The following is a 72089-nucleotide window of genomic DNA, read 5'->3' as shown; positions in this document are numbered from 1 at the left end:
CCAAGTACCTAGGCTCCCTCCTCGAGGGCACAGGGCCTGGGGGTTCAGGGCCAGGTAGAGGACCCCACCAGGCAGCTCCATCCTCTCATCCACTACTGGAGAGTTACAGCAAGCAGGTCACCTGATGGGAAAGCTTCCCTGGGGTTCCGCTCTGCAGTCAGGGTAGAGAATTCTTGCTGTAATGAGTGATGGACTCGTTTCTTTGGGAAGAAACTCAGAAAGTGACATGGATGATACACACCTCTACTTGGGCTCTGTGTTTGAGGTCAAAGAAGAACATGAGAGGCTTTCTCAGTAACTGTCTCATGGGTCTTCATTTGTTAGAACCGCCGTTGTGTGCCAGGCTCTGAAATAGTATGACCACATTTAATCTTTACTGTGACACTGTGAGGAAGAGATTATTGGCCTTATTTTAGATATGAGGCCATAGATACTTAAGAGAGGCATTCAAATCATTTGCCCCAAATCACATACCTAGTAAACAATAAAAGGTATGCATTGTCTTCACTTGTCTGATTTCACCAAACCATACCAAGAAAAAAATAACAAAATGGATGTTCGGTTTGCTATTTCTTCCCCTCCTTGTATATCACTGTGAATAACAAAATAGTGATTTTTCAGGGCATATATTTGTAGTTTGGCAGAATTTTTGTCTAAGAATGAGATTGTCTATTTATTCCAAAAAACACTTTTTGAGGTTCCACTATATGCCAGACTCTGTACTAGGTGCTCTGGATACAGCAGTGAACATGTATAAAAATAAGTGTTATTTTTGTCAAGTCCTGAGATAAAATGAGAAGTTTTGTGCATGTTTCATCTTGTCCTTTCTTCTATCAAGGCATTGAGACACAGAGCCCAAGATTAGTCGTTGTCATTTTTCCATTGACTCACAGAATTACTGAACTAACAGGGTACTTCTGAGGTTACTTCGCCAGCTCCTGAGGGTCTGAGGGAAATGTGAACTAAACCATTCTATTAACTTTCAAGGAGGGAGATTCCATTAAGCCTTTGTGTTAGTTGCCGCTTTACACTTTTACAGCTTATTGTGATGATGATTAATTATTTGTGCCCAAGCACAGTTGGCAGGTATGAATCTGAATTTTAAGCTGAGTACATTAGACATTTTAAAAAAATCTTAAATTCTATACCTTTAACCAAAATAAGCACCTTTATAGAGTTTTGAAATGATGAGCAGAGAGCCCAGGTGGGTGGTCAGACACCTGTTTGGTACAACTGTGGCCTGAATCCTATCCATTCTGGTGACGGTCTCTGACAGTTACTCCTGCTTTTCTGTCCGAAACTATGTGTTCCGTATACCTCACTTCACAATGTAGTTTAGAAGACTCTGGAAACATCTCTTTTAGTAGTTTTCTCGGCCACCTCGTAGGTGACTTGACCTTGTCTTTTCTTCCAGAAGGCTCTATATTTCATGTAGAATTGCATACCTATTTCAGTCATTATCATTATGGTTAAAAGAGCCTGACCTCCTGATACAATAGAATTCTCAGTTCATGGGCTACAGACTTGAGTCTGTTTTATCCAACTCTCTCATGTGGTAACTTACTGTGTGCAAAGCTTCAGTGATGGCCACTGTCACCTCAAGTCTCAGATTCCACGATTTTGTTTATCCCTTGAAAGTAGAGGGGAAAATCAGAGACCCTTTAAATGCTCCCATCATGAGAGCGCAAGTTGTGGGGGAAACATCTCCCAAAAGAGTAACTTGTCAAACTTTCATAGAAGTTTCCCATTTAAAATGTTAACATTGATCAGACTCTGAGATAAAGCTAGAAGCTTTATCTGTGCATGTTTCATCATGCTCTTTCTTCACTAGCAAGCTGTTGAAACAGATTCCTACATTCATTCATTCTCTGTTTGCAGAACTATCCAGTTTACTCAGCAGAGGGCTCCCGCTCTCTGGAGTATGTCATGCTGGTGATTGGAGCCTGCTTCAGGGCCTTTGTGGCTGCGGTGCTACCTCACCAGCAGCATCTGGGTCATGATGCTTGGCTTGAGTCACCTTACAGTGGCTCTTTCATCCTGGTCCAAGAAAGGACTCGTGGCTAGAATCATTATTCCTTTCAATGTTCGTCTTTTTGTCTAGCTCCTTAGTATACTAAACGTGACATTCTTCTCCATTTACCTGTCTAAGATTGTGCTTCAGATGGGGGACAAAAGCACCCTCTGGGTGGCAGACTTAAACAACATGCAATTTCACTTCATCACTGAAAGATCACATATGATAATTCCCCAATTTTCCAAGGCGAAACTTTTCCATTGGAATCACTATGACCGTGGTGCTGATGGTGGTGGTGGGTTGTATTTTGGGAAAAAATTTTAAGGCAATGTATTTTTTTGAAAAATATTTATTTATTTATTTATTTATTTGGTTGCATCGGGTCTTAGTTGTAGCATGTGGGATCTGCGTTGCGGCATGTGGGATCTTTAGTCGTGGCATGTGAACTCTTAGTTGTGGCATGTGGGATCTAGTTCCCTGACCAGAGGTTGAACCCGGGCCCCCTGCATTGGGAGCATGGAGTCTTAGCCACTGGACCACCAGGGAAGTCCCAAGGCAATATATTGATACTTACACTCCTTGCATTGCCCCTTAGTGGTTTAATACGCATTTCCATTTTAGTTATCTGGGCAATTGTTGAATGTCTGTGTTCCCCACTGAAGTTCAATTCCACGATGACAGGAACTGTTGTCACACTGCCTCATATATATATAGTAGCTGTCCAGTCAAAACTTGTTTTTACGTGTAGGGTAAAGAACACTGTGCTGGGACCTTGGAATGTGGGCTCCAGTCCCATTTTTGCCTCAATAAGGTAGGCGACCTTGGGCCAGCTACTACCCATAACTGGACCACAGTCTCCTCATCTGTGAAATAAGGTCATAGACAGGGGGATTCATGAGGTTGCTTTCAGCTTTATGAGTCTCAGTTTGTGAGTCTGACTAAATGGAGGAAGAATTGCAGCCAGTCAGTTGGGTGCCACGACTTTGTTTCCAAACGCAGGATGACTCCATTGAAGTGCCCTGCCTTGGGCTGGGAAGGGCTGGCCCAAGGCCTTCCCCAGGAGCCCAGGCCAGAACCCGAGTCACCTCCTTTGGGACATCTGGGGGCAGTGTTTTCCACACTTTTTCTGTAGCAGCTCAATTCTCTTCAAAATAATAAACGAATTAAAAAGGCTGCTGGTTATGTGTGGGCAGAAGCCACGTCAGCCCTTAACCTGTGCCTGGGTATGTATTTGCTGCCGGTAAGATGGAGGAATCCCAGGAGGTGGTTCAGAGGGCAGTTGCTCTGGTGGGAGGGGGGTGGTGGAGACACTGTAACATTTCAAATCCTCCGCCCTGGCCAGGTAATAGGGATTCAGATGACCGTAGTAACTACAGAGGTGTGTGACACGTCAGTCTCAGAAGCTAGGAGCCTGAAATTTACCCTATCAACACTCTCCTCTGATCCCCCTGTAAACTCCCCCTTCCCCCTCCCCCTACCACTATCTGATTTACTGCCAAGAAGATTGGAAACCTCTCTGTGACAATCTGGAAAATCCTGGATCAAATGGTCTCTTCTCTAATCCAAGGGGAATCAAACTTGAGAATTCAACAAGAACTTACAGCGATTCTCAAGAAAACTACAACCTACCAAAACTCATCTGAGATGAAATCAATAACCTGAGTAGTTCTATAATCATTAATAAAACTGAATTCATAGTTAAAAATCTTCTGAATAAGAAATCTCCAGACCCAGGTGGTTCTGCTGGTAAATTCTAACAAACATTTGAGGAAGACATAACACCAATTTTAGACAATATCTTTCAGGAGAGGGAAAAGTTCCCAGTTTATTTTATAAGGCCAGCATCACTCTGATGCCAAAGATGGTAAGAAAAAAAAACAACAAAGACAAAACCACAGACCAATATACCTCAAGAACGTAGATTTTAAAAATCATAAAAAATATTAGCAATATTAATTATCAAATTTATATGCATAGAGTTGTTCATAATATTCCCTTATTATCCTTTTAATGTCAGTGGGAACTGTAAGTTATGTTCCCTCTTTCACTCCTGATATTAGTAAGTTGTGTTTTTTCTCTCCTTTTTTTTTACCTTTGTCAGTCTTGCTACAGGCTTAACAATTGTATTGATATTTTCAAATAACCCGTGTTTGTTTACATTGATTTTCTTTCTTCTCTTTTCTTTCTTTCTTTCTTTTTTTGCTTTCAATTTCATTTATTTCAGCTCTTATCTTTGTTATTTCCTTCCTTGCTTTGGGTATATTTTGCTCTTCATTTTCTAGTTTCTGCATGTAGAAGCTTAGATTATTGATTAGAGACCTCTCTCTTTTTTTCTAATATAAATATTTGTTATAAATTTCCCTATAAGCACCATATTAGCTGCATCACACACATTTTGATATGTTGTATTTTCATTTTGTTCAATTCAACAATTTTTTTTGCTTGAGACTTTCCCCTTTGACCCATACATTATTTAGAAGTACAATGTGTTGTATAATTTCCAAGTGTTTGGAAATATTTATCTTCTCTCTTTGCTGTTGATTTCTAGTTTAATTTCATTACGATCAGAAGACACATTTTGCATTATTTCAATTCTTTGAAATTTGTTAAAAGTTTTATACTTCAGGGTATGGTCTATCCTCATGAATGTTTTACGTGTGCTTTAAAAGAATGTGTATTCTGCTTTTGTTGGTTAGAATGTCTTACAAATATGAGATTCAGTTGGTTGGTGGTATTTTCCGTCTACCATTTCCACATATTACTGAGAGAGGAGTGTTGAAGCTTCTGACGATAACTTTAGGTTTACCTGTTTCTCCTTTGAGTTCTGTCAGTTTTGGCTTCATGTATTTTGAAGGTCTGTGGTTAGGTACAAATGCATTTGGCATTTGGAATTGTCACGTCTTCTTGGCAAATTGACCCTTTTATGTAGTGTCCTTCTTTGTCCCTGGCAGTTTTCTTTGTTTTGAAGTCTGTTTTGTCTGTATAAAGCCACTTCAGCTTTCTTTTGAAGTGTCTTCATGGTATACCTCTTTCTATCCTTTTACTTTTAACCTATCTACCCGATAGTATTATATTTCAAGTGATGTTTTTGTTAGCATATGGTTCATATTGTTTATTCATTCTCGTAGTCTTTGTCTTTTCATTCATATGTTTAGCCCGTTTGAGTTTAACATAGTTATTGATGTTGGATTTATGCCTATCATTTCATTATTGTTTTCTGTTTGTTCCCTCTATTTTCAGGTGTCTGTTTTCTGTATTCTGCCTTCTTTTGAGTTACTTGAATATTTCTTAGTGTTTTATTTTACTTGATCTCTTGTGTATCTTTTTGTATCATTTTTTAGTCCCTGCTCTAGGAATTGAGATGTATATACTTCACTGTCAATTTAGAATCAACAGTTTACCACTTTAAGAGGACTGTGGAAATCTTACCACCATATAGGTCCCTTTATCCTCCCTTCTTTTGTTACTTTCATCTGATCTGTTACATTGGCATACTTTGAAAACCCCATAGGCAATGTTACAATTTTTGCTTTCAACAAAGACCTCAAGAGGAGAAGTGTAGTGTTTTATATTTACCCATATATCTAGCATTTCGCTTGCTCTTTCTTCACCCCTCATGCTCCTTGTGGTATCATTTCCCTTTGAGCTTTCTTTAGCTGTTATCTTAGAGGAAGTCAGCCGCCAATGAATGTTCTTAGTTTTCCTTCAGCTGAAGATATCTGTATTTCACCTTCATTCCTAAAGGGTAGCTTTTTGAATGTATAGATTTATGTCTCTTGAAATTTAGGAAGTTTTCAGCTATTATATTGTTAGATTTTCTTCCTGCACTACATTCTTCTCCTCTTTCTGGGACTCCCATGACACATATGGAAGACCTTCTGTTCTTGTCCCCCAAATCCCTGGGGCGCTGTGGTTTTGTTTTTAAATCTTTTTTTCTCTTTGTTTTTGTTTGTTTTCTCTTGGTTTCTCTTTGTTGTTCAGATTGGCTAATTTCTATGGTTTCATCTTTAAGTTCAGTGACTTATCTCCATGCTGCATTGAGCCCATCCAGTGAGTTTTTATTTCAGTTATTATATTTTTCCGTTCTAAAATTTCCAACAGTTCTCCTTTATACATTTTCTGTCTTTGCTCAGACTTTGTAGTCCTCTGTAGGTTTCAAGATTGCACGATTGGTTGCTGGAGCACTTTTGTCATAGCTGCTTTAAAGTCTTTGTCAGATAGTTCAAACATCTCTGTCATCTCGACATTGGCAACTGTTGATAGTCTTTTCCCATGCTGAGTAATTTTGGATTTTATCCAGCACATTTTGAATATTATGTTATGAAACTCTGCATCTTGTTGAAAGCCCATGAAGAACGTTGCTATTTTTGTTTTAGCAGACAGCTGACTTAGTTAGGTTCTAACCCACCTTCTGTGAGGTGTGGTCCCAATGTCAGTTCAATTTTCCAAGCCTTGGCAGTGCTACTTGGATGTGTCTGATATGTACGCACCCCAGTGACCCGTCTGGGACTTAGGCAGTTCAGTTCTCAAAGTCTTCATTAGGCTCTTTAGGATGAGATCCATGCATGTAAAGCTTGCAGGTGAGTCTGAGAGTTCAGAAGTAATTTGTGGGGTCTTTTCCCGAGCTCCTCCCTCTCAGTGATCTTTCCAATACTTTTTAAAACAATTTATTTGATTCAAGTATAGTTGATTTACAATGTTGTGTTAGTTTCTGCTGTACAGCAAAGTGATTCAGTTATATATATATATATATATATATATATATATATACATTCTTTTTCATACTTTTTTCCATTATGGTTGATCACAGGATATTGAATATAGTTCCCTGTGCTATACAGTAGGACCTGTTGTTTTCCAATTCCACCAGGCTTCTGTTTTTTTGGTCATTTAGCCAGAAAGCTTGGGATTTCATTATTCTGCTCTGCCGCGTACTTCCACAACCGTGCCCACGTCCCCAGTGCCAAGCAGTAGAGAAAAACAGAGAGAAAAAAAATCGTGGGGTTTGGCCCCATCCTCTTGGAACCATAGCTCTGCTGACCCAGAGGGACGTTCTCCCCCTCCAGAGTTCTGGTCCTGCAGGCTCCTGTTGCTGCAGGCTGCTCTTGCCACTTGGGGGCTGTGGCTTGAGAGAACGGAGAGGAGGCCCCCTGCTCTCTGAGTATCAGGAGTTTTCTTTCCTGCTCCCTGGGCCAGAGCTACAGGGCATCTCCTGGCTCTCTCTCTGGCAGTGCCCAATGCCTGCTGTCAATGTGTTGAGTTCAGGCTTGGGGCATACTGGAGGAAAAAGTCATGGTAAACTCACGGGCAGTTTGCTGGTATTTTGAGTTCTGGTCGTTCCTAATCTGCCTGCTACTATTTACTTTTCAGTCCTCAAGGAGCTGCTCCAGGCTGTCTTTCCAAGTTTTATAGTTTGTGTTCACTGGGAAAGACAGGATAGAGCGTGCTCACTCCATCTTACGCAGACCTGGAAGCTCTATGTCTGTTTTTGAGTATGTAGAATAGTATGAATCTAAACAATGGGTACACGAACTGTCTCCTTAGTGTTACTCTTTGCTTGAAAAACCATCTTTACATCTTTGCTTGAAGAACTATCTTTAGGACCCAGATGCTCATTTTAGGAGGAAGGTGGGATTAATACTGCCAATCATTAGCATTACTTCCATCATCTGATGAAACAAAACTTGCTTCCTTCTCAACTCCACAACTAAAATTAAATGGGGGAGTATTTTTTCTCATTGACCTATTTATTACAATGAAAGTTCTTTTTCAAACACGAGAGTTATACATACAAGTCAGAGCTTTCTGAAATCCTTTTAGTCCAACTAGAAAAAGACCAGGAAGGTAGTGCTTCTGTACATCTGAATCCAGCAAGCACCCTCCCTAGTAAATGAAATACTTCTTGAATGAGGAGAGCTTTGTCGTGCAGATTTTTCAGTGCCCTGTTTTAGATTCTGAGTGTTAACTGGGCTAATAATTCCTCGAGAAGTGATTATTGTGCTAGTAGTTAAAATAGTTGAGTTAAAAATCTGAGAACAAGCGTCTATGAAAATTGGAAGTGAAGTTGTAAATACCTCCCTCGATAGCTAAATGGTTAAAGGTATTACCAAGGTGGTGAATGATATTCAAAGACCTGTTGTTCAGGAGGGGTAGGGAGCAGGAAGCTCTGTTGGTGTTAGGGGAGAATGGAATGTTTTAGGCAGTGGGGGTTTGTCATTTCCAGGAGCAGGGCTGGCAGCGCGGTGGGAAGGTCTGGCTCCAGCTTGAGCCCACTCACAGGATGTTAGGGGGAAGTGTGACTAAGGTCACGGCCACGCCACGTGGTGGGCCAGCTGGAGCCAGAGCAGGGGCCGCTGTGGCCACACATCCTGAGTTTCCATGGTCTAATGCAGTGGGCTTGAAAGAAAGGGTGGATGCAGGATGCTGGCTGGGCGTGTGGAGCGCGTGGGTTGCTATGTCTTAAGTGACAGTGGGTGGAGATTACAGCATTTCATCTGCTTTTCCTTTGACACCTTTTAAAGATACAACCCACGGTTTGCAAGGGTTTATGCCTATGTCTGCTAGAGGGATCTGAAACCCTTCAGCATTCTTAGGAGCACAAGGAAAACTTTTATTTGAGTACCATTGACAATGAATACGGAAATTATAAGTAGCTGGAAATTCGAAATGCTCTTCACGTTAAGCAGTTTATTAGGGGGCTATTTTGAAATCCTTCTTATGTAATTTTAAGACGTTTTCACATCTGAAAAGGATACATACATTTCTCGTAACTTTTCTTTGGAAAATGTCTATTCAGGATGTTTAGCAGGTTGGGTTTCAGAATTTCAGCAGCTTGATGGCGTTGTCATCCAGTTTGACAGATTGAATGTGCACTTAGAGGAAATGGAATGTATTTTTAATCGCTGGAATGTATTGTACCTAAGGAACATGGGAGAGTATATGTCAGGTTTCAGCTGTGATTAATCATTTTGCTGATGATTTTTCAGCTACGTGGCAAGCTTAAACTCGGCCTCTAGTCGAACAATGTCTAGTATTTCCTGATTGTCAAAAAGAAAATGGGTCTTAGAAAATTGGTCTAGAATTCTTATCCTTAGCCCATTAGGATTTGTAGAGGTCTCACTTGAAAATTAATGTCTTAATTTAGGAAAAAAATTTGTATTAAAAAGTATAAAGTATGAATCTTTTCCCTCCCCCAACAAATTATTTAAAACTGCTTTGAGGAATGAGGCAAGGGGTTTTCTTTAGATTACCGGGTAGTTTGAACTCAAACCCTTTGAATTCAAGTGTCACCATAGAAACTTGGGTGGGAGGCTGGAAGTAGCTTGGGCTGTTATTGTTAGGTATCATGGTGAAGATACTGGGTTTTTAAGACCATGCCTCCTGGCAAGAATTCATTGAAGTGTAAAACGCATTTCCTTTAAAGTGCTAAGTATTTACTTAGTTCCGGTGTTCTTCCTAAAAATTAAGACTTGCGTTCCTCCTACAGAGAGAAAAGATAGAAGAAATCATAATCTTGAGCTATGTTATTTTGAATGTAATGCCATATTCAAAATATGTGAGCTTGCCTTTGAAAGGGACAGGTGTCTGCTTTAGAAGCTACACATTTTTTAACAGAAAGGGATAGTGGGAACTAACATTTTTTTTTGAGCGCCAGTTGTGTGCCCTCCTGAAAGCAGGCCATCCATTCTCCTTATGGTTTCCTTTAATTTTCACAACTATTCATTGAGGTAAATTTATAGTTTTGAAAGAACATCAATGCATAGGTTGGTAAGTTTGGCCTCTGTTGGATAGGGGATGCTAAGAAGGAGGAGAGACTAAACAGATGGGTGTGTTTGGGGACTTAAAACAGTGGTTCTCAACTGAGAATAACTTTGCACCTTAGGGACATTTGGCAATGTCTGGAGTGGTTTTTTTTCGTTGTTCCAACTGGGGAGTGGAGATGCTATTGGCCTCCAGTGGGTTGACACCAGGGATGTTGCTAAACATCCTACAATGCACAGGACAGCACCCCCCACCCCACCATCAACAACGATGAATGGTCTGGCCCCAAATGTCAACAATGCTGGTGTTGAGCAACATAACTTAAAATGAACATAGAAAAGAAATTAAACCCAGTGTTCTCCCTGCCTCACTGAGATGTGTGGAACAAATGTTAGCCTGATTCACCCACCTTAGCAAAGAGTTAACTCTAAATATTATTTCTAGACATCTCAAGGAGTGGAAACTATAGCTTACTAACGAAAAGGATTTACATGTGATTTCTGGGGCCATTATTTATTTATTAATTTATTTTTGTATTGAAGTGTAGTTGATTTACAATGTTGTGTTAGTTTCAGGTGTACAGCAAAGTGATTCAGTTTCATATATATATAATATATATATTACATATATTTTTTTCACATTCTTTTCCCATATAGGTTATTACCAAATATTGAGTACAGTTCCCTGTGCTGTACAGTAGGTCCTTGTTGTTTATCTACCTGGGGTCCATTATTTTTTAGGTTTTCACTTTCAGGATACCCTTCTTTTTCTCCATCCTGAATTTCTCGTAGCATAATTTTGGCTTCTTCCACTTGCACTTGATCTCTCCATCATGGAGGTAATAATCAGCTGGCAGCCATTCTGCATGAAGTGTTCTTTTGTCCAGGGTATTTAGAGGCTGCTGTTACATTGCCCCTGAGCTTCAGATACCATCATCCACCGTGGGTGTACTGTGGAGTGCTACAGTGTATCGGCATTGTTCAGATTGTTACTAAGCATCAAAAATAGTAGGGTCGCCAAGTCAAAATATAATGCACTGTAGCGATACAGCTTTGTTAGCATCAACTGGCAGTAATATGTGGTTCTTGTTAAAAAAACACTTAAGTTCTATTTTTAAATGTTTCGCTTGTACCTGGAGGCTCAGAGATTGAGTTTCAAGGCTTCAGCAATTCAGAAGTCCTGTGCTCCCACCTGCCATCCAAACAGGTTCCCTTTTTCAGCGTTCCAAGTGGCCATAGATTTGTAAAAGGTAACATACCCACAGTATCTGGCGCGAGAAGTCATTCTTAGACATTTTGGAGTACTTACCACTGTTTTAAATGTCAAAACACTGAAATCAATGAAAAAATGGAATAGAGCTGGGACAAGAGAGCTGGAAAGCTGAGAAAGGTAAGGTTTGTAAAATAAGCCAACAGTGGTTCATATCCGAAATATTTTGAGTGCCTAGCAAATGTGAGTTCTTTAGGCACTGGGGATGTAGTTGAGAGAGAGAGAGAGACAGAGAGAGAAAGAGAGAGAGAAGGGATGGGATTTAGCTTAGAACTGAAAGGGCAGATGGAAGGAACAGCAGACACGACAATCTAGGCTGCTGATTTTATAAAATAAAACGTTTTCTCATAGTCCTAGGAGAAGACAAGATGTTCTGCTTCTCAGTTTTAATTAGGAAGTGTGCTTTAGTTACCTGAAAAGGAAATGATCTCTGCCCTCTTAAAATTATATTTTACAAAGATGCCACCACCATCTCTACCAAAAAAAGAGAGCTGTATATGGGTATAAATAACACACAAATGGAGCTATCTTCTCAATTATAGACATGGAATTTCAATTTAAAAAATAAAGATTTTCCCCCATATTACCTTTTTAAAAAATGTCAAACGGTAGACATACAGATTTTTGTTGTTGTGGTTCCCTGAACGTTAACCTTTCGTCTGCTAATAATTTAAACTCCACAGGAAAATACAAAACAACCTAACCATTTAAAGTCATATTTTAAAAATACATCTCTTGGCCTGAAAAGATTTACATATTGTATTGCTTATCTATTTTCCAGCTGATCTTTTTAACTTCCTGAGGTCAGAGAGTCTACTGAAAAGGGTGGTATGTGACTTTCACTCAGGGAGGGTCCATCTTTTATATTTTGTCTTCCCTTAGTTTTTTTTTTTTAATTTTTTTTTAATTAATTAATTAATTTTTTAATTTTTGGCTGCCCTGGGTCTTTGTTGCTGCACGTGGGCTTTTCTCTAGTTGTGGCGAGCGGGGGCTACTCTTTGTTGCGATTCCCGGGCTTCTCGTTGGGTGGCTTCTCTTGTTGCAGAGCACAGGCTCTAGGCGCGTGGGCTTCAGTAGTTGTGGCACTTGGGCTCAGTAGTTGTGGCGCACAGGCTTAGTTGCTCCGTGGCCTGTGGGATCTTCCCGGACCAGGGCTCGAACCTGTGTCCCCTGCACTGGCAGGCGGATTCTTCACCACTGTGCCACCAGGGAAGTCCCTTCCCTTAGTTTTAATCTTTCAAAAGAAACTTTTACAATTAAAAAAAAAAATTTGGCCAAGTTATAATCGTATATCTGCTTTTAACAAGGCAGCTCTGAGTGAGGCACTTACTCTTTAACATCAATTTTATTAACTTTTAAAATGAGGGAGAAAAAACAGTGGTGGACGGGGATAGATGAAACAAGCTTGGCAAAAATAACCTTTGCAGACAATTAAAGACATGTAGGAGTCATTATACTATTCTCTCTACTTTTGGAGATGCTTTTAAGAGTTTCCACAACAAAAATATTTTTAAAAGAGGCAGCAGAAATAGATGACACCATTGGTGCTCTTAAAAGGTCCGGGGGAAGAGCTGAATATACCCAGAGGCCAAGTTCAAAGGCAGGCACGTGTGGTATGAGATCAGCTCAGGAGCTGTGTGGGGTCAGTGGAAGATGAAGGCAGTAGATGAGTGTTTGAGGAGGGGTGCAGATAGAAATTCCTTAGCTGTGATGAGTGAGTCCTGACCTGGCTCTTATAAACCGTCCAGTAAAGGGGCTTTTCCAATGAAGCCTGTCCTCCACTCATCTTCTTCAGCTCCATTTCCCCCCACCTTTCATCAATAAATTGGTCCAAACCTTCCATTGCCCTGAACAATGGTTTATGTTCATATGCTGAATATGTTGCCATCCCCAGAGTCTTGCATGCTCTCAGCAAGATGATCAAGAATTTCTTCTGTCTCAGGACTTCTAGGAGCTGTGAATTTCTGGAACACTTTGGTCTTTGTCCTGAAGTTCTGATTAAGTGCCTCACTTCAGTGGTTGGGTTTCTGGAGCCATCTCCTTATTACCTTGCAAGAGCTGTTTTATTCTGATGTACAGGATATACCTTAGGTAGAACTTTTACCCTGTCTGTCTTGGAACTCACTGGTCCTCAAGTCTTACACTTGACTTTCTGTAAAGTCCCAATGAGAGCTACTGAGGGCAGAGACTTGGGATATCTCAAAAACACCGGAAATAAATTTCAGTATAAGAGCTCCAGGGGCTTCCCTGGTGGTGCAGTAGTTTAGAACCCGCCTGCCAATGTAGGGGACACGGGTTCAAGCCCTGGTCCGGGAAGATCCCACATGCGCGGAGCAACTAAGCCTGTGCGCCACAACTACTGAGCCTGCCCTCTAGAGCCCGTGAGCCACAACTACTGAGCCCGCGTGCCGCAACTACTGAAGCCTGCATGCCTAGAGCCCGTGCTCTGCAACAAGAGAGGCCACCGCAATGAGAAGCCCACGCACCACAACGAAGAGTAGCCCCCACTCGCTGCAACTAGAGAAAGCCCGCGTGCAGCAAGGAAGACCAAACACAGCCAATAAATAAATGAATAAATTAAAAAAAAAAAAGGGCTCCAAAGATGTTCCTAGCAACCCCATGAGTACACACACATCCCTTCTAGTTCTCCGGCAAGGACCAGGGCTCTGAAGAGCGGAGACTCAGAGCCCAGGTCTTAGCTCTCTTCTGAGGCTGGAAATAGATGTAGCGCCACCTGCCACCCTCATATGGAACTGCACATACACTCCCCATTTACATAGTGATTTTTATTTTTATTTTTTTTCTTCGTAAAACCCCGAGTGAAATCTTGGAAGAGGGAGAGAAGGGGAAAGAGGAAGGAAAGAATTAGATTGAGGTTGAGGTAATCATAACAGCACAACAAAAGAGCTTGAAGAATTGAGGTGTAGAGGGCAAATCCAGTCACGCTGGCACTGTTAATAGTGACTTGTGAATAATTTTTCCGTAGATTTCCCTTTACTTAGAACCTGCTACCCCATATACTTCCCCTAAGCTGCGGTGTTTCTCTAATGGAGGAGAGACAAAAGAAGTTGGGTTACAATTTGCTGCCTAATCTAATATTTGGTTCTTGCATACTCAGCGGATATGTATTGAACACATGTGTACATGAACACATCTGGGCAAGATGCTGAGGCCACTGCAGTAGGCAAGACAGATTCAGACTCCTCTTCTAATGTAAGAATGCACCATGGCCTGTGGATACACACAGTGTACCTACCTCTTTGGCACACACAGTGTTATAAATGCTGCAATGTTTATTTCTCTTGAAAAACGGGGAGATTTGGCCCCCTGGACCTATATCCCGGCATGGTAAAAGTCAGGGAAGTTGGGGGGTGGGGGGGAAATGCCTGCCGTGGTAAGCAGAGGCACATGTTCTACAACCTGCTGTGGCCTCCGCCTCTCACTTGTTTTTGATACTTTACCCCCAGGGGGCATCTTGGTTGGGATCCCCTGTAGTCATGTCCCTCCTTTTCACAGGGATCATGCTGTGGGATGGGGAGGCTTGGGTGAGAGCCGGGACAAGAAGCCTGGCTTCTTGGTTGGGATGGGAAATGTGGCTCTCCCTGCCATTTGGGTGAGGCTCTTGAGTTATGCCCTTCATCCATCCCTGCCCAAGCCACCGCTGCACAGCTTACTAGCTGCATGGCTGCTGAGTGCTCTTCAGGATTCGAATTTAAGTCAGAAAGGGGAAATCATGGCGCCAGCTTTTTCTAACCCTCTAATCCGCGAAGCCTCCATTCCTGACAGTTGTGTTCTTTTTTTTTTTTTTTTTTTAACTTTTGGGTTTATTTATTTATTTATTTATGGCTGTGTTGGGTCTTCGTTTCTGTGCGAGGGCTTTCTCTAGTTGCGGCAAGTGGGGGCCACTCTTCATCGCGGTGTGCGGGCCTCTCATTATCGCGGCCTCTCTTGTTGCGGAGCACAGGCTCCAGACGCGCAGGCTCAGCAATTGTGGCTCACGGGCCTAGTTGCTCCGCGGCATGTGGGATCTTCCCAGACCAGGGCTCGAACCCGTGTTCCCCGCATTGGCAGGCAGATTCTCAACCACTGCGCCACCAGGGAAGCCCTGTGTTCTTTTTTTCTTCCCTAAATACACTTGTGGCACTGTTTCTGCCTCCACACCCGTGTCTTTGCAATTCTTCCTACCTAGTTAGCCCTTTCCTACCTGCTCATTGGCGCTGCTCACCTTTGAAAGCATACCCTGCCTCGCCTTCTCTAGGGCTCTGAAGGCTGGGCACTGGCAGGGTTCAAGGTTGAGGGCGGGCATCAGGGAACAGAGCCGCCTACAGGGGCTTTTCTAGCTTCTGCCAGATCACTTGCTTTGATCTGTTTTACATATTGAGCTTTCTTGTGAATTTCCTTTGAAGAAAGCATTCCAAAGCTTAAGATAATATCTTTTTCATTCATTTAGAGGCTACCTGTTACTTCATAGTATTCATTATCTTTCCTAACCTGCTTACCTGGTCTCTACAATTGCATCTTGAATTCTGGAGAACAGGGTCTCTGTCCTATATGGTTCTACAGTCCCAGAGCCCAGCTTGGGACTGCACATAGTCAAAAATAAATATTTGTTGCACAAGCAAATCAATATTTCATTTACAGATTGTCAGAGCACAGAGTTTATAGATGGTCCAAATTTAAATTTTAATACCCTGACATCCCTCTCCTTCTGAGGGCACACACATTCCTTTGCTCCTCTTAAAATGTATGTAGTTTGGAAAATGGAATCTGTGTATACCATCCTCTCTTTATTTCCCTCATCCATTGGGTTCTGTCTCTTTAAGTCTCAGGCTAAAGGTAAGGGACAGGTGGTGACAGGCCTGGCTGGAACAGACCCGGGAGCCTCAAGCCACCTGATGTGGGGGAGGTAGGGAGGGATGGGCGCTTTGACAGCGTTCAGGGTGGAGACCACAGTCCTCTCAGAAATACCCGGGGGGATTCCCGGACTCTCCCACAGAAAACTTATTTACAACATGGCATCAGTCACTGGGCAAATAAGTACCCTTTAGGGGAGATCCTACATCCCAGGGCAAGGTGGAAGGATGACTGAACTGGCAGTTGGGAGCCCTGATTTGCTAACCTCACCACTTGCTATTTATTTAATCTTTAGCAGTCACTGAACTTTTCTAGGTCTGTTTTATCTAATGTTAGGGATTAAATATGGTGGAGCCCTCACAGCACGATCCCCCCATAGGCTGTAGCTCTCCCCTGTGACTCAGACGAGGTTTTATGCCAGTGTTCCCCTTAAGTTTCAAAAGAGAATACTAAACTCAGAGCGTGCGAGGATGAAAGGCCCTGAGGCGAGCAGACATAGAATTTATTAAGTCTCTGCCTTATCCTAAAATGTGAAGATTGTATTTTAATCTTCACTAGAGGTCTATGTTTTCACATTAAAACAATTTAAAAATTATTTTTTACCGAGTGCATTATTTATCGTCCTCAAATTTTGGAGTACAGTTGATGTCCCTGGTTTTGCAAATTCCCAAGAGGGTCCTCATGCTAATTCCATCTAATTTTTTTTGTGGTCAGTTTTAAATTCCAAGATGGAGATTATGACTTTATAATAATTATTGCATAGAGCAATTCACTCTACCCTCCCAGTAACCCTATGAAGTAGGTACTATTGGTTCCCTTCATTTTACAGACAAGAAAACAGACATAAAGATGTTCTATTAGTTGCCCAAAGTTACACAGTTTGTAAATGGTGGAGCCTGGACTTGGCCCCCGGCAGTTTGGCTCCCCAGTCTGTGCTCTTAACCTCACTCTGCTGTCTGCCTTTAGAGTTAGTTGACTCAGGTAGACCAATTGAATTATTTTTTTGTCATTGATAATGGAATTTTGGTGCTGCTTTTCACAGCCACTACCTGACGCACAGCTTTTTTGCAATAAACTTTTATGTCATTTACAGATAACTAATTTGTCTAGAGCTCAAGAAGCTCAATGGTTGGGCTTGATGTCTTCCGTTACCAAGAACTTGGTCAGCCTCAGTTCTGTGGCCACAGATAGACTCTACCTGATGACTACCAACTTGTCAGCTTCTGAGAGATGCTACACAGGGAGTGCCTCTGATTGGGGTGATCAGTGTCTCTGCTAGAGAGACACGCCATCTGAAGTTTGTCTCATGATTCCAGGTGATGGATCTGTATAAACCATGTAGTTGGGTGTTTTCAAACAATGTGACTCAGATACAAAAGATACTGATATTATAGTTGCTGTAGTGGCTTTGCATTATTATTTGGTACTGATGTACTTTGCTTCGAGTTCATTGTGTTTCTTAGCTGTGTAAACAAAAAGCAAACGCCATTTATCATTCACAGTTCTATTTAATGTTTGTGGTTTAATGTTTGCCAGGTATTCCAATATATAGCCACAGATCACTCTGGGTGACATCGACAACAACAAAGTCTCTGTTTCCTTCCTAAAACTTCTGTTTCTTTAGTTACTTTTTAAAAAAATTTGGATTGGGGCTATGGGCTTACTAGTTCCAGTGTGGCAACAGCAACAACAAAAAGTCCCAAAGGAGAACAAACTAATCCATGTCTAAAGAGAAGTTCTTAGACGTACGACACTAGAAATTAGACCTTCCACACATTCCTGCCTCTGGACCTATTGGCATACCTCCATGGCTGCTCATGGGGTTGTTTTCCTGTACTGCCTCACCAAAGGCTAACCTCTCCATGACACTGGGTCCCATCATCTGTCTCCTAATTGAGGCTCCTGCAATTATCGTGTGTTCCCCAGCATCATCCATTTCTCCCACCCCCACCCCCTTTCCAGCCACTGTGCCATTTCTCTTTTTTTTTTTTAACATCTTTATTGGAGTATAATTGCTTTACAATGGTGTGTTAGTTTCTGCTTTACAACAAAGTGAATCAGTTATACATATACATATATCCCTATATCTCTTCCCTCTTGTGTCTCCCTCCCTCCCGCCATTTCTCTTTGAAAGTGTTGTCTCTATTTACGGCTGCGAACACTTCTCCTCCCATGCTCCATTGTCTTCACTCCAGTTAAGCTTTGTGTCCCCACCCACTACCACCCCAAATGGTTCCCATCAAGAGCGCCCAGGACCTCCACATTTCAAATTCATTGTTGAGTCCCCAGTCCTTATCTTATTCAGCCTGCCAGCAGGGTTTGACCCAGCTGCTCCTGCCATCTTCCTTGAAATCATTTCCTTCCCTTGGCTTCCTTGGTGCCACACTTGATACTCTGCCTTCCCAGAGGGTGCTCCTTGCCAGTCTTTGCTGATTCCTCCTGGCATCACCCCAACCTCTTCTTATTCAAGTGCCTCAGTCCTCCTACCACTTCTGTGTCTGTCCTCTCTCACAAAGTCAAATTAATCTCTTGGCTTTTAAATACCACTTAAACGCTGATGATTTCATCTTGGAACTCTCTGCTCAGTTTCAACTTTTTCTCTGCTTAGATGTCTAATTGGCACCCCAAACCTAGCGTGTCTAAAATCCAACTCTTCATCCCCCTCTGCATACCTCCCTACCCCTGCCATACCCAGCTTGCCCCTTTTTGGGAAATGGCAGTTTCATTCTTTCAATTGCCCAGACCAGAAACCCTGGAGTAGCCATTGACGCCTCTCTTTAGCTTATATCCCCCATCAGCAAATCCTATCTGCTCTTCCTTTAAAATATATCCAGAATCTGACCAGTCATCATTATCTCCACTGATAACCACCCAGGCCAGGCCACTGACATCTCATCTGAATTAATCAACTAGGCGCTCTGTTCCACTCATGCCCCAGGGGGTGCCCTTTTAGATTGTTCCACTCTCCTGATCAAAAGCCTAATATGGTTTTTATTTTTCTCGGAGTAAAGACCATGGTCCTTGAAAGATAATGGCCTTGAAAGCTCTATGTGATCTGCTCCCCCCATCCCTGCCCAACTGAATCTGTGTCATCTCCTTCTTTCTCCCTTGCCCATTCTGCTGTAGTGACACTGGCCTCTTTGCTGTCCCTGTAACTGACCAGGTATAATCCTACCTCAGCGCCCCTGCACAAGTTCTCTCCTCTGCCTTACCCCCTCATTTGTTGCCTAGATCTCCTTGGAACCCAGTTCCTCCCTTTCTTCAGAACTTTGTTCAAATGCCTACTTGATCTGAGAGGGCTTTATTCACTGATCACTCTAAACAAAATAACAGCCACCCCCAGACTCCTACCCCCGCCTGCACCCCAGGATTGTTTGCCTTCTCTATCCCTCCAGAGATCTCATCACCAGCTAGCATATTTTGCATTTATTTGATTGTCTGTCCTTCTCCTCTGGACTGGAAACCCCATGAGTTCAGGGACTTTGTCTCTTTTGTTAATTTCTGTATCCCTTGAACCTAGCCCAGTACCTGGAAGTTAATAGTACTCAATAAAATTTTTTTTAATGGATGAGTGAATTAATCACCCAAACAAGGTGGTCAGAAACAGGCTATGGGAAATAAGGATTTTCTCAGGCTGGAAGGGGACCTACAGCAGCTACAGTATTTCAGGTGTTCAAAGAGATCCCCTCTACCCATCCCCCATATTAAACCATTTCTAAAATTGGGATGCATATTAGAATGGACAGCCTTTCTCAGGTGCCATCTGCCAGGCGGTGGTCATGATGCAGTTGCTGTTGCCCGCGCATTTACAAAGTTGGCCATAGCTGTTTACATGGCCAACAATTTAGTTGAGTTGTATTGTTGGTTTTATATATGGCTGAGGGTACCTACCATTTGATATGCTTTCAATAAGATTACACTTATTGTCCTTCAGCAGATGAATGGATAAAGAAGTTGTGTTACACACACACACACACACACAGTGGAATATTACTCAGCTATAAAATGAATGAAATAATGCCATTTGTGGCAACATGGATGGACCTAGAGATTATCGTACTAAGTGAAGAAAGTCAGGAAGAGAAAGACAAATACCGTATGATATCACTACAGTGATATATGTGGAATCTAAAAAGTACAACAAACTAGTGATTATAACAAAAAAGAAACAGACTCACAGATACAGAGAACAAGCTAGTGGTTACCAATGGGAAGAAGGCAGGGGGGAGGGGCAAGATGGGGTAAGGGATTAAGAGATACAAACTACTTTGTATAAAATAAATAAGCTATAAGGATACATTGTGCAGCACAGGGAGTATGGCCAGTATTTGAAAATAACTATAAATGGAGAATAACCTTTAAAAATTGTGAATCACTATGCTGTACACCTGAAACTTATATAATATTATACATCAACTATACCTCAAAAAAGATGTTACACTTATTGAAATAAAATTTTATTGGCACTGAAACAAAATGTTATTGTGTACCCAGAAAGAAAGGCATGAGAACAGCATGGGCTAAATTTGATATTAGTGAAGCAAATGTTCATTGTTGGAGAAATTACTGAAATCCCACATTTTCTTTCAAAGCAACAACTAGGAAAATACAAGTGGTAGAAGCTGTGTTATTTGTTGCTGAGATACATGCAGGAGGACTGCCAGTCACACGCCAAGCAGTGTAACTGAAGGCAGGAGAAATCGCCAAATCTCACAGAACAAAGCAATGAAAAGCTAGTTTGACTGTCACTCAGGACTGTGTTTAAGGGATTATGTCACAGTTAATTGGCAAAGTTTGTTTCTTTCCTAATGGTGCATAAAAGAATGGAGTGTCTTATAACCAACGACATTTCAGGTTGGATGAAATAGACTGGGTCTCTTTTCTAGATCTTAAAATTATAAAACCAATGTATAAATCTTTATTTTGTCATCTGTAGTTATTAGTTTACATTTTAGATTTTATGATACCAAATTTACTCTTCCATATGCATTAAACAAAGAGGGAGAAGCTTGGCCAGGTACTTGTGTTATGGTTTCTTGGTTTTCCCACTGAATGTTTTTCTCCAGCATTAAGTAGAGAGCTAGCATCATTGGGAATAATTATCCAGAAATGAGTTTTGACTTTGGTTTGTTATGATTAGCTTGAAGATAAATTTTTTTGACAGCTGAAGGTTTCTGTTTTTTGACTTTTTCATTTGAAATAATTACAGGCTCCCAAGAAGTTAGAAAAATAATATGGAGAAGGCTCTGAGTATCCATCACCCAGCTTTCCCCCATGGTGACATCTCAGTTATCATAACTATAGCATAGCTACAGTTTTTTAAAAGTTTTTATGTTATATTGGAATATAGTTGATTAACAATGTGTTAGTTTCAGGTGTACAACAAAGTGATTCAGTTATACATATACGTGTCTATTCTTTTTCAAATTCTTTTCCCATTTAGGTTATTACAGAATACTGAGTAGCGTTCCCTGTGCTATACAGTAGGTCCTTGTTGGTTATCTATTTTAAATACAGCAGTGTGTACATGTCAATCCCAAATTCCCAATCTATCCCATCCCCCAAACCTTCCCCCCGCCCCGTAACCATAAGTTCGTTCTCTAAGTCTGTATGTTTCTGTTCTGTAAATAAGTTCATTTGTATCCTTTTTTTAAGATTCCCCATATAAGTGATTATCATACGATATTTGTCTTTCTCTGTCTAACTTCACTTAGTATGATAATCTCCAGGTCTATCCATGTTGCTGCAAACGGCATATTTTCATTCTTTTTAAAAACTGCACGGCTAGAGTTTTTAATGGATCATCTTGTACTTTTCCAATGACCTGTTGGGGCAGGAATAGAGAGGAAAAGTAGCTTTGTCATACTGTACAACCAGCCACCTCACTTTAGGAGGGTTTCTGGTCACCGGAAGTGAGACCGGAGGCAGAGATGTTCTAGAGGGCGTCATACATTGATTGTCACCTCATAGAGGAAGTAATCAGGTTAAACTAATTTGTGACCTAAAACTCTCCAACAGAGGAAGTCGTCATCGATTTATTTTTGTTTCAGCACAAAGTTTCTTCTAAAGAAGTTGTTTTAAAGCGATTTAAAATGTTCTACAAAACTCTTGAAATAGAGCAACTTGGAGTTCTAGAATCACAGAGTCGGAAGAGACTTAAGGTCACCCACCCATCGGATAGGGTGACTTCCCCTTTACCATCCCTGCCAGGTTCCTATTCCAGCTCTTCTTAAGGCCTTTCTCTGCTTAGGGCCTCCGTCCAGTTTCCACACGATAGGACTTTTCTTACCCACACCTCAGACAACAGACAGTTACCTCGGTGCTTTCTCTCCTTCCTTCTGCTTAAATCAGTCTCTGTCCTTTAATCCTGTAGTAGTTTCAGCAATTTCCCTCACTACCCTGCTTACTGCTCCTCCACAGGCTGCAGTTTTTTGAGAGCTTGGCCACATCCTGGAGAGAGGATAATGATGGATCAGATAAATTAGAGAGGGAGCTGAGAGATAACATTTTTGGAAAAATAATGACAAAGAGGATTTAGTACCAGATTGGAAACAAAAGCTCACTATTAAAATCATACTTTTCAAATGAAACAGTGCCCTCCTTTCCTTGTTTCTCTTTCCCATTTCTATTACTTGTTCCCTTTCACAAGCCAGACTTCTAGGGGGTGGTCTGCATTGTGACGGGTCCCTACACCCCCTTCTCCCCAGCCCGAGCCTCCTACTCACTTTCTGTTTTCTGCCTCACTGGCTCCCTTACCTCATCACGTCACAGCCAAGACCACCACCAGCACTTTCACCTCCATCACTGGCCTTTCCTGGATGCCTGGCTTCCAAGTTTACTTTGGTGCTGTTTTTGGTTTTTCTCCCCTATTGCTAGATGAGAACCAGGTCACCTCAGCATAGTTAGTGACTGATTTACCAAGTCTTAAATTCACGTACACTTAGTATCAATTATGCTTTTGAAAATTCTGGTTCTCTCCATGGAAAATATCAGAATGGTAACCACCGCACCCCTAGCCCTACCCCAAACATTTGGTATATTGGGAAGCAGAAAAAGCCCATGCAGAGTACCCCAAGGACTCTTCTTTTCAGAGGACTCAAACTCTGAGAAGTGATAAGACCCTATTTTTCAGGGTCTTCTCCTGCAATTACTACTTAGAACATGTAAAGAAAGAGAAAGAACTAAAATATTTATTGACAATTTCTGGACACTTCTTCCCTTGCAACAGACACGGGTCAGGGTGTGACAAAATTAGATTTGGGAATATTATTTCTACTACATAAGAAACTAGAGATTTTAAGTAGGGAGAGTACTGACTTGAAAGTCAAATACTGAGATAGGGAGTCAGGTGGCAGGGAACTTGAGGGCTGGGGGGTAGACAGCCAGTTCATCTAGTCTGAAAACAGATCTAGCTCACTTTATATGGACCCAATGTTGATATATTTTTGTAGATGATATAAATATTTCTTGACTAAAATCTCCAAAATGTTCCTTTATATAGGCAGATTTGGAGATATGTAAAACTGGGCATACCAATTGTCATCTCTAAAGAGCTCATTATTACAGATGAAAATTTCCAAATTGAGAAACACATAGACATGGAAAAGTTAAAAGCTTTTGCCTATTCAGAGTGGTCCTGAAAGAATTTATTTGGCAACCTTATGAAAGGTTGTGCTAGAACAAAAAACACTGTTCCATAAATAGAAATGAACTTTGGAAAACCTGACAGTGTGATAAAGATACTGTTCCCCTTGAGCTCCTGTGTGTAGAATATTCTGTAAGTGTCCTAAATCCATAGGGAGAGTTTGCCTATCTACAGAATATCCATACCTATGTTTAAAAGAAAAAAAACCACCATGGGTAGATAACCCAAAGAACAATGCATTGTAGCTGTTGGTGTAGTAAAAAATGTAAATGTGTCAATAAAGTTCAAAATAATGCCCTCTTGACTTCCTAATGCATAGACTTGCCTGGGAGTAGAATATATTTGGTCATTGGAGCCTTTCTCTTTAGATAGGCAAATTTTTCCCCATGGTAATATTTATATTCCACAAATTACTAAATAGATGGGGTTAAAAAATATGGCAGAAAAGGAAGTGCCTTTCTGTAAGTCTGGTTAGATATGTATCCTGACTATAAATAACTGAGCTATGTTCTTATTCTCTATGTAAATTCCAAAAACATAAAAAAACCTGATTTCATATGTTTTGATCCATCCTCTTCTCAATATCACTCCTAATAAATTCTTACACAAATGAGGATCCACTTATTTCAGCCTAAGGCAGTCCAAAAATTTTGTGTGACAACTTTATTCTCACCAAAGACTATCGTAAAAGGCATGCCCACTTTTCCCCCACGGGTTTGTTGTGGCTTGCTGCATTCCCATCGGCATGCTCTTAAGAGGTTAAACTCACGTCTGAGTGATTGTTTTCCTAAACTCAGAATTTTGCTTCCAGTACTCATGGCTCGATAGTATGTAACCTGGTCTCTACCCAGTATTAGCCACGTTGTTTTCACACTTATCTCTAAGGGCCAAAGATTATCTCACAGAAGCTCCGAAATAATTCCCGTGTCTGCAATGCATGTGTAAAAGGAAATTTTTCAAGGGAAGAGGGTGAGAATCAAGTTCAAACTCTTAAGAATTTTTGTAAAGGATTATATTGATTAACAAAAGCTCTCTGGCATCTTCTGGCAGACATGTGAGAGAAGGCAGTGATTGTAATTAATTTTTAGTGAGTGCCGCATATTTGATAATTGCTCTGATTCACACTATTATATTCCTCTTCCTTCACCCGCAGCAAAACAAGCTTAATTTGATTCATACCCTTAGGAAGAAAAAAAAAAGCCTAAGATTACTCACATGGCTGTGATTCAGCTTTTGGCTCTCACCTCCTCCTCCCTTTCTCCCACCCTGCCCACTCCCATATTCACTCCCACCCAGTGGCGTTGCCATCAAAAAACTGAGTCAGTTCGTTCTTTAAAATGGGTGGGGAAAGAAGACAACTAATAAAAACTTTTCTGAGCGAAGTGTACTGCTTAGATCTGAAATTATTGCAGAAAGATGGGCAGAGTGGCTGCTTATATAATAGGAAAAGCATGGAACAGAGGCAAACTCTCATAAAGAAACGTTGAGTGTCTTATATAAGTCTAGACATAGCTTGTATGCATGTCGGTAGAAGCAAACACGTAGCCACATAGGCAGGTTTCTATGAACATTTTCTAATATTGGGAATCTTACATACACTGTATATGAAACTAATCTTCTGATCTCAAAGTATATTACTTTGGTATAATCAAAAAGTGAATCTAGTAGTTATCCAAAGATTTTCTTTTATCGTAGTTGATTTACAATGTTGTGTTCATTTCTGCTGTACAGTAAAGTGACTCAGTTATACACATATACACATTCTCTTTCATATTCTTTTCCATTACGGTTTATCACAGGATATTGAATGTAGTTCCCTGTGCTCTACAGTAGGACCTTGTTTATGCCAAAGATTTTTGATCATTGTAAAACATAGGTGAGAAAGTCATTTTGTCAACCTTCAAATGAACAGTGTGACTTAGAAGCCTAAGATTGTTGTTTTCTTACCCCCGATGAGTCGCGAGACTGGTACTGGGGGTGGCAGCTCCCTCTCAGTAGCTGATGGTGGTGGCAGACATTATGGACGCAGTGATTTCTGTTCCTTCCTCATATTTTCTCAGTTATTCGCATTCTCCAGGTGAAACCAAGGCCTTGGGGGAGTGAAGTCACTTTCCCAAGTCCCCACAGATAATAGTCCCAGAGCCAGTATCGGAACCCAGGCTGTCTGTCTGCATCCTGACCTGTAGCTCTGGTCTGTGAGAATCGCACACAGTTGGATCATTTGGTATTTTAGAGATTGCCTGGAGACAGGAGCGTTGGCCGAGAGGAAGCTCTATGCCCGAGCTCCAAACCTGCCTTTAACTGAAACGGGTCTCTGTGCGTCTTCGAACTGACTTCCCGCGTGGAGGGGAACGGAATCAAGCCTTCCCCCAAACACTCATTTGTAATCCTAATCACCTTCTCTCCATTTTGCTGGCTTTCCCCCCATTCTGTTACCATCTGTCTCAGAAACATTGCCTGGATAAAGACAAGTTGGAGCAGTTGCTCGCCCTCCAACAAAACATAGAATTATTTCTCTTTTCCCCCAGAGCAGTGCCGAGCACCATATTTGAGGAGTTCCATATTTATAAAGCTTGCCTGCACCTCGGCGATGTCTAGTTGCTGTCCTTTTTATCATTCTTCAAATATGTTCTATGCTGGCTGGAAATGATTAGCTTTTGTTACTGGAGGGTTTGTGGGATGCTTGAATTTCTTCATATAGTTTTCAGATGGAAATCCATGTAGTTTTCTCCTTTAAGAAATGAGATTGCTTAATGAAAGACAACATGGGAGAGAATGCATGCTGAGGTTTCTTTTCGAATCCCCCCCCCCACACACACACCCTCACTCCTTGGTTTTCCCTTAGGGTAACTATGGTGAAGTTTTATGTCATGACCCTGTGGAGAGAATAAACAGTGGATCTCGGGTACTTTTTTCTGGATCTGAAACCACTTCCTTACGCCTCTGTTTGGGGGCCCCTTGTTGATGTCAAGGGTGGTGCTACACTCCAACAGGGCTGTAGTATTTCCCCCAGTCTTTGACCAAACCTTCTTTGCCTTCTTTCCTGGCCGATGAGTTTCCATGTCTTGACCCATCTGGGCTGACTGTAATGGAAATTCTTCTTGAATGTCCTCCCCAGCTGGCCCCAGCCGGATTCTGCACTGGCTTTCGGAAACTCCAAGAAGTTTGGACAGAAAGGCCCCAACAGATGTCAAATGTAAAACCAGACAAGTATTTAAACCACTGAAACTTTGGGAAGGAAAATATGGATTGGCTAGGTGTTTGTCATCGTTAGTGAAATTGTTAAAAAGTGGTTCTTTAAGAAAAGTTATGGAATTGTATTTTTCTCACGTAGAAATGTTATTTAGGAACTGACTAAGGTACGTATTACTCTAAAATGATGGTACAAAGGGCAGTTAAAGGGTAGAGATTGGATGATAATGGTAACAGAACAGCCAATCCTTACATGGTACATACTGTCCGTCAGGCAGTGTCCTCAGTTTTGGCAGAGCCAGGCTTCAAACCCCAAACAAGTCTGGCCCCAGGCTTTAAAAATATGTTATAGATTCTTTTAGATGCCAAAGTTTTAGGTGTTTGATTTTATTAATATGCTGTTTTCATAGTCTGTGTTTATTTCCATTGAAAGCCATATAATTATAGATTTTAAGGTCTTTATATATTGTAGGAAGGTAACTTTCTTTAAGCCAATAAAATTTTACTCAAAAAAAATCAGTGGCTAAATTACTACATCCCTGTGGAAGTATGAATAAGTTTTAAGATCTGAATGAGAAATATGTGTACATAGTTAACATAGAAAGGTTTCAAAAGTGTAATTCGGAAATGCACTTCTAAATTGTTCTGTGTGGATTTAACTTCTGAAAGTCAGGTCTATATGTAAATTTAGTGTGGGGTTTCTTCCAGTAAAACCCTAAAGGGAATCTTTTTGTGATGTGAATAGTCAGCTCCTGAATTAACCGGATTTCATTGTTTCAGGGTGTATACTTTTTTTCTGCCCTCCTCTACCAATTTGAAAATTAGATATTTGAACATTTTGATATATTATAGAAATAGACTGTATTTTTTATATTATAACAAAATTAGTTCTCTGTGAAGGCATAATCGACAATAAATGTCAAGCCTTGGTACAAGCAGTTGCTGACTTTGTCAGGGTTAAAGGAAGTATGCTGAAAGGAGATAACTGTAGTTAAACTGCTCAGACCGAGCCTTCCAGATTTTTTGTGTGGGGACTTGCACTTCTTATTACTGCATTCTTCCTGTCTGCGTAATACCTGGGAACAATTTATTCCATGTAATGCCACCCCCATCTTGGTAGTAAACTTTGTTTTACTGAAGAGGAAGACTTTTAGGCATGCCAATTTATTTATCGGAATTTTCTCAGATGACATTTGAAGATTTTCAAGTTTTTATTTTGCAGCTTGTAGGCCAGTTGGGATTAAAGGACAGTACAGATTGTGTGTGTGTGTGTGTGTGTGTGTGTGTGTGTGTGTGTGTGTGAGAGAGAGAGAGAGAGACAGAGAGAGAGAATGTGATTGTATTGCATGTGTGCTTGTGTGTGAGTGGCTCAAGTTATAATGTGAATTGCAGTAAATGCAAAAGTGAAAGCTGCAACATGGCTCTCATGCCCCTGACCACTTCCTAAAGAACCTGCCACGTGGGCTGCAGACTTAGAGAGTTGAACTTGGGTCCTCAGGACGGAAAGCGTCCAAGTCCCCATGGTAAAAGCCTCCAGTAGACCTAAAATTATAAAACCTGTGTACTGCTGTTCACATGAACTCAAACGTTCGGTTGCCTCAGTTGTAAAACTTTCAACAAATAATTAGGAAGCTTTAAATATTTGGGAATAGAACCAGAGCCTTGCCATACCTTCAAAACAATCTTGCAACTTTCTCTTTTACATGATCCAATTCTTTGAAACCATTTAGAACGTGCATTGTGATCCTGAAATGTACAAGTTATAAAAGAAAAATGTGAGCTTGTCAGATTAACTACAATCACCAGTCTAATAAAACTGAGTCACATCCAAATGGGCTGCACTTACGCTACCCTCCCATTCTAGGGAAAACGTGGCTGGGGGAGGCAGTCTGAGTCATCACCTGGTTTGTTTGACATACGCTTCCTTCCATAAATTGGGAATGGCAAGCAGCGCAATGTTCCAGGCTTGCCTCAGAGGACGAGCTGTTGCAGCCTTGCACGATCAAAATAGGGCCTTTTAGGTTTGAAGGTTGAAGCTGAGCCCATATTTTGGCTTCAGATGTCGGGGGAGGGGGAGAAACTGACAGACCCAAACAAAGGAAAAATGTAAGTACCATTCTGGGTGGGGGGCAAAGAAATGGTAGGGGTGTTCACAGTTGAATTTTTCCTAAGATATAATAAAAAAAATTTGAGAAATACATTGGGGGTGTTAAAATAAGTAAATTGGTAGCTAGTTCGCTAAGCGGGGGGCTCATTTACTTAACAAGAATGTTCTTGATGTGAACAGTCCAAAATGATTACATGAGAGGGAAAGAAAGGGGGAGAGACAGATGATTTGGTCGTTACCGTGCAAATTTGTCCTGACCATGTTTAATTTTGCCTGATTTATGCAACCTTTTTGCGAGACGTGTATTTCGTTTAAGGAACTTTTTCACGGCAGACTTTGAATCTCCTTCAGGGGTATTTTGAGGGGCTGAGAAGAGCAGGGGCTCGTGTGTCTCACCCATTTTTCCTCCAGCGGCTTTGCAGAGGCTCACCGGAGCTTTTTAGAATAAAGAAGTTGAGAATGTGAAATTGCTGGGGAGACTGAAGAGGAAGGGGAAGGAGGAGTAGATTTATAGCTGAAGCGGGTTTGTAAGCTCAGCCTCTGCTTTGCGATTATTTTTTAATATGTGCCAGGCATTCCGCTGATTTCCATCCTGGCTTGGTTGTGGCTTTTTGTCTGTCTGTGTGAGCCTAGGGTGTTCCCTGTTTTAAAGCCGGAGTTGTCACAGCCTGGGCGTTTTCTGTTTCGGCTTATGGCTTTTTTTTTTTTTTTCTCTTTTCCTGAATGAGTGTCCTTTGTGTAACCCCAGTAATTCAGAAATCCTGCAGTCATAGGGACTGCCCTGTCATGTGACTTAGGTACTAGGTGCTGCCTGCGATTGGTCAACAGCTAATTGGCGGGTCCCTATAAGAGGTCCCGCTTCGGGCGACCAGCCACTCTCCTGCCTGGGCTGCTGCTCAACAGGGGCGGGGGAGGGGGGGCGACGGGTGTCCAGTGATTCAGCCACATGTGATAGATGACCAAGGGACTACTTCCTTGGGGTCTGCACATCAGTGGAAGATACCCAAACTGGTTGTGGCTGCCTTGATCAAACTCTGGCCCCCTGAACTGGTAACTGTCACTTTAATGTAGCTTACTGATTAAACTCAGAAAAATGCAGCTAAAAATCTTTGCCAGGAACTTGTGTGGACTTACTCCCTGTTCCCTCCCTACCCCCCTTGTTCTTATTCGTTTTGTCACAGGAATGAAATGCAGATAACTCTTTAGAAAACTTTCGTAGGAAAAAAGCAAAGCGCCTCGTGTGATCTGGAACAAAGACATTTTCTAATCAGATTTATCAAGCTGTGAAGAGGGAGTTTTAGCGAACGGAAGCAGCAGCATTCTGTCACCAGGAAATACTGCTTTATCCAGAATTGGTAAGTGAAAAGTGGCATTGCTCCCTAATAGATATCATATGGTGTGTGTGGGAATTGTAAAATTGTTCACAGACCCCTAACAACTGTGTTGAACCAAAGAACACATAAACAGAGTGAGGAATTCTAAAAAAGGAGCAGCCCAAGAATACAGCATAAAGGCTGAGAAGAAGCCAGGTAATTAACAAAGATGAGCTGAGCGTTACCAGTTAGCCAAATATATGTAATACAACCAGCTTGGCTCCCCGAACCCCCGCCACCTTTTTCTTTTTATGAGGGGGAAGAAAATAAAAATGGGTTCTCTGGTAGAGTTGTGGCATTAACATTCCATGGATATAGATTTCCATTTAGTCTGAACAGTATGTGTGATAGATATTTAAAGGGATGTTTTCAGAATTAGTCAACTTGCCCTCCTTTCCGTCCTTCTGCACTAGGATGTCAAGAATTTAGTTAGAGCTCTACAAAATGATAGTTTAAGTAATGCATTGGAAAAATTTCCTACTGATTGTGAAAGGCAGATTAAGATGGTAACAGATTTTTTTTTTACACTTGTGTCATGAATTTTAAGACTGTTCTCTTTGATTACATTAGTACAGTAGAAGGTTTATTTCTACATGGTTCATTTTTGAGAGATGTTTTGAGATATCATGATTAGCAGTTCTTACTGGTGTGCCTGTGTCTCTCTTTCTCCGGAACCTTAAATTCAGTTTTCTAATCTTAAATCTGAGCTGCCCCTATGTTTAAATTTCCAGAAAAATACAATAATGCTTTGAGTAATTGTGTTATATATATATATATATATATATATATATATAAAATAGGTTCTTGTTCATGAACGGTAAGGAAACACAATGTTATATTAGGCATGAGTGTCTGATTTCTTGATTTGGCTTCTTAAGAATGATTGTGGTGGAAAAGTTGAATAAAATAAGAAAATAAAACTAGAATGGAGGGTGGCTACCTGATTTTATCAGTTTCTTATTGGTCAATAGAAGTAATCATGTGATGTCCACTTATAGAATCAGATGGAAAAATATTTTGTCCTTTAACTGCTAGCAAACATGTAGGTAATTTTGGTGATCTCCCTTTATGAATATGAATATATATAATTAAAACTATTAGTGACAGAATTGTAAGTTTAGGGTTATAGAGGATACAATATTATTTATTTACTTTTTAAAGTACATTATTTCAAATTGAGAGTTGAATCTGCATTTCTGACTTTGGGTTTTCATTCTGTTTCTTTCAAAATCTTGAAATCCTTAACTCGAAAGGGGAAAATGTATAATAAAAAACAGGATAGCAGTTCTACAGTTTCTCTTGTTGGCACTAGAGTGAGATGAGGGTGGAGGGAAGGAAGATGAATCTAGTGGGATCTGTTAATTGGTCTTTTTTTCCTGCTTATATACTTTGAGAATTTTTGGGAGCATTTTTCTCAGACTAATAGCTCTCAAGACTTCTGTAGAAGTATTTATTTTCAAAGAAATAGATAAAAAGCAAGGTAAGCATGGCCGTTAAGGGCAGGTCCTCCAATAAATCAGACTGGTGATCCAAACTTGTTAATATTACAAGTTATTTGACTTAATTAAAGTGTGGCTAAGGATATGGAAAAATGCTACTCTTTTTCTTGAAGTACATGGATTTATAGGTTTCAAAGTCTTGAAGACAGAAAAGTGGTGACAAAACATTAAGATATTTACAGGTAATTTATATCTGATTGCTAGTTTGTGTTCAGTGATTCACAATTGTTTTCAGCTCTGTATTTCATGGAAATACTTGGGAGAAACATGGTGATTTAATAATCTGTCTAAACACTGCCATGCTTAATGGAAAAAAGCCTCTATGTAATTTTTAGGTTTTACTCATCCATTTAGAAGCCATTGTTTTGAATGACAAAAATATGACAGAAGCAGGTTGAAACAGTAAATGCTAAAAAGTATATTCCAAAAGCATTTCTTTAGATCTTCATGTTTTCAATTCTTTGTGCTCCTCTCTGTTACAATTTATTAATTTTAAAAAATACATGTAAAATAAATAACAGAGCATTGCCCTGAATTCTCTGGGGTTATGGAGAGTCTTAAAAGTTTTGTATACTTTGTTAAAAGACATTAATGGTATGCACATGTCTTTGTCTTGGTGGGTACGTAAAGCTACAAACGGAAGGGACTCAGGTCAAGGGACAGACCTCAGAATAACTTCTCTTAAGTACTATTGATATTTGCAAATCTGGGAATATAAACACTTTCCCTTTGGGCTTGTATTTACATTTTTGGTGTGGTATACAGTTCTGCCCGACTAAATGTTTCGAGGTATGGATATGTATATGTGTATATATTTGATTGGAAGGGGGAACTTTAATCACTAGCGGAACAAGTGGCTGTTTGTCAGAACCTAGATAAGCCTCATAGTGTTGTTCCTATAACAACTGAGGGGCTGGGTGTTGAAATGTAGCTTTAAGTTCTCGGTTTGCAAATGTCATTCAGACCTCCCACTACAGTCTCACTGAGTAGGAGGATAATGAAAAGGGGAAAAAAGCATGAAGCAATAAAAGTATCTCCGTTCGTTCCATGTCTTCCTGACTTGCCTTTGTGTACCGATCGCCATGGGAGTGGTAAACATAGGTCATGAACAAAGCACTACTTGAGTATAAAATAAGTGGAAAGGGGTCAGAGAAGCTGGGGAAGATAAATAACAACATATGGGGGTAATGAAGAGGCAAGAGAAGTCGGTTTCCATGCGTTTGTGCAAATCCTTTATCCAGTGCTGACCAGCAGTGCAAACATCTTGAACTAGTTATTGTATAGCTCTTCAAGAGCTGCAAATATTTCCTTAAATGCAATGTGGAGAAAATTCCTTCGGTAGCAGGATAGTTTACCACTTTGGCATAACATTTATTCATCTCCCCTAGATGGACTACAGAGCATCCTGTATTCTTTGAAGGTCCATGTTTTTAAGTCAATTTTTTAAATCATTTAGTAGCTTGTCTTTTTTCCATAGGAAAGATAGGGTTGTACTATTAAAATAGTGGTAAAACTTAAGTATATTATCCTATATTCAAAAGTTACTTTTAAAAACCCTTAAAGATTGTTTGAGACCTGTTGTTTGTGGAAATGAATTGGTTGACTGAGAAGCTTATGGCACACTCTATTTGGAGGGGAGGAGGAATTGTTTAGATTATATTTGGCATAGATTAATTATGCAGTTGTGGATTTCCCATGCCTGAAGGGCTTCCTATTTTCTACTCCTAAATGGTTTTGACTGTTTATTTGGTCATCAGCATGTCCAGAAGTTAGAAAGGAAAAGAAGACTTCAGTGGGTTTTGCCCCTTATTTACTATATAGGTCCACCGTCGCTCGCTTCTGAAATCCAAAAAGGTCTGAAAACCAAAAGATTTTAATGTAAAAAATTTGGTAGCAAATCCTGACCTAAACTGACATGAAGCCAGTGTTTATAGTCTTTATTTATCCCAATTAGTAGGATGTTTTTATGTTTTACTGTAGAAATTATTAATGTGTTTGATCTTGGAGTGCTGGAGTTTTATATAGATAGAATAGTTACCCTATTATCTTTATAAAATCGTCATCATAATAATCAATCTGAGAGTGAGATAAGGATTTGTAGACCTCTCATTACTGGTATACGTTGAGCTCACGTTATATGCCAGGCACTGCTCTAAACGAATCATTGGCATCTAGGACAGTGTCTGGCACATGGCAGATGCTCAGTAGATGTGTTTTGGTATAAAATGCTTTACATATATTAACTTACTTAATCTTCACAAAAACCGAAGAGGGCCAATATGGTTTTTAATCCCCATTTTACATGGAGAAACGAGGTGAAGCAACTTACCCAAAGTGTCCCAGCCAGGAAGCGATAGAGCCAAGATTGGGAAGCAAGCAGTCTGGCTGAGGTTTGCTCTTAATGAGTCTGCTTCAGGTATGAGGGAGGCCTGAACATGTGGCACTGGAACTCTTGACTGAGTCACAGGGGCGTTTCAGCTGTTTATTCCTAGTCACCCCGCTCCTGGTGTCATCAGACATCACCACCATGGTCATTACCAGGGGCCTGCCGCGGAATGCTTAGAACAGGTTTTCCTCGGTGGGAGGGTGGGTGTCCCAGGGCTCTGAGAGGCTCTTTATCTCTTTATAGGCTTCCCAACAGGATCTCCATCAGCAGTCAGCCTGACATCTTTATCTTGAAAAATGAAGATGCACAAAATAACTCTTTCCTCCGCCCCAAGGAAATGATCTGGAATAGTGGGAAGAGTCTCTTTCTGGAGACATTTCCTGGGCCCTTAACCCAGCAGGAGGTCTGGGCTCTGAGAAGGACACGGGTCACTGCAGAGGGAGTGAACTCCTTGGCGTGGGAGCCACACTGGACACAGCAAGGGTCCCTGTGGACCTTGTGCTGCATGACCCTGAATCCACAAAAGGATACTTTTAACAATACTTCTCAAAGAAGTGTATAAGATGTCTCTCCAATACCTCTATATTTCTAAGGATAAAAATTCATTCCAAGCTGATAGCAACCTCCCCATTCTACTTCCCAACTTCCCTATCCCACTATCTTGCTTAATTTTTCTTCTTAGCACTTATCTCTGTCTGACATAGTATATGTTTTACTTATTTATTTGTTTGGCGTTTCAGTCAAATACTAGCAGTAATGTTATCTTTGAACAAATGTAAGGGTCCTAGATTTACTTCTCTTTGATCTCCTTAGTCAAACTCATTCCCTCCTATCAATCTCAGACTATCATAAATAATGAAATTTTTTCTGCCCATTGGAGTTTTCTTACTGTTAGTTATTTTTATATTCACAACCACGAGAATTTCTTTTTCTTAAACAAACTGTTTCGATTGTGCAATCAGAATTTGGAGAACCCATGTCTTCATTCAGGAGAGGAAACTTAGCCAAATTTGAATATAATCATTGAGTATTTTTAAAATCAAGACAATTTTAAATTACTAAGGGAAACATGCAAAGTAAAATACTTTTGTATCTTATGAATTACCTTCAATTTAGATAAGGAACTGGAGAACAATACATAACATTTATTCCAGTGAAAACATCTTAAACTCGCCTACTTGCTATTCTTTTCCTTTGAAAAAATTTAAAAAATTAATATAAAACAATCATTCTACATATTAAAGAATGTAAATGATTTAATCTTGGACATTTCCTGGCTCAAGTTCTTAAATTCTCAACTGTGTAACCTATTGTCTTTCTACCCTATATTTATTCTAGTTTATACATTCCAAAGTATTTAGGTTAATCTAAAATATAAAATTGAAAAATACATAGATATTATTAACTATAAATAATGTGGTCACGTATATACATCATTAGAACGCTCATAGAGTTGATTTTCTTTAAATTCTTTTTTTCTTTAAATTCTTAAAACAGATTAGATGCATATAAAAGTTGAATATAAAATACTTTTGTTAAGTCAATATAATTGAGACATTTTGTTTTTCTTAGCTATATTTTAATAGCAAAATAGTTTCTAGTTGCTTTCTTTTAAATGGTCAATCTAACAAAGTAATAACTTGCTTAAAAACGAAGTGTAACTGGTTACTTTAAGGTAGAAGATGGAGTCATTGATTATGAAAGGCAATCTAAGGTTTTATTTTAAATGATCTTCCCTTTCTGCCTTGGAAGAGTTTAATTCTCCTTAAGCACCTGTTTTACTGAAAGCCCATGGCTGGTGGTGGTATTAGAAGAAAGCTTAGTTTTCCCACCTTTCTTAAAGCAGATGGATAAAGACTTTTCAAATGAAAACCCATTGATTTCTCTCAATTAGTTGTGTGATATATATAAAGTGAGACTAGAGTTCTTAACAATGAGAGAAACTGAGTGACTTTGTACAGGCCCAGCAAAACGTTACAAGGTGCTTTCAAAGTTCTGATTACCTGAAAAAAACCTCCAGACATCCAGACATTTTCCAGTGAGTATCAAGTATGTGACAGTGGTTCCTATGACCCCAAGACGGTACCTGTTCACAGCACCCATTGATGTGTTTGCCCCCTAAGAGGCCCAGGCTTTGGAAATAAGTAGACTTGTGCTTTAAGCTCACTTGGCCCCTTGCTAGCTGAGTAAGTTATCCCATTTATGTCCGTAAGCCCCAGAGAATGGAGCATCAGTATTTAGCTTCCAGGGCTGTGGCATGAGATAACACATGTAAAGCACATACTGTGGTCCCTGGAATAATGGTACTTAACATGCTTGAGTTCCTTCCCAGATCCTTTCGGGAACAGACTTCAGTTTAGTCTCAAAGCCTGTGGATCCATTCTAAGCTATATGTTTTTCTTCACACCAGATTAAGCAAAACAGTGATGATAATGGTGGCTGCCATTTCTGGCACACTTCCCATGTTCTGGGTAGGCACAGTTGTGAGTACTCTACCCACATTGACCTGTTTAATCCTCTTGACAACCCATTGGTGCAATTATTATGCCCATTTCATAGATGAGGACACTAAGGCACAGAGAGGTAAAGGAATGTGCTTAGGGCCACTCAGCTGATAAGCTGTGGGACCAGAATCTACATCCAAATAAGATGTCACCAGTACAGATGGTAAGTACTTCTGGCAGAAAAGCAGAATAAAAGTTGATTGAACTTGAAAGTCTCAGAAATGGTCTTCTCATCTCTATTCTGCGAAGTGTCACATCTTCCAGGCCTGGCCCTCTCAATATTGAAATACAAAATTGACTTTTTCTGCTTCTTATTACACAGATCTCTGGGAACAGTTTTAGTCATTTGTGTTTTATGAGTTTTAATTAGGCCACTGAAGTCCAAGAGGGGAATTCCTTGTTTTCAGTTGATCTCATGCACTAACACATTTACTCATGTAACTTCCCCTATTTTATTCTCTAATGTTTTCACTTGAAAATGGGGGTGGAAGGGAGAAGTATGTGTTTCGGGTCCTAAGGATGCACTTTCATCAGCCTTTCTGGAGATTCTTCTATCGGTATAGCATTCATCCATAGAAAATAAAATGAGTAAGAATCTGTGATTACTAATATTTTCTCCTTTATCTCCATCTCATTCTGGGTGTAATCTAGAGGGGCAGAATTTGTAAGTAAAGAATTATAAGAAGCCATCTATGTGCATAAAGCCCTTTGTTTGGATGAGGAGTTAATTTTCAGAATATGGGAAAGGGGTTTCACCTTGAGAATTTCCTCCTCTTTCAAATATAGGTTAAGAATTTGGTTTAGAAGGCAAGGGCAGGTCACCGTAGCCCGTGGGTTCTGAGTGCTTAGAAATCTCTTTAAAAATTCTCTTGGCCTTGGACTGAGCCTGCCCATGGGAGGATATATTAAGCATATCTGTCTTCATTCGTTCATTTTTTCATTCATTCATTCATTTATCCGTATTCTCGTGTAACTCATTCAACGCCTACCTGCAGACACATGAAAGAAAGGACGGGGTGGAGGGTCCATTAGGGGAACGAAGGAGGAGTAACTACCAACTCACTCTTTGTTCCTTTCACCTTAGTGACTACATCTTTTATTTGATCCTTTGCCATCTTGGAGGCAAGGCACATTTCACAGACTGACATTCATTAAAGACTTTAAGCATCTTCCTTTGGCAGCCGGACTTCTTTTTTAAAGTAAGGGGGAAAAAAGGACTCATGACAGGAAAATAATGCAGAGAAATGGTTTTTCTTTCTTTTTTTAATGGTGGTGGAAGAAGGGCTCATAGTAGGGAATCTGTCAGTAAATCCGGTCTAAGAATTCCCCCAAGCTTTTGACTCATTTCTCTGAAGAAAATTAAGAGACAACAAAGGCCTCCACAACGATGTCTTGGAAAATCATTTTTAAATAGTATTTAAGCCAATGTGGACGTAAAAAGTCCTGTTCTGCCCTCGATTAAATTTATTATGAGTTTTTGAAAATATCTCCAAGTAAAGGCGGGAAAAATGAGGGATACCCTCTCTTTGGGGGAGATGAGGATAGGGAGGAGGGTTTATACTACTAACTCTTCAAGAAGTGTTACTTGGTACCATGCTGCAGTTAGGAATACTATTCCTCAAGGCAGACTGGGTCATCATCTTTACGTGTGATTTAGCAGTGATTTAAACTTGGGTGTTATTTTGCATAGTTTTTGAAAAACACGTAACTAACCATTCAAACTCTTTGTAATGGCACAAACTTTGTGTGTTTTCTGATACAGGTTTGGCCACAGCAACAAAGGCGATGAAAATGCTTTATATCTCTTAGCATGAAATGCGAAGTCTACATCAACAGTAGGTATATATGGCCCAATGGAAGGAAATGTGAATGTAAATTTAAAAACAAAATCATTCAACCTCTAAAAGGATGGCTCCCGATCTCAGGGCTCTTTCTCTCTGAGCTAGATCAAGTAAGGACTGTTTGTGACAAGTTAGGTCGATAAAGATAGTAAATTTCTACCTTTTCTGAAAGATTCTCCTGTATCTTCTATCCTTGGGGAGCAGGGAGAGTATAAAGAAACTGTTCTTTCTTCCCCAACCCCTGCCTAATTTCTCTTCACACTGTCCACCTGGCCCTTGAAGTATGGGGTATTTGATAAGATGTTAACAAAAAGTGTCCCACGTGCCAACCAGACCTCATAAGCTTGTAGCAGAACAATTGGCCAAGCTGTCAGGTGGGAGATGTTCACTTTACAAAAATGTATTGCATACCTACTGCATGCCAGATGGTGTTCCTAGTCTGGGAATACAGCAGTGCACAAGGTCCCTGATTGCATGGAGGGGGCAGGCTGACAGTGATTGAACCAATAAGTAGATGCCAGGCGTTAGAAGGTGCTAGAGAGAAAAAATAAAACCTGGTCCAACAGAGAGGTCGTACCCAGGGGCCCGGGAAAGAGCTGCTTTATCTAGGGCTGACAGGAAAGTCCTCTCTGATGTTGTGATATTTGTGCAGAGGTTTACCCGTGGGAAAGTAGTCGATGAGGTCTGGAGGTGTAGTGAATTGCAGATTGCGTAGGGCCCTGTTGGCCATAGTAAGAAGCTGCTAGAAGGTGGGAGACGATAACAGAAGAAAAGGAGGATGGTGTTCCGAAGGGACAGGTGATTTCTGCAGGGAACCTGGGGAGTCCAGCCCATTGTGCCTCATGACCAGAGTGTGTACAAGTTGTGCAGGGCACTCTTTTGGGAAAATGCTACTTTTTTCATTTAAATTATGATGATATGAAAACCTTGGTAAAGAAAGATAAAGTTGAGCTATCAACTCCTTATCAGCTAAAGATCCAAAAGTGGGTAATTTTTTCCTGTCGTATCTATTCCTCAGAGGCGTGAGGTTACTCAGTTTTCTAGCAGTGGGATGCTTCGATTCTATTTATACTTGCCCCAAACGCACTTTTGATGGGGCGTGTCTTTGCTGATTTTACACTCGGTGAGAAATAGTTTAGGCTTTTGAACTGCGTGGTTTTTAAGTAATTCTGTGTTCAAAATGGTTTTTGTAGCCCCTAGTTTTCTGTTCAATCAATTGATAGGTTCCCTCTTAGAATTCTGTATGAAAATTTATTGTTTGATACGGGTTAAAAAGTCATGTCACACAGTGTTCATTTTCACAATTGGAGGCAGAAGGGGATCATGGGAAAATAAAAGCAGTTGACCAGTTGGGAAGAAAACACTTCTGCAGTTTCTTAAAGATAGAGTTGATTGGTGTAAATGAATTGCAGCCCCTTGTCATTCTCTTACTCTCATAATCTGATATTAAAAGTCCTACCTTTTGTATAAAGTAGGTATAATTTCTGTTATCTGGGAGTTTACATGTTAAGAGACATGGCCTCAGTGAGGTGAGACATAAAATGTATATATAGGTCATTTTATCAACCTTGGACCATGTCACCAGGCCTGATAACAACCAGGGCTTAGCAGGGACTTGGTAGCTCTTTGGAGGTATGGTCCAGGTTTATCTTACTTTACATCACCTGAGACTTCCCATCTAACTTTTATCACCTAGCCTGACCTAGCCTGACTAGTTAGTTATGCATTTGGGTTAACATTCATATTCTTTTAGCCAGGAACCCACCTGCAGAAAAGAGTTATTGCTTTTGTGATTTATAGTTTAGTTCAACTGGACCGGATTTCCTTACCTCCTCTGGCTGAAACTGACTGAGAGAATGACAGTTTCACTTGTGGGGAGGAGAAATCAGTACCTTGGGAACATAGAGTGTTTCGTGGAGGAGGGCCTAGTTTGCTCCTTTCCATCTTCCCCCTAAGGTAGGAACTCTGCACTGAGAGAGGGAGTGAGAGTTCGCACATCATGAGGAAGCTGACCCACTTGGATGAGCCGCGTTGGGAGCTGAGAAAGATGTAGAAACGGATAACGAAGGATGTAGGGGAGCCTCAGGGTACTGGCAAATCTCTCTGGTCCTAAGCCCTGGTGTCCCCGGGCCCTGGCCTGACTTCTTTCTGGTATCCCTGATAGGATGTCCGTTTTTGCTCATGTCCTGGGAGATGAGGGGCATGCTGCTGACTTCCTGAGCAAGGAATTCAGGAATGGGCATTCAAGACACCATCTCCCCCCAGATCCTCCTGCATACATCTCTCTCAACTGAATCTACTTTCTAGGTGGACTATGGAGAGCTAGACATTAAGGTTCCTTTTCTATCAGCCTATGACTTCTAGCTTTGAGGGAAGCACATATATTGCCCATGAAGTCATGTGTTCTGTTCGGTCCTTCCTCTCAGGCTGGTCACGTCTCATGGTCTCCCGGGGCTTGAGCCGTTTTGCCCCATGCACCCTGGGATTTCCCCCTTTCTTCCCCCATATAAATAGGCAATTTGTTGCCTGTGTTCTAAGACCTTGCTATTTCTGCTTTTGACTGGAGTCTATTCTGGTACGATTGTGTGGTAGCTGGGCACTGCAAAATGAGTCAGTTCCTGCAGTTTGGTTACAAGTTCTCAAAAAGTATTTCAGAATGTGGATGTGGTCAGCAGAGTCATTTTCCAGGCATCTAAAAGGAAACCCACATCAACTGTAACAATTGAGCTGCGAACCGATGGCCCTGCACAGCAGAACTGGGCCTGCTTTTCCTCAAAGGAAAGCCCGTAGCAGCCCTCAAATCCAGCCTGCTCTACAGATCTTAAAGGAGAATTCTTCTTCATGCTTGCAAATCACATTTTAGCTGTGACTGTTTGCGCAAACAACATGACAGAGGTTTTGGCCTTTGTCACTTTTTGAATGTAGGCACACGTCTGACATAAAAAAATTATTTTTGGAAAATGGGATCTTATGGGATTAGAATATAATTAGTACAAAGTGTGAAATGTGGTTTAGAGACAGAAACTTTGGTGATTTTCAGCTAATGCACTGAGGAGGAACTAAGATGGTTTAGGTACTAGTAGAATACATGGAAATATAATTACTTTTTTCCTAAGTTCTGAACTTGTGTAGACTTAGCAGCAATACTGATAAAAAATAAAGTTCTTTTCAAGCTTTAGAAGAATTTCAAGTTTGTCATAACATTTAGAGAATATTTTAGTTCAGCATAGGTTTTAGAAAATAATCATTGTGAAGTTTTTATCCTCTTGGGTACCCATGAATTATGTAAAATTTTGACTGAGTTCTTAGTTACCAGTCTTGTACCATCTGTTAAAAAAAACTGGGGTTTTTAATAATTAGAAAACAAACAACATAGAAAAAATGGGCAAATGGTTTGAACAAACACTTCACTAAAGAAGATATACAAATGACAAATATGCACATTAAGAGATGTTCAACATCGTTAGTCGTTAGGAAAATGCAAATGAAAAAGACAATGAGATACCACTACACACCTATTTGAATGGCTGCAGTTAAAAAGACTGACTATACCAAGTGTTGGCAAGTTTTTGGAGGATCTAGAACTCTCATAATACATGTAGGTCCAAGTGTAAAATGGTACAAACATCTTGGAAGACAGTTTGGCAGTTTCTTAAAATGTTAAACATACACCTACCATTTGATCCAGATATTCCACTCCTAGGGAAAAGAAAGCCTGTGTCCCTATGAAGACTTGTACATGAATGTTTACAGCAGTTTTGTAAGTAATAGCTAAAAACTGGAAATAACCCTAATGTCTACCAGCAGGTAAATGGATCAATCAATTGTGGTGTATCCATATGATGGGTTGTACTCAATAGTGAAAAGGAGTGAATTATTGATATAGTGAACAACACAGATGACCCTACACTAAGTGAAAAAAGCCAGACCCCCCCAAAAAAGTACATACTGTATGATTCCATTTATATAAAATTCTAGAAAATGCTAAGCAATCTATAGTGACAGAAAGCAGATCAGTGGTTGCTTGGAGTGGGGGAGCTGTGAGGGGGCAGGTGGGAGTGATTACTAAAGGGTATGAGGAGACTTTGGAGCTGGTGGATAATTTCATTGTCTTGATGCTGGTGATGGTTTCATTGGTGCATATGTATGCCAAAACTTATCAAATTGTACACTTTAAATATGTGCAGTTTATTGTGTTAGTTCTTAATTTTAAAAAAAACCTAAAAAAAATGAGAAATCATTTTTATAGATGGAGGGGTTTAAAAATGCCCTTATTTGGCAAAATAAAAACTTAGCATCTCTTAGGAGAAAAAAACTGATGAAGTTTTAATGGTTTGGGGATAGAAATGTAACCTTTTAGTACAGATGAGAAACCAAAGTTAAACTGTAATAATTGCCATCGCTTTAGTTCCTCCTGTTTACAAGGTGTTGAAGCAAGTGGCTCAGAAAGTATCTGGTCCAGCCCTGGTTTATTAGCATTTGCACTTAAACACAACTACTGTAGCACTCACTGTATGATGGGGGCTAAAGCATCTGAAGCAGGGTTCAGATTGCAAAGACATGAAAATACTACCATCGTATTCTACCACTGTGAGAGAAATAAAATCTCTTCTATTTGCAGAATGCATGAAAATTGGTAAAGTACTTTAATAAACCTCATTTTGTGGGGTCATCTCAATGATCCCATTATAGGTAGGGTAAGTATTATCCTCATTTGCTTGGGGAGCAAACTGAGACCCAGTGAAGCCAAGCTGTTTGCCTGGATCACAGAGCCCCCATCTTCTTAGGCAGAGGTCACCATTCTCCCCATGGCACCTTGCTGCTTCCCCAAACTCATGTCATTGAGTATTTGGCCTGGACTTTTTGCTCATCAATTTGTCAAGCAGTTACTAGAGTCCCTTCTATTTGTATATGAGGTGTTCATGGCAATGATCCCCTCTAATCCTGTTTCACCATCTGTAAATAGATAATAACACAACCACAGGCTTCACAAGGTTGTTGTAAGGGTCAAAGACTTGGATGTGAAAGAACTGTGATAGTTGGGCAGTACTGTATACACAGCGGGTGTTGACATTTACTACGTGATTGCCTTCATCCGGCCTGATTACGGATGGCACAGTACTGAGCGGGTGGCTTTGTAAAACCAACAAGGAAACATGAGAGCTTAATTCCATTATTCGCACCGTGGCTTCCATCAAGATTGCCGTGTTTCATTATAAATGAAATCTGGTGCACTGTATTATTTTAAATTCTTCTTTAAAAGATCTCAACAGTCATTCGTTTTGTCCCAGCCACGGAAACTGGTGGCTTTGAAAGGAAACAGCATAGAGCTGAAGGCGCAGGTGCCATTAGAGTTTACTTAGCCAAGAAGGTTGGCCCATGCCCGGCACCCCCTTTCCCTTTGGTTGTGTTGACTGACATGTGTCCTTGCTCTCTGTCGCTTTCAGTGGCCCTCTGTCTTCAGTATCCCTCTTCCTTTTCACATTCCTGGTTTGGGGGCAGCTTCCTCAGAAGAATTCTTGACAGGTCTGTGGCCACCCAAACTTCTCCCTAGTGTATGTGATAAACTGTGCGGGGACCAGTATAGGCTTTAGTACTGTCTAGTACAAAACACATTTTCAGGAGACAGGGAGAAAATTCTGTGGTCCAGTAAGTTCAGGAAAAGCTGGGTTGAACAACATTAAATAAGTTTCTCTCCTGCAGGACTTTTCAGAACCTTTCATGTTTGTATCGAAACTTCAAGAGGGGCATATGGTACGTCTACAACATTTCCTAAATTTAACAGATTCCAAGAACTGTAGGGTTTTTTTTTGAGTCATCTCTTGGTTTAATACTCCAAAGAACACACTTTGGGTAATGCTGTTTTGTAACCTGTTATTTGATATATTGGTAAAATGACAATTTTCTTAAGCGTTTTCTGTCTGTCCCTACTGGCACATCTAAAACAAAACATGACGTGTTTTCTTGACCGAGTCTCGAGAATTCTAGTTTCTCAACTTTTTATTCATGATTTTAAAATTTATTGAGGTTCATTTAACCTTAGGAAATCAGAAGATATAATAATAAGAGCGTACAAAGATTGTAAGATTTTGTCTGAGTATGAAACTCAATCTAGGGAATACCTATTTGTTTTATTTTGTTTTTTTTTTATCTACCAAATCCTCTAGATTCTGCCCTTTTAAGTACCTCCATTTATTCCATCCCTGATTCTGTGGCCTGTCCTGGCCTCCGTAGGGGCAGAGATGAAAGAAAAGTGGTGATGTACATAACAGCTCTCTTGTGTCAGCATAGGGTTTGCATTAACTTTTAGTGTTTCCAGTAGTAAGATGAGTTTGACTCTCAGCATGAAAAGGATTATCATCGTATGGATGGCTTTTTTTTTTTTTTTTTTTTTTTTTTTTTTTTTACAGTTTGTTCCCCAGACTATAGAAAGTTCAATAAGCAGGCTAGGACTTAAAAGAGAGTGTCAGAATGAATAGTAATTGTCCGTGAGAAATTTCAACAGGTTTGATGCCATTGCCTCCCAGCGAGAAATGGGAGGCAGGAGGACGAACATGGGGTCAGGAAGGGGAGCAGGCAATTCTGGACTTAGTAAATTGGGATCATTCCTGGCTTGTGACATCTACATGGGATGTATAGCCACAGGCAGGATACCCCAGGAAAGCTTGGTCTTGTGGTTTGGATTGCTCATGGGGCTCTTGAGGGTGACTGCTCTTCTAGAATTGCCATGTTACATCTAGTGTGTTCTCATTAGACGTCGAGGGTTCCCCTTCATTTCTGAGCTCCTTATAGCCCTCCTTTTCTCTAAATGAGAGGCTTTTGCTATTCCTTTTTGACTAAAAATGACTTCTGTAGCCCCCCCAACACACACACACATTCTCTTGTCCTCTTTGAGCCAGTCCTTTCAAGGTTATACTATCCTTCAGTGCCATGTACCTCTCCTGACCTCTTTCTCCACTCACAGAAAGAGGAACCAGATTTCCCCAGTGTTACTTACCATCACTATAAACCGTAGTTTTGTTTCTGTTAATTCCCCTTTCAACCTAGCGATAAAGGTTGCCACTGCTGCTCCCCCGACCCCGCACAGGAAGAAAGACTTCCTTCCTTCATCTCTTGACTTTGCCCAGGCCTATGAATAATCTTCCCTTTCTCTTGGACTCCGGATGCTCACCTTTTCTAACTTTTTTTTTAAAACTCCCGAGAGTCACTCCTCCTGTATCCTTCTGGTTTTCTCCATCTGGTAAACTTCCTTTTCTAGCTAGTTCACAGAGGATGCCCATGAAGCTGTTGCCCCATTGATGAGTGCCTCAGTGTTGTAAATGAGTGTTGGGCTTCTCTTCTACTCCCTTTTGGCTGTATTGACCGACATCTCTCCTCTTTGCTCTCTTCAATGGCCCTCCTTCTTCGGTATCCCTTTTCCTTTTTCCATTCCAGACTACTTCTGTGACCATCTCAAAAATCCATCTCCAACTGTGAGCCAAGAGCTTAATCTTTGGATATTTTCCTCCATTATTTTTTTGAATCTGACTTTTAATTAGATGGATAGTGTTTCCCTGAACACTTTCATTTGTTCTACAGAACTGTCCATCCCTTGTCAAAAACCCTTCACTGGGATCATCAACTAATAAGGTGAGAAGAAGGTGGAGAAAAATGCTGTTGGCAAGACTTTTCATGGCCCTTGGTTTGTACTGAGTTATTACCGCTGAAACTCTTTTTGTTTCCTTATGACCAGTTGGCGAACTGGTCACACATCCACTGGGTGGCGCCCACTCTGGGAGCGAATATTTGGTGCATTCTCTAGAAGTTTCAAAATAGCCAATTACCCCCTTTTCCTTTATTTAACACATATCAGAAAAGTCTTTCTCTATAAATCTCAATTAACGTTCCCATTTTCCCTTTGTTACACAAGTACCATTCAAGTTTTCATCTTATTCCTCCTTGCTAAACGTCTTGTGGGTGCTGTAGCTGCTAGGTCATCAGATAGTATCAGTTAGTATGATATATGCTACATTTAGCCCTCCACCTTCTTTTTTTTTTCTTTTTTTTTGGTCAACACATTCAATTAAAAAAAATTTTTTTTAATTGAAGTATAGTTGATTTACAATGCTGTGTTAATTTCTGCTGTGCAGCAAAGTCACTCAGTTATACACATACATACATTCTTTTTAATATTGTTTTCCATTATGGTTTATCCCAGGTTATTGTATATAGTTCCCTGTGCTATACAGTAGGACCTCGTTGTTTATCCATCCTACATATAATAGTTTGCATCTGCTAACCCCAAACTCCCAATCCGTCCCTCCCCCAGCCCCCCGGGCAACCACAAGTCTGTTCTCTATGTGTGTGAGTCTGTTTGTTTCATAGATAGGTTCATTTGTGTCATATTTTAGATTCCACATATAAGTAATATCATATGGTATTTGTCTTTCTCTTTCTGACTCACTTCACTTAATATGATAATCTCTAGTTGCACTCCACCATTTTCTAATCATTTTTATTAGCCCCTCCAAATCTTCACACTTGTCTGTTAGCTGTCTCCCCTTCTCTTCCTTTGTGGTATGAGCCATTTACACAAACCACATAATTTTAAAAATCAACATGCTAACTAGCACAGGGAGATCAGCTCATTGCTTTGTGTCCACCTAGAGGGGTGGGATAGGGAGGGTGGGAGGGAGACGCAAGAGGGAGGAGATATGGGGATGTATGTATATGTATAGCTGATTCACTTTGTTACACAGCAGAAACTAACATGCCATTGTAAAGCAATTATACTCCAATAAAGATGTTTAAAAAAAATCAACACGCTACTGTAGACCTCATAATAATTGAAGCCCAATGTTAGCTGCTGGTAGACGTGTATGATTTTTGGAAGAGGCTTCATTTGCTCACAACATACTTCATTTCATAGCCATCGCAAGCAAAGGAAATTGTAACCCATGGATGTTCCCTTTGTTCTTCCTTCTATCCTCTTCTCCCATCCCCTGCCATTACCTGTTCAATTGTCTCAATTCTTCCATTTCATCAGAGTTTACTTGTCCTGTGGAATGAAGGCAGTTAGGATAGCCTTCCTGAGCCCCATCTTCTGTGCTACAACGCTATTCTCCTTGTGCTACAAGGGACTGTATAGAAATGTTCACCTTGAGAGAGTGCTTTCACTAGTCTGCACTTCTCTTAGGAAAATATCCTCTTTTACAAATAGCTTGATCCTATAAGCACCCACAGATATTATAGAAAAGTACCATAAAAGTAAGATGGGAAGTGAGTAATGTTTAAAGGATAAAGAAATGTAAGAATTTTCCTGAAATGGAGATAGTCTCCTGTTGTTTTAGGTTATTTTGTTTTTTGAAGAATATCAGTACAGGTGCCAGGCACGTCACTCAGATTTCTTTATTTGACAAATATTTATTAAAAGATGACTATGATCCAGTGTACCTGCTAGTACCTGGGGAATCTCAAAAGAACGGGACTCAATCCTTACCCTCACAGAACTCATATTCTTATAGGGAGACGTAGTTCTAAACAAATAATTAAAGAACAATTTGGCTTGTGTTTTTGCCTGAGACACAGACTGAGTGATCAGGGAGCTGGCCCTGAGTAGCATGCAGCTAACTTTTCGGAGGACTCCGGGAAGGCCCCTTAGAATCCTTCTAGACTCTTCTTGAATCTCTTTGAGCCAGGCCCAGCAGAGGGCGAAGAGGGGCTGGGCAAGCAGTATGTAAAGGCCAAGGATTTGCTCCTCCTTAGTGCATCTGAGCTGAGTGAAACTTGATAGGAAGAGTCAAGGAAGACCAAACGAAGAATTTTGTACCATGAGAACATTTGGTGACAGAAGGAGTTCTGTATAGTAGTGAAAGCGGAGGCTTGGTAGAGATTTGATTATACATGAAACCTGCACTGTTAGGCGTATGTGATGTCAATGCCTTTAGAAAATAGCACAAGGCTTAGAAATGAGACCAAATTTAGAAAGGCCCCAGTAATAGTATAGAATAGTAATGGGTTAATTGTTATTAAAAGTCTGTATCAGGGATTCTTGGGAGAACTGTTTTTTCTATTATTTACAGGTTCAGAAAATAGTCACCTTACTTTGATACCCTTTTTTTTATCATTAGTAGAAGAATGCAGATTATTTTATTTCGTTTTTTTTCCAATGATGAATTCCTCACCACTATTGCACACTGCCAACATTGTATGAAGAGAATTTAGGAGTTTCTTTGAGAGAGGGGGAGAGTGACAGAGAGAGAGAGAGATATTTGCACGTGGATTTAGTGCAATTAATTTCTGGAACTTGTCCTTAAAAAGGCAGTTACTTAGGTGAAAACTATCCTTTTTCTCTGAGTGCTTTTAGCAAGTAAAATGATTCATGTTTTCATCCAATCGTTGTTTAAAAAAATTTGGTTTGCATTGAGAAGGATTAAAGGCATGTGCCTAATTGCTAAATATTATTTTTTAAAAACTGGTCTGAGTGTGTCTTTATGGGCTGTGAGTGGTTTCGCCTTTAGAAGCTTGTTTTAGGATCTCGTGCCAACCCCATCCCTTCCCAGGCCTGTTCAGACTAGAGTTATCTGGCAGGGAATTTTTTTTTTTTAATGTCTTGAGCAGCAACATCTCAGAAAACGTTCACCTCAATCTTCAAGTTGACTTGCCGAGCAATTTACTAAATAAGTGAAGTGATATGAGAATCAAGTGACCATCAGCTGGTGTAAATGTTTTTGGTCAGTGTAGTCACAGGATCTCAGGTATGCAAGACTTGGACGGGCTGCAGCCACGTGCTGGTTATGGTGAGACCCTGGCTCAAATGCTCTAACATAACACAAAAGGAATCCAAGTTCACAAGAACGTACTTTAATTAGACACCTGTATTTAAAAGGTTGGTTTTTCCTCGGGCATAATTTCACCCCACGGCACACTGTGTAGACATATATGTGTGCATTTCTTTCCTGGGCTACAGTTAGAGTTAGACTTTTTGTTCTTAACCACGTGGAAGGCAGTTTGTCTGTTTGTTTTTTGTACACAATTTCATTGAGGTATCATTGATATACAAAGAACTGCACATATTTAATGTGTACAATTTGATGAGTTTACGTGTGCAAACACCCATTATCATCACCACAATCCAGGCAATAGACATATCCAACAGCTAACATAGCTTCCGTTTGTCTATTTTAATGCATGTGTGGTCAGAACACTTAACATGAGATCTACTCCATGGGAGGCAATTTTTGTTAGAAGTAAAATCTTTGTTCGAGTAATGTACTGGCGTGTGTTCTGTCAAATCCATAAATATGCTGTCGTATATTCCTATTTAGTTCCAGAAGGCTGCTAGTACATGTGCTAAAATATGTGAAAAATCATGGATGGGGATTGGAAGGGGACATCTAGAGCCAAACTTTACAATTTTGACTTGGTAAAGTTAACATTCTGGCAGTGCTATGAAATTGTTCATCCCTCTTCATTTACTGCCACGTACAGTGCTTGGGGTCAAAATTTCTTTCCAAAAGCTACAATTTCTAAAGTTAGGGATGCTTTGGGGAGGCAATATAGAATCATCCAGATAATCCCTTAAAAAGACAGGGAAGTCTACTCTTCCTTTCGTTGAATGACCCACGAAGCAGCATTTCATTAATTTCTAGTGAAACTTTGATGAGAATGTCAGCTTGGCTTTAAACATCAGTGGGTTTCTTTACTTCTTGGTTGGATTTATGGGTTGCCCCTGTTCTCATTCCGCAGGGTAAGCTCTTCAAATTCTAGGTTAACGTTTCAAGAAATGGTCCTTATCCCAGTTCCAAGCAGGCTTTCCAACAGCAGATAGCAGGCTTAACTTTTAATCGGTCTTTTCCTCCCTTTTAACTCTCTTTCCCATTATGTGTACCTCAAATAAATGGTCTTTAGCCAGCATGGACGGGGTTTTTTTTTTTATTATGATTGTCTTTGTTTTGTTTGTTTGTACTGTGAATAGGACTTGAGCATTGAGTACCTTGGTTATAATTCTTTCACCCGTCCCTGGGGTTTAATTGTCTTCTTGTTAGATAATAGAATTATGTAATTTGCCATTTTTAGTTTGACTTATTTATAAACTTCTAAAATGTATTATTGGTTAAGAGTCTATGCTATAGTATATTTCTTATATATTCTCTATATTTTAATAAACTTTAAAATGTGTATTATTGGTTAGTGGTTGACACTAATCTATAGAGTAACCTTTAATAAAATTTTATTTACAGTTTTTCCTTTTTGTATTACCTAGATAAATTTAAACGTAAGGGGAGAAAACTATCTTAACTTTATAGTTCTTTTGACTTAGGAAGATTTAGAGGATAGATAGGGTGAGCTTTGAGAATTAAAAATGCCATTCTTCTAATCTAAATATAGACCAAAATTTATAAAAGATGATCCTTTGGATTTTGGTGTTAAGACTAACCAAGCTAAACCCTTGCCTCACTTTAATTGTTAGTCTTATTATTCATAAAAATAGTTATGAACATTTAGTTTCAGTGGTTTATGAAATGTAAGTTTGTATGTTCTGTAAATGCTTTATTTTATATTGAGGGTAAGATTCAGCCAAACCTGTCTAAGCAGTCTTTTCTCCTACTTTGGTATGTACGCCCTGGCTTTTTAGGTAATGCCAAAATATACTTCATAGATTGAGTTGTTTTTAATTTATTTAAAAAGAAAAAAAAACCCAAGCAATCAAACAAAAACCTACTTCACTTTATAAATTCCATCCTTCTCCTTTCCTAAGAGCTAACCACCTGGTGAAACACTATTATTATAATTTGGCAAGTGGGTTCCCTCTTAAAATTAGACACTTGTGATTAAATAGTTAAATCATTCCCTTGAAATTTATATATTTAGAGCTCTCAGAAAGCTGGTTATCTCTTCTTACACTTAACACATTTTAAAACTATTTATTTATTTTTTTAAAATTTTAAATTGGAGTATAGTTGATTTACAGTGTTGCCTAACACATCTTTTTAAAAGCTACCTTTTGGGCAATAAATATTCCCACCCAGCTTCATGTTCAGTCCACTTGTACTAATGTAAAGTTCTAAGTGTAGACTTTCTTCCAATTGACAATAACGTTCCTAAATCTTTTCTAAGTGATAGCCAAAGCATTTTAAATTCATAAGAAGGTCAGATTCTAAAATGTGTGTACTTGGCGCAAACTTGCATAGTCATTTACATTCTAAAAAAAAATCCTAAAAGTGGAAAACAATAATTGGCTACAGCGGTCATGTGCTAATGTAAGAACGCCTTCTCCAAGACACCAGGCTTCTTCCCCCTTCGGGCGGGGCCTTTGTTCTGAATCTCGCCTCTCTCTGCCATGTTCTCTCACCACAGGTGTGTGCACAGTTCTCCTCTTCCTCCTTCAAAGAATCTGCTCAAATGTCACACCCGCAATGAGGCTTTTCATGAAAAGCCTTGTGAAAAATAGCATTCCTTTTCACTGTGGAAAAGGAATGGAAATAACCATCCGTACCTGTTGAGTTGCTTTTTGTCTTTCCCTACCTGCACCTTAAATCTTCACCTTTCAGTTCCATGAGTGCTGGGTCTTGTTTCAGTGTCACATCCCCAGTGCCTGGCAGAAAATAAGGAGAAGGCTCTCAGCAGGCATTTCTGGGGTGAATGAATGAATCAATGAGGAAGACACCTATCCTCTAACTTTTTTTATACCTACATGGTATTATGGGAGGAAAGCTTGGAACTGACATACCGGTGAGATGCTGCTTTGGATACTTTGTAATGTATCTTTTTTGCAGTTTTCCTAGGTGTTTTAGAAACTTGGTAGAAATAACTGTATCATCCTCAGTTTATAGAGGAAACAATATACTGCAATATACAGTATTCTTTATTGTACATATGTGCATCATTGCTAGATTACCCAAGTTAGAGTGTAGTAAGGCAGACAAAAATGCTCCAAGACCACAATGAAATGGTGGATTGGGTTTTTTGTTTGCTTGTTTGTTTGTTTTTCATATATATACATATATATATACACACACACACACATTATTTTTTACATTAAATATATACATTATATATATATATATATTTTTTTTTTTTTTTACATTTTACTGCAAAAACATGCCAAATAATCAACTGTAGATTTTCTCACAGACAATCATGCATGCTCTAGAAGGGCAGGGAATTTCATCTTTTTTGTTTGCTGCTGGCTCTCTAGCACCTGAGAGAGTATCTGGTACTTTCCTCAATATCACTCAATCAACATATGTTGAGTAAGTAAATAAATCTAGAGGTTGTTTTAAACTGCAGACATGGGGTTAGTGTCAGACTGTCAATAAAGAAAATATGCAATTGAAACCTAATACCATTCCCACATAAGTTTCCAGGATTGATGTCTTCTCTTTCCTTCCACAGAGCCCCTCCCTAGAAGGCTGCGGATCATCTAGCTGCTGGAATGTGTAGGTACCCTCAATGGCTCAGTAGCCAGTGTAGATCCTGTCTTTTGTAATCAGTAGCTACATCTGGCTACTGGGTCTCTGATGGCATCTTCTACCTTCTGTTACAGTGCCCTGAGTGAGGTTATTGGGAAGTACTCAATAATAAGGCTTTACCTTGATTTACACACACATATACACACAGGATTAAGTTCTTGGGTGGGTGGTAAGTCTTCCATTATTAGCTGGAGTGTGGGAACCATCAGGGTTTTATGAGTAATGAGGTGCATTTGATTTCAGCACCACAAAGGGGAGGAATCTGGATATTTTATCTGTGGATTGTTTATCTGTTTTTTCTCTCTCTCCCTCTCCTGTGGAAGGTATCATTTGGTCACAAAACTGTCTGTCTATCTATCTATCTATCTATCTATCTATCTATCTATCTATCTATCTATCTACCTACCTACCTACCTACCTATCTATCTTATCCATCCATCCATCCATCTTTTTCATCTCTTGACTTTTAAATGGCATTCTCAGAATAATGTGGTAATTTAAGGAAATTTCATTTGTAGTAAATACATCCCAGCAGTGCACTTGTGATTTGTGGTTGTCTTTTCCCTGTGTTAGAGAAGATAAATGCCAGAAATCTTGAATGCAGGGGGCATTTATGTTGAAATCATATGTGGGAAGGCTTGCAGGCACAACATCCAGGTCTGGGGCATGAACCTGGCATACAATGTAGATTTCTGTGTTTGTTGGGCAACAGCTACATTGTCTGCTGGGTTTCAGGCTACCTGGAAACACGTTCTTCATGGCTATTTTCATCAATGCTTCACCTATACTGTTTTGGAATAACTTTTCCAGGTGGCATAAGCCAGTGGGCTTTATCATTGGACAGAGTGCAGAGAAAGGACCCCATGAAAGCTGATCACCTTAGCAAAACATGATTTTGTTATGATTTCACCAAGATGGTCACACACCAGCCCGGGAAACTCAATGAACCAGAGACCAGGTGTAATGCCATCCTTCCTTCTCTCTGCCTCAACTCTCAAGGATTGGTCACCTACATGTTATTAGTAATTATTATTTGGATTCTATTCATATTTACTATCAGAAGTCATAGCACCTATGGGCCTCATCACACTGCCCTGCTACCTCACCATTCCTACTCATTTTGGCTTCCTGCCCACCAGCAGGAACCCAGTTTCTTTTTGTTCTCCTTTTACCACAGCCCTGTAATTTTTGTGAATGACTCTCAGTCTCACCAGAATCCATATCTCTCACTCTGTCCCAATATCCCACCCCATTGCTTGCTCCCTGAAGTGAACTCTAGAATTTAAGTAAACTGGGTTTTTTTTACCACTGTCCACCATCTCTTATGAAACCGGAAGAAGAGCAGCTTTCTTATGGAATGACCAAGAACTTGTAAAGATAAACCACCAGTTTGCAGGAGAAAAGGAAGAAAAGAATGATGGAAATAGCTTCTGGAAAACTATTTTTTACATTATGTTTTGTTTTTCTGTTCCTGGTAAATAAATTTAAATCTCTAAGCGTTAAAAAAAATAGACCCGTCTAAACCATTAAATTCTCAATAATAAAGGAACATAACTTTTAAAGGAGATGTTATAAACCCTTGGTTATATGAATTGGAGATATTTAGTTAGTAAACATGTATTTTAAATGAATATGACTTAACAGATTTAAAGTAGAAAATGAATACACGGAATGAAAGGATAAATGTCTGCATGTAATAGTCGATTTTAGTGATATAATGTATTTTTGTCACCCCATGCTGAATTCAGTAAAAATAAAGCCAATGACTTGGAGCTTTTAAAAGATTGTGCTTTTTTTGTGTGTGTATGTGTGTCTTTTGGCTTTCTATCCACCAATCAGTTCCATTGTCTATTCTGTACCCAAGTCACTGGCCTTTGTGCCCTGTTAAGAGAAAGTCATTCTACTCGAGCTATTTGACAGCTTTTGAAGAGTGAGAAGAGTCTCTGGGAAGCATGGTTATGTTTAATAAATTATAATTATCAAAGGGACAGTTTTCTTTCTCCCATCTCCACTCCTGTACTTGTGATGTTCTGAGTCCCTTTGGCTGTCATTAAACAAGACAGTGTTGACACTGGAGGCTGGTGTGAAGAAGAACCCCCTAGTTACATGGTCAGGTTTTCATTTCCCTCTCAAGTCTGACGGACCAGTACTGAACTGATCCCCAAAGCAAGAATAAAGGTACAAATGACTAGGGGCTTGTTTTCTCACTTTTTCTCTCACTCTATGGGACCCAGGAAAGGATGGACGTTGGTATGTTGGCTTTTCCTAGAAAAGGCACAGCACCCTGGCTATATGATCACTTTTTTAACTTTCCATTTTGAAACAATTCAGACCTTAAAAAAGTTAACCAAAATAATATAAAGACAGTGCTGGTAGGAGTTTAAAATGGTGCAGCTGTTTTGGAAACTTTGGCAGTTCCTCAGAAAGTTAAAACAGAGTTACCATGTATATGACCAAGCACTTCCACTCTTAGGTACGTACATAAAAGAACTGAAGATACTTAAACAAATACATGTGCACACATGTTCATATTCATAATAGCCAAAAGTTGGGAATAACCCAAATTCCCGTCAACTGATGAGTGGATAAACAAAAGATGCTCTATACATACAATGGAATATTATTCAGCCATAAAAAGAAATGAAGTACTGATAGGTGCTACAACATTGAATGAAACTTGAAAACGTTACACTAAGTGGAAGAAGCCAGACAAAACAGGCCAAATATTGTATGATTCCATTTGCATGAAATTTCTAGAATAGGCAAGTTTAGAGAGACAGGCAGTAGAGGAATGGTTGCCAAGGGCTAGGGGGAGAAGGGAGAGGGGAGTGACTCCTAATGGGTAGAGGGTTTCTCTTTGGAGTGAGGAAAATGTTCTGGAATTAATGTCCAAGTAATGGTTGCACAACTTTGTGAATATATTAAAGACTACTGAATTGTACACTTTGAAAGGATGAATTTTATTGTATGTGAATTATATCAAAAATACAGAGTGCTCACATATTCCTTGCCAATTTCCCAGCTGTTAATATCTCATGTAACTAGTTATAAAAATCAGTAAATTAACATCGATATGATAATATAATCTAGACGCCTTAAGCAGCTTTCATCACTTGTCTCACTGTTGTCCTATTTCTCATTCAAGATCCAATCTAAGATGCCACATATAGTTGTCCTATCTCTAGTTTCCTTTAACCCAGAACGGTTCCTCAGCCTCCCTTTGTCTTTCATGACTTTGCCACTTTTGGAGAGTACAAGCCAGTTATTTTGTAGACTGTCCCTCAATTTGGATTTCCCTGATGGTTCCTTCTGCTTAAATTCAGGTTACATGTGTTTGGCAAGAATACCACACAAGTGACATTGTGTCCTTGGTGCATCATATCAGAAGGCACTTTATGTTGGTTTGTTCCATTACTGGTAATGTTAACTTTGATCATTTGGTTAAGTTGGTGTCTGATCCAGGCTATTTACATTTTTCTTGCTTGCTTTAAAAAAATTTCCTTTATCACCATCCTGTACTCCCATTTTCCTTCACTCCCCACCCAAAGTTAACTATGTTTAATATACATCATTTAATTTGTATACATTCTTGAAAATATATCTTGTTTTTGGCATTCAGGTATTTTTTTTAATTTTATTTTTTTACTTTTGGCTACATTGGGTCTTCATTGCTGCACGTGGGCTTTCTCTAGTTGCGGCAAGCGGAGACTACTCTTCGTTGCGGTGCGTGGGCTTCTCATCGTGGTGGTTTCTCTTGTTGTGGAGCATGGGCTCTAGGCATGCGGGCTTCAGCAGTTGCAACACGCGGGTTCAGTAGTTGTGGTGCACGGGCTCTAGGGCGCATGGGCTTCAGTAGTTGTGGCACACGGGCTCTAGAGCACAGGCTCAGTAGTTGCGGTGCACGGGCTTAGTTGCTCTGTGGCATGTGGGATCTTCCCGGACCAGGGACCGAACCCTTGTCCCCTGCATTGGCAGGCAGATTCTTAACCACTGCATCACCAGGGAAGTCCCAGGTATTTTTAATTTACATGAGTGGTACTATGTTATAGCTCATTCTGTTTCTTTTTTTAAATTAAGCACTATGTTTTTAAGGTCAGTCCACATTGCTGTCTAATTTGTTGCTTCTAATTCTGCATAGTACTCCATGGAGTTGCAACTAACACATTTCATCTATACCATTTCTAGTAATGGACCCCAAATGGGAACCAATTTCTTGCCACCACAAATTACATCATAATAAACATCCTAATACATGTCTCCTTCTGGATCTGTGTAGGAAATTATTTGGAATATATAATGAGTGGAGTTGTTGGATCATAATAGATACACACACACACACACACACACACATGCACACACAACATACCCCTCCGAATGGCCTGATCAGTCTCTGCTCCCAACATCAGTGAATGAGATGTCCTATGCATATCCCTGCCAATAATTGATTCACTGGAGATGTTTTTACCAGTCTAAAAGGTGTAAAGTGATATTGTTTTAATTTGCACTTCTCTAGTTACTAATGATTATGAACATCTTTTCATATGCATTTGAGCTTTGGGAGTTTTCTGTAAGTTTCCTGTTCATATCTTTTACCATTTTTAAAATTTTAAAATTCTGAAGTATAGCACACATATGGGAAAATGCACATAAAATAAGTGAACTCACTGAACAGATTTGTGTAACCATCACCCAGGTCAAGAAATGGAATATTGCCAGTGCTTCAGAAACACTATTCTGATGAGTCCATCCCAGTCACTATCCCTCCCCCTCCCCAAAGGAAACTCCTTTCCTAAAATCTAAAATTATAGCTTAGTTTTGTTTGTTAATGAAGTTTCTATAAATGGAACTATATGGCACATAATCTTTTGTGTTTGACTTATTTTTCTCAAAAAATGTGAGATTTATCCATGCTTTATGTAAGTGTAGTTTGTTCATTTTCATTGCTGCATTTCAATCCATGTTAGTAAACATTTGGATATTTCCAGTTGTGCATCCAGTAACCTTGCTATGAATGTTCTTTTACTTACAACCTGATGGGACATGTACACTCATTCTGTTGGAGAATACCTAGGAGTAGAAGTGTTAGGTCATGGAATTTGGATAAGTCAGCTTTAATAGATAATGCCAGTGCTACGTGGTGATTGTTAGACTTCACGCTTCCACCAACCATGTATGGGAATTACTATTGCTCCACATCCTTACCAACACAGTATTGTACGTCTTCTTAATTTTAACCGCTCTGCTAGGTATTTAGTGATATTTATGGTGCATTTAATATGATGATTAATGAGATTGAGCACCTTTTTATATGTTTATTGGCCATTTAGATATCCACTTTGGTGAGGTACCTGCTCAAATCTCCTGCTCATTTTTATGTTGGGTTGGGTTACTCGTTGACTTGTAGGAATTCTTCGTATATCCTGGATGTGAGCTGTTTGTTATTTTATTACAAATATATTTTACTCTGATTTCCCTTTTATTTTCTCAGTGATTTCAGTGATCAAAAATTCTTAATGTATTTCAATCTATCAATCTTTTCTTTCAGAGTAAGTGCTGGTTTTTGTGTACCCGCTTAAAATCTTTCCCTATTCCAAAATTTTTGTTATTTTGCCTTTCACATTTAAATCTACAGTTCTCCTGGAATTGAATTTTGTAAATTGGGTGTGTTAGACATCAAATTTCACTTTTTAATATAGGGCTGTACAATTTACCCAACGTCGTTTGTTGAAAAGACTTTCCCCAATGCTCTGCAGTGCCACTTTTGTTGTAAGTCAAATGCCCATATATGTAGGTGTCTAGATATGTATTCTATTTTATTGGCTTATTTGAGTATTCTTGTGCCAATACCACATTGTCTTTATTACTAAGGCATATAAATTTTTTTTAAACATCTTTATTGGAGTATAATTGCTTTACAATGGTGTGTTAGTTTCTGCTGTATAACAAAGTGAATCAGCTATACGTATACATATATCCCCATATCCCCTCCCTCTTGATATCCACTAGAGTTGTTCTTTGATATTGCTTGGGATATTTATTTTAGGCATTTCGCATTTGTGTTATAAAATTTCAGAATCCATTGTCAATTTTGACAAACAGTTTAGGGATTTTAATGGGAATTATAGTTAGTAAATTTTGGGAGAATTGACATTTATACTTTACTGAGTCTTCTGATACATGAATATTGGGATCTCTCCATTGGTTTAGGTCTTCTTTATTTTCTTACAATGTTTCATAGTTTTCCATGTAGAGCTCTTGCATATCATATGTTAGATTCAGAGGTAACTGATCTTTTATGATGCTATTATAAGTGGTATCTTCTTAAAATTTTACTTTGTAATGGATTGTTGCTGGTATATAAACATGTGTTTTTTGTTTTGTTTTTACTTTGTATCCAGCAACTTTGCTAAACTTACTTGATAATTCCAAGATTAACTATAGATTCTTTTGAAGTTTTCTATGTATACAAATATATCTGTGAATAAGTTTTCTTTCTTTCTAATCTTTTTACTTATTTATTTTTATTTACTAATTGTACTGGGAAGGACATGTAGTACAGTGTCGAATAGAAGGGTAGATAGAGGGCATCCTTGTCTTGGTATCAAAGGGAAAGCTTTCAACATTTCACCAGCAAATGTGATGTTTACTATAGTTTCTTTGTAGAGTAGACATCTTTTAAGACAGTTTACCTCTCTTCCAAGGTGGTTAAGAGTTTTTATCATGAGTAGATAGTGAATTTTATCAAATGCTTTTTCTAGATTTATTGAGATGGTCATCTAATTTTTGTCTTTTTTGTTTAGTTAATGTGGTGAATTAGGCTGATTTTTTTTAAAAAATCACCTTTAATGAGGTATAATTTACATATGTTAAAATGCAACCATCTTAAGTGTATAGTTTGAAGCGTTTTGATAAATGTGTATACCCATTAACAACCATTACAATCAAGATATAAAGCATTCTATTACCCCCAAAATCTCCCTTGTACTTCTCTTAAATAATTCCCATCATTGCCACACACACAAGGCACACACTGATCAGCTTTCTATCCCTGTAGATTGTGTTTCCTTTTCTAGAGATTTATGTAAATGGAATTATACAATAAGCAGCCTTTTGAGTTAAGCTTCTTTCACTGGGCATAATGTTTTTGAGATTCATCCTGTTGCATGTATTGGTAGTTTGTTCCTTCTTATTGCTGAGTAGTATTCTATTGTATAAATATCACACATTTGTTTATCCATTTACCTGTGGATGGACATTTGGATTCTTGTCAGTTTTTTACTGTTATAAATAAAGCTTTATGACTATTCAATGAATATTCAATCTTTGTATGGACATATATTTTCTTTTCTCTTGGGAAAATACCTACGAGTCATGGGTAGTTGTATTTTTAATTTTATAGTTTTATAAGAAACTGCTAAACTGTTTTCCAAAGTGATTTTATCATTTATCTTGTCACCTACAATTTATGAGAGTTCCATTAGCTTTACATCCTTGCTAACCCTTGGTATTGGCAGTCCTTTTTAATTTTAGCTACACTTACGGTTTCATTTCATTATGGTTACACTTACGGTAGTATTTCATTATGGTTTTAAATTGCACTTTCCTAATGACTAAATATGTTGACTTTCTTTTCATGTGTTTATCTGCCATTCATATATCTTCTTTGGTTAAATATTTCTTTATCTTTTGCTCATTTTTAATTGGATTGTTTCTCTTCTCATTATTGGGTTTTAAGAGTTCTTTATATAGTCTGGGTATAGATCTTTTATTAGATACCTGTTTTGCTAATATTTTATCCCAACCTGAGTCTGTTGCATGCCTTTTCATTTTCTTAAGAGTATTATTGAAAGAACAAAAGTTTTTAATTTTGACATTTAATTTATGCATTTTCCTTTTAAGATTGTCATGCTTTTAATGGCTTATTGAAGAAATCTTTGACTACCACACAGTCAGGGAAAAAAATGTTTGTTGCATTTCCTTATGGAATATTCATAATTTTAGCTTTTGTATTTAGGTTTATGATCCATTTCTAGTTAATTTTTATGTATGGTTTGTAGTAAAGGTAAAATTTTTTTTTCCTTGTAGATTTCCAATTTTTCTGAGCACCGTTTGCTGAAAAGATAATTATCCCTAGTTAATTATCTTGTCCTCATTTTTAAAAATCAATTAACCATATATGTGTGGGTCTATTTCTATGCTTTCTATTCTGTTCTGTTGATAGGTATATCTATCTTCATGTCAATTCCACAGTGTCTTGATAACTGAAGCTTTACTGTAAGACTTGAAGTCAGTAGTGTATGTCCATTAACTTTATTCTTCTTTTTCAAATCTTATTTGGTTATTTTAGATCCTTTGCATTTCCATACAAATTTTAGAATCATCTTTTATTTTTTACAAAACAACCTAGTGTGATTTAGATTGAGATTACATAAAACCTGTAGATATATTTGGAGAGAATTTTTATCCTAACAATGTTGAGTCTTTTGATCCATGAACATGGGATATTTCCTTTTATTTAGGGCTTTAAAATTTTTTCTCAGCAATGATTTACATTTTGCAAGAGTAGTGATCTTGTCCATATTTTGTTAAATTTATTCCAAGTATTTTATGTTTTTTCAATGCTACTGCAACTGGTCTTTTTAATATCAGTTTCCAATTCTACATTCTACATATATAGAAATACAGTTGATTTTTATATGTTGATTGTGTTTTCTGTGACATTGCTAAACTTACATATTTGTCCTAGTCTGTCTGGGCTGCTATAACAGAATACCATAGACTGTTGGTTTATAAACAAAAGAAATTTATTTATTTTATATATATATATTTTAATGTTATTGAAGTATAGTTGATTTACAATATTGTGTTAATTTCTGCTGCACAGCAAAGTGACTCAGTTATACATATATAAGAAATATATTTCTTACAGCTCTAGAGGCTGAGAAATCCAAGATCAAGGCACTGGCAGGTTTGGTGTCTGGTGAGGGTCTGCTTTCTTGTTTGCTGTATCCTCACATGGTGGAAGGAGATAAGAGCTCTCTAAGGTCTCATTTATAAGGGCACTAATCTCCTTCACAAGGGCTCCACCCACATGACCTAATCACCTCCCAGAGGTCCCACCTTCTAAAACTATCACATTGGGGGTTAAGATTTCAATATGAATTTGGAGGGGGGGGCACAAATATTCAGTCCACTGCAGTATTCTTGTAGCTTTTTGTAGATATCTCAGGATTTTTTTTAAACAAACATGGTCATGTTATCAGCGCATGAAGATAGTTTTACTTTTCAATATATATGTCTTTATTTCTTGCCCTGTTACCCTGGGTAAGACTTCAAGTACAATGTTGAATAGATGTTGTGAGAACAAACATACTTTCTTTTTCTCTTTTTTTTTTCATGTATTAAGATGATCTTATGGCATATCTTTTTTAGTCTATAAGGTAAATTACATTGAATGATTTTTCAAATGTTAAACCAACTTTACATTCCTGGTATATACTCTACTTGGTCAAGATGCATAATCCTTGCTAGTATTTTGTTGACAATGTCTGCAGATATGTTCATGAGGGATATTAATCTTCTTAATTTTCTTCTCTTATAATATTTTTTTCTGATATATCAGGGTTATGCTGACCTCATAAAATGAGTTGGGAAGTATTCCTTCCTCCTTTAATTTCTTAAAGAATTTGTATAAGATTGGTAGTATTTCTTTTTAAAAATATTTGATAAAATTCACTACTGAAGTAATCTGAGCCTGGAGTTTTCTTTATGGGATGATTTTAAATTAAGAATTTAATTTCTTTAATAGATACCATTCTTGAGATTTTCTGTTTCTTCTTGAGTCAGTTTTCATATTTGTATATTCCAAGGAATTTGTGTCTTTTCACTTTTTTTCTTGATTTGGTTTCAACACTTTTCTTTCAGCAATTGATAGAACAAGAATACAGAAAATCAATGAGGATATAGAAAACTTGGATAACACTATCAACCAACTTAACCTAATTGACATTTATAGAATATTCCACTCAACATCAACATAATACACATTCTTTCCAAATACACATGGAACATGCACCAAGATAGACCATATTCTGGACCATAAAACATGTTTCTGTATATTTTAAAGGACTGAAAGCATATAGGGTATGTTTTCTGGTATAACAAAATTAAATTGGAAATAAACAACAGATACTTGGGAAAATGCCAAGTATTTGGAAATTAGCACTCATCTAAGTAATCCAGGGAGAAAAAGAAAATTAGAAAATATTTTGAACTGAATGAAAATGAAAATATAGCATATCAAAGTTTGTGAGATACAGCTAAAAACAATGCTTAGATGGAAATGTATAGCTTTAAATATTTATATTAGAAAAGATGATGGTCCAACATCAATTATATAAAATTCTACCTAAGAAGCTAGAAAAAGAAGAGCAAAGTAAACCCATAGTAAGTAGAAGGATAACAATGAAAAAAAGAGCAGAAGGCAATGCAATAAGAAAATGGACAGGGACTCCCCTGGTGGTCCAGTGGTCAAGAATCTGCCTTCCAATGCAGGGGATACAGGTTTGATCTCTGGTCAGGGAACTAAGATCCCACATGCCGTGGGACAACTAAGCCCATGTGCCACAACTACTGAGCTTGCGTGCCTCACCTAGGGAGTCTGCATGCCGCAAACTACAGGGCCCACATGCTCTGGAACCCGTGCGTCACAACAGAGCCCAGGTGCCCTGGGGCCCTAGAGAAGAGAAAAACCTGCACGCTACAACTAGAGAAGAGAAAACCACAACTAGAAAAGAGAAAACCCGCATGCTACAACTAGAGAGAAGCCCGTGCTCCACGACAAAAGATCCCACACACCTCAACGAAGATCCCGCATGCCACAACTAAGACCCGACGCAGCCAAAAATAAATAAATAAATAAATAAATAAAGTAAATAATAAATAAATCTTAAAAAAAAAGAAAGAAAGAAAATGGACAAACAATAGAAACAATCAATTAAGCCAAAACCTGGCTTTTGAAAAGACCAATAAAATTGAAAAATCTCCAGCTAGATTGATCAAACCAAAAAGAGAAGCCACAAATTATGTGAAAAATGAAAGGGGACATTGCTGCAGATCATGTAGATGTTAAGATCTTACTATTGAGTAGGGTGTATCCCTAAATTTTTCTTTTTTGAGGTTTGCTTATCTTCTTATGACCTCTGTTTTCTGTATAGATGTTAGAGTAAATATACTGCATTTCTAAAAAAAAAATTCCACCTTGGATTTTGATTGGAATTGTATTGAATTTATAAATCAATTTAGATTGAATTGAGATCATTATAATATTGTCTTCACATCAAAGAGAATGAAATTTCTCCCTTTTATGCAGATCATCTTTTATAATCATCAGTAAAATTTTTGTTTTCTCCGAAGTCTTATATATACTTAGATAAAATAATTACTAGATAAATTATGTTTTATTTTATCAGTGGTATTTCTGATGTAGAGAACACATTGACTTTTGTAGGTTGTTCTCGTATCTGGCAACTTTGCTCAACTTATTAGATTTAATAGTTTATATTCTGTTGGCTTTTCTAGGGAGATGAACTTATGTGAAAGTAATAATAGTTTCATATATTTCCTTCTAACACTTAACCTCTTATCTCTTTTTCTTTTCCTATGCCTCTGGTTAGCATTTCCAGCACCATATTAATTAGTGGCAGTTTTAGTGTGCATCTTTGTCTTATTCCAGATCTTAAGAGGAATGCATTTAAATTTTCTATAATAAATATAATGTTGGTGGTAAGTTTTATGAAGTACGAAAAGTCACTTCTATTCCTAAATTGCTAGTTTTTTAAAATCATAAATAAATGTTGAAATAAATCAAATTATTTTTCTACATCAACTGAGATAATATATGATTTCTTTCCTTTAGTTTGTTGTAAACCATCCCTTAATTCCTGGTGTAAAGGTGATCTGTTTTTGTTGTTGTTGTTGCTGCTGTTGTTTCTTTTTAAATTAATTTAACCAGTATTGTCTTTAGGAATTTTGCATCTATATTCAAAAGTGGAAGGGGCCTAGATTTTTCTTGTATGTATATTATACTTCAATATGAAGCTTATGTAATATTTAAAAATCCAAGAACCTGAGTGAAGAAAATAGGAAAAAGTGACTTCTGAGCTCCTTGAGATTCCACAAAATATCTGATTTCTCATCAGCCATGGGAACAGATTGACCTCCTACTGAGGTAATCTCATAACCTAGCTAATTCTCTATTCCTTTGACTTACTTCACGAGGTTTCAGTTTAAGGGTCCACTGTTGAACTACTGTTTCAATGTGCATATTTAAAGTTACTAAGTGGGATTCCTTAAGTGAATAATAATACATCCATGCAGCTGTTCAAAATAATGAGATAGATCAATTTAAACACACTAATGTGAGAGAGCACCAAAGATGTATTACTAAGTGAGGAAATCATGGTATAGGGTTATGTGTATAATATGATCTCATTCACTATTTGTATGTGTGCATGAAAATTTTCTGAAAACATACTCAAGAAAATGTTAAAGTGGTTATTTCTGGGAAGTGGGTTGAGGAGGGAGGAAGATGACTTCCTTTTCAGATTATACCCTCCTGTCATATTTGAATTTTTTTAATCCTGTGGTTTATTGCATTTATATAAATCAAATGAAAAATAAACTCCCCAGATATAATTTACAAATGCCTTTTATATGTGTATCTCAGATATATCAACTTATTACCCTCCTAATATTTGAGAGTTCTTTTTTTATGCTAGGAAAGGGAGTAATGATGCTACATTAGAGAAAGCATCCAGAGTTGAAGGCTGCATTTATTAGGGCAGCTTTACATGGATGAAATCCATGATAAGGTCAAGATCCATTAAAATTCAGTCAGAATCCCACAAGGACAATACCTATATCCCAGGGTTGCAAATTGCAGCTCTGACACTGAGCACCCTCTCCGTGGCAGTTCGGGTGCTGGTCGGCGGTAGACGGCTGGTTTGTTTAGACCCATCACCTCTATAAGGAAATTCTGATTTGAAAGCGCCTGATGGATTTGATGGATTTGATTTGAAAGCGCCTGATGGATTACTTATCACATTTACATAAACAGGACAGTGCATGCAAATACTTCATTACCCCTTGCTTGGCATTTATTTTGTAAGGCTATTTTCATTTAGTTTAAATTTGGTTTCATTGAAATACATTAAAAATTTAGCAGATCATAATTCCAGTAAAAGCAACCTTTTTTTTCTCCCTGGTTATAAAAGTAATAACACTCAATGTAGGAGAGGCAGAAAAAACAAAATAAAAATCCAAACTCTAAGTATAGTTTGGTGCATATCTTCCCACTCTCTTTGGCCATGAATATATATTTTCATATTTTACATACCGGTTTGTGTCTGGATTTGCTTACAATCCATCACAAACCTTTCCCCAAACACAACATTGTAAAACAACTATACCCCAATTTAAAAAAAAAAAAACCTTTCCCCATAACATTCAGTATTCTTCTAAAACATGATTTTTGGCTATGTAATATGGTTACCCTATAATTTACTTAACCAATTGATTATTAGACATTACATAATAATTTTTAGTACTATAAATTATACAAAGAGACACACATAAAAATGATTTGTTTACCTTGCTTTTTTGAAAGAGTCTTAGAAGTATGACTGAGTTCAAAGGATATAAATATTTCTAATCTTTTAATACAAATTGCTCTCTGGGACAGTTGTGCCAATTAACAGTCTTACAAGCCCATAGGTTCCAATTTCCTTGCTACGTTATCACGATAATATCGCTTTTTACATCTTTACCAATTTGACAGGTAGAATTGGTTTCTTGGTTTAATTTGGATTTATTTGGTTACTAGTGAGGCTGAACTTATTTTGATATACATGAACTATGACTTTGTCTTTGATTCTATACTCAAGCACATGGTAATGTGGTAGATACTCTCTGAATAACTCAAAAAGTGTTGGTTGATGAACTGACTGTACTATTGAAATTTCCTTTTTAAAAAAAAAATTCTTGGACATCTAGATTTAAATTGTACTCTATTGCTCTAAGTTTTTCTATTTCAGAACTCTGCCTCTTTTTTTCCCTCCTCTAATAAGGGTGTTCTAGATAATGAAAACATTAGCTCTTTTGGTAGGAGTTTTAAAGGCCAAGGACACAGTTTTATCGAAGCTCCACGTGTGAAGATGACAATCTTAATTTAAATTTGTTTGATTCTGTCTTCTAAAACATTCCCAAGGACACACAAACTCTTTGTTATACACAAATTGTAGAAATTGAAATTGAATTAGCTAGCAAGGACACAAAACTTTATGGCAGATGCAGTATATTTTTGTCTCCTGTGAATCTTCTGTTTTACTTGATGGCATTTAGCTTCCTTGCCTTCCACAAGCAAATCTGGTAAATAATAGTTTACAAATAATTTCAGATTTTAACGCAAATGTACTTAGGTAACCCAGAACATATATAGTAACTGGAATTAGAGATCTTACATAAAATATGCTTAACTCTTGAAATAATTCATTGTGTTTGTGACTAGTTATTGCCAAGTTAGTAGGAATGTGCTGTTAGAACGAGGTTATAAATTGATAGCCATCATCTGTTAACAGAGGCTGTAAATTGTAATTAATCCACGTTGTTTAGGAAAGGGTTATTTTGGCTAATTGAATAGTATATTCACTCCACATGGGATATGGATTTTTGAAGTAATGAAAATTTTGCAAAATGTATTTATCACTAAATTTAAATTATTTCCATTTTTAATTTAGAAGACATCAGGATTATGAAATTCCTTAGTAATGTATATGATCCTTAACCTTAATTGTATAGTGTTCTACAAGGATTAGATTCAATGTTTTAATAATCTCTTCTCTGCTTGAAATTAGCTTGTTGTCATTTGCTGAGAGAAACAGTTTTTTTCATAGTTATTTTTTCATATTTTGTATTCTAGAAAGCCAGTTTACTGTATATCATCTTTTTTTAACCTCACACAAAATTTGAAATTAAAGATAGGTAGTTTTTAATAGTTTATTTCCATTGGGTCTTATTAATCTTAAATTAACCTCTCATTTAGAAAGTTGATCTAGTAGACAAATAACAAAAAACCATAATCTTGTTTTATTTATTCTAGGGTACTGCAATTCCCATATACTCTTCTTAAACTGTGGCATTTTTGTCACCTCATTTGGACACATACAAATCAATAACCTGTGTTAATTCTGTGGAAGGAAATTGAAGTATCTTAAATCATTTGCTGGGGTATTCTTATGAATTGTTTTACAAATTGTTCCTTTTCTTAAAGTTTTAGTTGTTTTTTTCTTATTTATAGTCTAATTTTCTAAAAGTTGTGGGGGAATATACAAAGTTTAAGAGGCAAATAGGTCTATAAGACTTATGGAGAAGGTCCCTGATCTCTCCCCTTCCACTCTCCCCTCCCCCAACATTTCCCACTACCCAGAGACAACCACATTCAACTGCTTTCCTTCTCTTTTTTTTTGGTATTTACCTCTATATTTCTAAATAAAATCCTTACACTGCTATTTCTTGATTTGTCAGTGCTAAAAGTTGCCCTCTCACCATCCCACACAAGTACACTTTCCATGACCTCTTCTCTCAATGTAGCCATATAGAAATCTCAACTGGAACAATATTCAGTGTTTAATTATTATGACTTTGTAATAAAAGCTAGTCACAGCCAAGCCATGAAGTATACGATGACTACTTTTTCCTTACTGTGTAACTTTTTGTTTTCCCTGGAATGAATAATTTTCTTGTCTCTTTTGTTTGTTTAGTTTTATGGGTATCTACAAGTACTTCATCCCCAGACTCTTCTCTATCCTTCCTCTCAATAAGTTTGAATACATTAGATATTCTCTCAGTTTATTGTTTTTTCAGAGAAATCTCTCCCAAGGTCTGCTTAAATATGGACAGCTTGCTCCCTAGGCTTGCTGAATACTGTCATCCTAGAATCTCCCTTCACCACCATCTTAGGTGTGCATTTTTGCCTTCTTCTTGACTTGGTTCTCCTATTGCTTTTTCTCGTATCTTCCTCTTTGTATTTTATTGTCCTTTTTGGTGAGCACATCCTCCAGTAGTTTCCCAAGAAAGAGGGCATGGGAGATAAAATTTTTGAGACTACAGGTGTTTTACTTTGCCCTCATACTTAACTCCTAGTTTCACTGAATGTAGAATTCTAGTTGGGAAATTATTTTTTCCTTCAAGTTTTGATGGCATTGTTCCATTGTTTTCTAGCTTCCAGCGTTGCTGTGGAAAAATAAAATGCCATAATGATTCATGATCCTTTATATGAAAGAACTTTTTTTTTCTTCTCTTTCTCTCTGGAGAGATGTTGTCTTTGTCTCAAGTGATTAAAACTCTGCCTTGATGTGGATCTATTTTTCTCTGTTGTGATGAGCTCTTTTAAACTGGAAATTCAAGTCTTTCAATTTTGAGAAATGTTCTGGAATTATTTTGTTGATGATGTCTTCTCATCTGTTTTTCTTTGCCCTGTGTTTGTGGAAGACAGGAATGCAAAAGAGAGACAGCTCTTACTCTTCTTTATAAGCCTTATAGAACTATTTGCCTCTTAAACTATGTACATTCCCCTGCAACTTTTACAAAACTGAGCTATAAATAAGAAAAACAAGTAAAACTTTTTAAAAGGAACAATTTGTGAAACTTAAGAACTCATTAGAATACCTCAGCAAATGATTTAAGTTACCTCTGTTTCCTTCTACAAAACTAACTCAGCTTATTCAAATTTAGATCTTCTGAATTGGTCCTTATCTTTTTTTCTCTTATTTTTAATCACATATGTTTTGCTCTATTTTCTGAGAGATTTTCTCAACTTTATCTTCCTAATATTTTACTGAATTTTAATTTTATTTCCAATAGCTCTTCAACTCTTTGTGTATTCTGAATGTTCTTTTCTCATACCGTCTTGTTCTTGTTTTGTGGATATAATATCTTACCTCTCTGAGACTATAAATAATCCTTTTTTTTTTAAAAAGTTTTCTTCTCTCTGCAAAGTTTGTTTCCTGCTTTTTTCTGTTTGGTTATTTTGTCTACTTTGTTTCATATTTCTCATATCTGCTGACCCTTGACTCTTTGAACACATTATAAAGCTTTGCTTACATGAGTAGAGTTTTCAACTGTGGGAAGCACTATAGGATGATCTGCCTGATCTATTTCATTAGGAAATCCCCAGTGATAATATATTTTCCCCCTTGAACTGGTCAGATTCCCAAGAGAGAACCCTATCACCTCTTTCCAGCATTTGGGAATCTGATTGGGAAAAGAAGGCTGGCATCAACATTTAGTGTGTAAAATTTCCTTTATTCTCCTTATGTTCATTATAGTATCTCTTCCATCTGCCGTACTTGGTGTCCCCTAGTCCAGAAACTTGCTGTCCTTCTCATCCACAAAACTTCAGTCTTTTGCTAGGATGAGGTAAGATCTGTCTTGACTGTTTGGAGTGGAGGGACACTTTGGGATCTAACTTCTTACACAGGTTTTCAATGAAACCTCCTTTTTTTAGCCTTACGTTAGCTGCCATTTCTACATATGCCACCAATCCCTGAGCTCTTAGGAAATTCTGAAGTGCAAAATGGGTCGTTTCTTGGCTTTCCCACTGCTGGCTTAGAATTCAGCTGAATTGAGCCTCTTAAGTCAGTTACCATTTATCCATCTGTCATCCACCTTCCTTCATTTTACTGCTGTTGTCTTCTCTCTCTTCTCTTTGTTCTCATGGTTCTATGGCAGTTGTAATAATGTATGTGTTCAGTTGGTCATTATTATCCAAAGCAGTGCCCTCCTTTTAACTTGAATTCAATATAATATTCTTGTGCTTTTCTGATACATTTATTTCCTCCCATTGCTCCCATCATCCCTTTATCTCCTCAATCTAGCCATATGTTCAAATGTTAGATCTCATTCATGATACACACATAAGGTTCTGAATGACAGTTGCAGATTTCAGTGCAACTGTTGGAAGAAACCATATGTGTTTGAGTGTGCATGGGTGTGTGCACACACACACACACACAGAATATGATTAGGTTAAACTCCTTGTTTATTTAGGGAAGAACATAGAATCATCTTGGAAGCAAGTTGGCCAAACAGAACAAAGGCAGGTTCAACATATCTTGTGAAGCTATCCTTCCAGCTCCGCCCCAGCATCCCTTGGAAGCTGCAGGTGACACTGACCATGCAAAGTTGAGGTGTTTTGTTTGTTTTCTTTTTTGACCTGGGAAACTCATTTTAAAAAAACTACACCACAGTACCATTGAAGAAGAATTTACACAAATGTATGCCCTTAGAGGGTAATATTTAGAGATACCCTAGAATATTAGAGGCAAGCTGGAGGGTAGATGGGCAAGAGATTCTTGAGGAAACTCAGCATCAGCAAGACCCCACACTCATTTAAAGGAAAATACAGAGTGAGTGTGAAGGTGTCCCTGGACATTCTCTGTATCCATCTTCCCAGTGTCCTGGAAAGACTGTTTCCCTACAGTCTGTCCACAGGCTTCAGTAGAATACTCCTTTTCCTGGAGTGACTTTGATCCTATGTTTGGTCAAAAGATCATCTAGCATTAAATTTTAAAACAACCTCCCAAATGTTTGACTTTAGTGTTTATGGGATAGAGTAATGTTGATGTCCAAATGAGTCTTTTTTTAAATAAAAGCCATTTATTACTCTTGCAACCAGTAATATTATTGTTGACATCATACCTTTTTAGTTCTAAGCAATTACTGATCTACATAAATGATACAGAAACTTGCAATTTTAAAGAGTTTGCCCTCTCACTTTGCATATGGCCTTTCTCCCAGTAATACGTTTTGTTTCTTTGTAATGGAGCACAGTAGGACTCTGTTTAGTGTGGATTGGTTTAGTTATAGAAGCTTCAAAGACTGTTCTAGGTAAAATAAGGTGCTCAAGACCTTCATGCAGCTTTGTGGTAGATGCTACAAGGGCCATAGTGCTTGGTGCAAGTCTATTGGCAGAGAACACTTTTTTAGCCTCTAAATGGCAAACATAAGTGAGTTCAAAAGGCCAATAATTGGAAACAGAGTGATAGTGTGTCACCAAGGTATAAATAGCTAAATAATTCATTTTCATTCATAAAAGAATATAATACATGACCAAAAGGAGTAAGCTGAATATTC

The 72089-nt window shown here is 38.6% G+C and overlaps 1 long non-coding RNA gene across 3 annotated transcripts; it reads left to right on the top strand.

Moving 5' to 3' along the window:
- Nucleotides 1–28702: 28702 nt before the first annotated feature.
- LOC133082311 (uncharacterized) lies at nt 28703–54524 on the top strand. 3 transcript variants are annotated; one of them, XR_009698936.1, is made up of 5 exons: nt 28703–28841; nt 30024–30197; nt 38367–38439; nt 52822–52865; nt 53709–54524. It is a non-coding gene; the product is annotated as an uncharacterized LOC133082311 (long non-coding RNA). The 3 variants fall into 3 exon arrangements; XR_009698937.1 differs by having other exon boundaries at nt 38367–38443; XR_009698938.1 differs by lacking the exon at nt 28703–28841 and adding an exon at nt 29754–29892.
- The last annotated feature ends 17565 nt before the right edge of the window (nt 54525–72089 follow it).

Source organism: Eubalaena glacialis, chromosome X, assembly GCF_028564815.1.
Source record: "Eubalaena glacialis isolate mEubGla1 chromosome X, mEubGla1.1.hap2.+ XY, whole genome shotgun sequence".
Lineage (NCBI taxonomy): Eukaryota > Metazoa > Chordata > Mammalia > Artiodactyla > Balaenidae > Eubalaena > Eubalaena glacialis.
Note: the sequence above shows the minus strand (reverse complement) of the source record. Positions and strands in the feature narration are given on the sequence as shown.